The sequence below is a fragment of the Sminthopsis crassicaudata genome, chromosome 1, assembly GCF_048593235.1.
Source record: "Sminthopsis crassicaudata isolate SCR6 chromosome 1, ASM4859323v1, whole genome shotgun sequence".
NCBI lineage: Eukaryota > Metazoa > Chordata > Mammalia > Dasyuromorphia > Dasyuridae > Sminthopsis > Sminthopsis crassicaudata.
The window spans coordinates 50,347,972-50,419,388 of NC_133617.1; the positions used below are offsets into that span (position 1 = coordinate 50,347,972).

Sequence of the window (71,417 nt, forward strand, 5' to 3'; positions counted from 1 at the left end):
AGGAATATTATTACCAAATTTCTAAATTCCTAAATCAAAGAGAAATTTTTGCCAAAAAAAAAAAGTTCTAATATGTTGGAGCTACAATTAGAATTGTATAGGATTAGCAGCAGCCATAATAGAAGACCCTAGGTCCTGGAATCTTTTGTATCAGCAATCAAAAGAATTAGGCCTGTGGCCAAAAATATCATAACCAGCAAAATTATCTATAATGTAGAATGAAAAGAAATAGACATTCAAAAAACGTGCAGATTTTCAGGACTTTCTTTCAACCAAAGACAAACTCAATAGAAAATTTAACATATAAAAGTCTAAAGTTTATTTCAAGGAACTTTACATGGACACATTGTTCATGTTTTTTTACATGGAAATGTATACCATTTGTTTAAGATTGACATCAATAATTGGGTAGCTCAAAAGAAAGATTTATACAAAAGAGATATAGAGGAAGAATAAAACTAGAGGCAGTAGAGGGGGAAGAAGGGCTCTTAGTTCTGAAAACTTACTTATGTCAGAAATGGGTTAAATGGGTAATACCATATATACATATATATCGTGAAGGGTATAGCATCCTTCAAAATCTAAAAAGAAATAAGCAGGAATAGGAAAAAGAAAAAAACCCAAAACAAAACAAAAAAAAAAAAAAAGAAAGAAAGAAAAAAGACATTTTTATATTAGAAAAATACATGGTATCTATCTGTTGTCAGCCTTTGTTTTTCTTTTGTGAAGCGAGATATGTTTGCTCCAAATGTATTTATATAAAATTTTAATCTGTTTATAGTATGCTCTCAAAACATCTCTTGCTATTATTCCTTTTTCTCAAGGAAGTATTACTCTTTCCATAGTTGCTTGGATAAATGAGTCCTGTGTTTTATTAACAATTTTAATGCTGTTAATATTTAACATTTCATTTGGAGAGCTCCAAGATCAAGTGTTGCCTTTTTATCTCATCAAAAGTATAGGTTTAGACTAGTGTCACACTTGTACGGTTTTTGTTTTGTGAGACAATCAAGGTTAAGTAACTTGTCCAGAGTCACACAGCTAGTAAGTGTCTGAAAGCCAGGTTTAAACTTAGGTTTAATCCTGACTCCAGGGCTGGTGCTCTAGCCACTGTGCCACCTAGCTGCCCATGCATGGATGTCAATTGTTCCAAATGTGTTTGACTTTGACTTGAGGATGCTGATCAGTCTCTTAACAAACACAGCTTCTGATGCGAAGAAGAATAAGTCTATAAGTATTGTCTTCATCCATTAGTTCAGTTTGGTCTCCTGATTCAAGGCAAGATTTTCATTAATTTTAAACTTAATTCAAAATGATGTTTTCATATCATCCAGAGAAATAGCTGCTTAATGTACTAATAATAGGTGTCTATGTTATCCATGAACATTGTAATGAATAGGATGTGATTAATTAAAAAAAAATTTTGGATTCTGATTTTCTAATTCATTCTATTTTCCTCCATTTTATGGGTGAGTTCATCCCATTCACATTTGATTGTTTATCACATATTTTTCTCCATCTTGTACACTTCGCTCTTCTTATCTTTATCTCCCATTCATCTCTTTAAAAAAGAAAAAAGGTGAGACAGAAAAAAAAATGTGATCATTGAAATGCTCATTTTCCTCTCTTCTTCCCCTCCTCTCTTCACCTAGCCCCAACCCTATTACTTATCTTTATACTTTCTTTCCTTTTAATATTTTGTTACGATCCATGCTTCAAGTTGTAATTTGTTTTGCTTGTGATTATTTACTCCCTGTCTTTATTTTCTTCTTAAATTCTCACTTCTTTCTCCCCACCTATCTTCATTTATATTAAATTCTCATTTGTCCAGTTCATTTAAGTGTAACATTCATCACATGCTCTTTCCTTTTCCCTGGCCCTTTTCTCTATGTTTGTATACTCTACTGGTATACCCCAATTATGAAAAATAGTAATTTCTTCTCTTTTCTCACTTATTCCTCAATATATTCCTTTTTTCCTCCCTTTTATTTTCTCTCTTAAAACAAACCAAAAAGAACAAAATGCTCAGGCTCCATGTTTATCTTTCTTAATTGCCTCTGTGACCCTTAAAGGCAGAAAGATTCTGGAGAGGCAATTATTGTTTCACTATCCTATTAGAATGCAAGCACTTCATCATTGTTTATCCCCCTTTCAATTGTATAATGTATTTATTATTCTTATCACTAATAATCGCTAATAACTTTGCTTTTAAATTTTTAATTAATTTAACACTTAAATACAAAATAGAAAAAATTGCCATGTGCAATAGGACTTAAAGAAGATTCACAATATAACTCAATAAATTTCCATTTCAAGAAAGTCTATATAATAAATACTACATATTGTATTCAGAGCAGTCCATCTTTTCTTTTCTTCTCTATAGATTTTCTCTTGTTTTTTTTGTTGTCCACTTTATACTTTATTTTTTCTCTCCCCCTTTCTCCCTACCTTCTCCAAGAAAGCTATAATTAAATGAAGATATATTTATACTTACATACACATATACATATACATATATAGAGACATATATATAGATGTCTATAATCATACACATATACATTCATATACCTCTATGTAAAGTCATATTATGCTTTTTTGTCCTCTATTTCTCTGAAGATTGATAACATTTTCCTTCTTTTTTTTTTTTAATTTTTTATAGTTTTTATTTACCAGATATATGCATGGGTAATTTTATAGCGTTGACAATTGCCAAATCTTTTGTTCTAATTTTTCCTTTTCTTCCCACCCCGCCCCCAGATGGCAGGTTGACCAATACATGTTAAATATGTTAAAGTATAAATTAAATACAATATATAACATTTTCCTTCTTAATTCAAAGTCTTTCCATATTTTTCTGACTCCACCAACTCATCATTTCCTTACTACTGCAATATTCCAGCCTTATTTTAGTGGTAGTTATTTTAAGTAGTTTAAACCTATTGATTAATATGACTGACATGTTATCTTGTAGTTTCCCTATTTTTATCTTTTGATTAAGTCTATTTTAGATATAACTCTGCCTGAAATCATGATTACTACCCCTGCTTTTTTTTTTTAAACTAATAGCTTCACTCCTAATCTTTATTATTATGTTTATGTGTATCTTGTCTCTAATCCTTCCAAACTCCTCCACTCTCTACCCACTATTTTGTCCTCCTTTACTTAATCTACAACACTGTCCTCCCCCAGAATCTTCTTCCCCAACCTTTTTTCCTTGCCCTCTGGTTTCTATTTGAACTTAAAAGACTTTTATAGCCTTCCAAATATATGTTATTCCCTCTTTATCCCACTCACCCTTCTACACCTCACCTCTTATTTCTTTATTAAGTTACAAAACTGTATGTCAAATTAAATTCTATTAAGTTGAGGTCTTTTCACAACAAAATCTTGAAAGTCCAGCAATTAATTAAATACACCTTTTTTTTTTTCCATTCAGGATTATGCTTAATTTTGCTGGGTATATTTTTGGCCACAACCCCAGTTCTTTTTTACTCTTCAGTTTTTGTGTTCCAAAATCTGCTATCTTTTAATGTAGCTGCTGCTATGTCCTCTGTGGTTCAAATTGTTTTATATTTTTTCAATAGCTTTTATTTTCAAAATATAGGCAAAGATAGTTTTCAACACTCATCCTTGCAAAACCTTGTGTTCCAAATTTTTCCCTCCCTTCTCCCCATCCCTCTCTTCTAGACAGTAAATAATCTAATATATGCTAAACATGTGCAATTCTTCTATACATTCTTCTACATTTATCATGCTGCATAAGAAAAATCAGATAAAAAAGGAAAAAATGAGAAAGAAAACAAAAACAAAAACAAAAAAGGTAAAAATACTATGTTGTCATCTGCATTCAATCCCCGTAGCCCTCTTTCTGGATGCAGATGTCTCTCTTCAGTGTGATTCAAATTGTGGCCCACCATATTTGATTTTTTTTTCTTATTGCTTGTAATATTTTTTTCCTTGATCTGTAAGTTTTGAAATTTATTTCAAAGTATAATTATAATATTCCTGTAGGTTTTCCTTATAGGATCTCTATCAGGTAGTGATTGGTGGATTTTTATTTTTATTTTTTTTTACTTTCTCCTCCACGTCAGGACAATTTTCTTTAATTATTTCTATTCTTTTCTTTTCTTTTCTTTTTCTTTTTTTTTTTTTTTGAGGCTGCGGTTAAGTGACTTGCCCAGGGTCACACAGCTAGGGAGTGTTAAGTGTCTGAGACCAGATTTGAACTCGGGTCCTCCTGAATTCAGGACTGGTGCTCTCTCCACCTAGCTGCCCCTAATTATTTCTTGTATTATTGTATCAAGATTTTTTGTGGGATAGTTTCGGTAAGAACTATTATTCTTATGTTTTCTCTTTTTTTAGTTCTATCAATTCTTTTGGGGCAGATGTCTGTTTAAGGTTACTCTTTGGGGTAGGAGGGGCTTTTTCTTACTTCACTATCCTCCTCTGAATATGAACCCCAATCTTCACTATTCTCACAGCAACTTTCTATCATTGGGTTCTTTCTCCTTTGCCTGCCTTTTTTTTTTTTTTTTTTTTTTTTTTTTTTGTAGGAGCTTGTTAGTGTAATCACTTCTGATTCTAGAGTATGAGGAATGGTAACTCCAGTTTCAAGTCCTTTTTCAAGTCCCCTTTGATCTGAAACCAAAACCAAAACCTCTGACCTATAAATGCCCATAGACAGCAGGGTCCCTGCCCTACTGCTTCTGCATTCCCTGGACATGTACTGGTTCCTTCTCACCCATCTCAGCTGCACAGATTTGCTAGGGATTCCATGTCATCAGAGGTTCTCAATCTTCCCCAATTCAGAGCCCAGATTCCTCTCACTGTCCAGGAGATATAGATTCCTGTAGTTGGGGCCAGAGTTAATTCACAACAACTAGCTCCAGAGCTTGTCCTTGCTGTTTCAGTGGAACCAGGCTGGAAATGTTTACATTTTAGACAATGGAAACCTCCATTCTGGTATTTTCATGATCTTTTCTGCTTGTTCCAACTTTCTTTTGCCCCAACTTGTTAGTTTTCATTATTCTATGTTCACCGTGACCACTATTTTGTCTTGTTTGTGGGAGAGATCTGGAGAGCTTGTAGCTTTCTGATCCAGTCTCTGCCATCTTCCCAAAATCTTCCCTAATAATAATTTTATATATATATATGTATATATATATATTTACTGAGGGAATTGGAGTTAAGTGACTTGCCCAGGGTCACACAGCTAGGAAGTCTTAAGTGTCTAAGATCAAATCTGAACTCGGGTCCTCCTGACTTCAGGGTTGGTGCTGTATCCACTAAACCACCTAGCTGCCCCACTAATAATATATTTTTAAAATATTTCTAGTTTTGTCTCCAGGATTTGTTTTAAAAATTGTATCTACTTATGGACTTTTCATCAGGAATTTCTGAAAATCCTATTTATACAAAAGGTCCATTTTTACTCTTTTAGGATTATATTAAGTTTTACTGGGTAAACTTCTCAATTGCAAGGCTCTATCTTTTGCATTTTAGATATACAATTTTAAGATTTTCTCTTTTTTATGGTAGTTACAACATAGTCTTGTTGTGATCTTGGCTACCGTTCCTTGGTACTCCTTTAACTCTTTTTTTACAGTATTTTTTTTCTTTGGATTAGAGGCTCTGGATTTTGGTTTGGCATTCTTAGATGTTTACAGTTTGGAGTTTCAAAAGATGATTGGTGGATTATTTCTATTTTCACTTTTCCCTTTGTATCTAATAGATCTGAACAATAAGATTCTCTTATGATTCTTGAAATAATAGTATCTAAGGATCTTGTTTGTTTGTTTGTTGTTGTTATTGTAGTTGGTCTTGATTTCCAGAGAATATCAATTAGACATCACTCAAATGTAATTGAGAATCCCCTACTGATTTACTATATTTATAATAAAACCCTCTCCAAATGAATGCTTATGTGAAAACTCTGGGGCCACACTAGAAGGAATAGAAAAGGTACATACACATACTTTAAGTGTTCAACTACAACAAAAAAATTTACTGAAGAACATTCTATATAGCTGAGATCACAGAAGGGCTGGAGAACAGAGCAGACTGCTATTGATTGTCCTCCAAATCTGTGTACAAATTGGTTGGAAAGACAAACAGATGTCTTTCCAGCTATACTTTCCATGTAGTAAAAATTCCATCTGTGATATGTTTACAGATTTGATAGTGCTTTTCTTTTCTTTGTTTGTTTTTTGGTTTGGAAGTTAGTTTTTTGTTTTATTTTCATTTGTTTATTTGGTGGGCTCCAACTTGGTGACTGGTAGGAAGCAAGGCCATCTGATACTTTTGCTTTCAGATCTACACTTAGAGATTTTTGAGTATAGTAACAGCCTGAAGGGGATCACCCAGGAGAGTAGAATGTTTCCTGATTTACTCAAGGTTGACTTACCTGGAGATAAGGAGGCTTTTTATCTCTGATGTCAGTTATCATCAGGTTTTTTTGAGCCAAGATACATAAGAGGAAAGATTTCCTTGAGTGATTTTAGGAATTAGGACAAAAAAATCAAATGACAATTAATACTTATAAGATACATGCAAAATGTTATGGAAATTATCTTCCCAAAGAGTTTGCTTTAAATTTTTGACAAATGCCAGAAGAATGATCTTGGGTTATTCTTTTTTAAGTGTCTTATTGAGGTGCTTATGGGACTTTTTCTCCCCTTGAGAATTTACATATGAAATGCCTACACTTCATAGGGAAGGAAAAATCAACTTTAAAAAAATCTCTACCTTATTTTAGGAGTTAGTACAACACGCAATATACATCCACCAAAATAATACTGTTTGAAATTTATGTGCACATGCTTATATATACAGAGAGGAATAGTCCCAAATTTCTCCCACTTGTAGAAAGCTGTGCTGGATAATAGGTTAAAGTAGAATATAAGAATTAGAATGTCAGAAGCTTCAGACTGGGGAAAGCAGAGACCAAACCGATTTGTGTCAGTATCGGCAAAATTATTTAAGATTAAATTACTGAAGGATCCACATAATCTCAATAGATTCCCTTCACATTCCCAGATCATATTCCTAGAGAACCTAAATGTTTGTATTAAGGCGGGTAGAATCCTTGAACAAACATTTGCTGCTTCATCTATAAATCATCGTTCAGATATCAATGGTGAAAGGACATGAAAAGAGCTTTCGATATGATATACTATAGGAAAGGCGGAGACCTGTCCAAGGCTGTCCTCTCGTGGAAGAGAAACGAAGTGCTCCAACTGAAGTGGTGAAAGACCTTGCTGGGCTGTCTCTCTGAAAATCTACTAGAATTAAGAGAGACCATATATCTTCAGCTTTCCACAAAACTTTGCAATTAAATCCAGACATAATATCATTTTACAGCTAGTAAAACATATGCATGTGTATGTATGTGTGTATAATATATATGTACACACACAAATATATAGATATAAATATTCTTTTATTTTTATACATTGTCCTATTTACTAAGGGTTTTCAGAGTACTGCCTCCAGCCTAGGGATAAAAAGTTTCACATTACACTCTTCCCCATTGTCTAACAAGGTCTAGCTTCTCCCATGGCATTTTCCCTTTCCTTTTCCCCAATGAAATTGATTCAAAACAGCCAAGAATAAAGCTTGTAATCCTACTTGACAGGAGACAAAGTGTATTTTAAGGAGTTAACCATCCCTGACATGAGCCATTCCCTGTTTAGTTCTTGTAAGATTTCCATTCCCATTTGTAGTCATGAAGATCTGGAAAGTAGCAAAAGTTGGTATAGCAGGAAGAGTTTAGGAAGGAATGAATATTTGTAAATATAGGAATTAGAATCTTCATTACAATAATTGCTTAGTCCCAGCTCCCAAATCCTGGAGCTGTATAGCAATAAATAAAGAGAGACAGAAACAGAGAGATAGACAGAAAGTGAAAGAGAGATAGAGACAGAAAAAAAGAGAAATACAAAAAATCAGAGAAAGATACAGAGAGACACAAAGAGATGCAAAGAGACAGAGAGACAGAGAAACAGAAATACAATCAGACAGATACAGAGAGAGAGAAACAGAGACATAAAGAGATGCAAAGAGACAAAAAGACAAAGAAACAGAAATATAATGAGAGAGAGAGAGAGAGAGAGAGAGAGAGAGAGAGAGAGAGAGAGAGAGAGAGAGAGAGAAACAAAGAGACAAAGATGCAGAGAGAAAAACACAAAAAATAGTTGAATAGATGAAAAGGATCTACATTTTGTTCTTCATATCTCAGGGAAAGATCATACACACACACACACACACACACACACACACACACACACAGCTGAGTGATTTGCTCAGAGTCACACAGCTAGGAAGGGATTAAGCGTCTGAGGTCACATTTGAACTCAGGTCTTCCTGACTTCAGGGCTGGTGCTCTATCCACTGCGCCCCCTAGCTGCCCCCAAAGTCTACATTTTCAGATGCTAAGTTGTTGGTATTAATGCATTTGTTTGGTTATAGCAATTCAGGCAACAAAGAGTTATAGAGACTAGTAGTTTTTGAGGAGGGTCTTGCAGGAGATGGTGGCTTAAGGCCACAAACAGCAACCCAGGCAAAGGAACATTTTTTATCAATATTAACATCATTAACAAATTCATGCTTTGGGGAGAAAAGTTTGTTGGTACCTAGAGTGGATCAATGTTGAAAATGGTTGATAAATCTCCATTGGCAAAATTTGATAGGCCCTTTAGAACTGGCTATAAAAAAGGAAAACTTGGTAATGGCACGGGCAGAGAAATAGGCATAGATATTGTTCCATTGGGACTCAGTAATTGATGCTGTAAACCTACTACCTCTTTGTCTTCCTGTTTTAAGATGGCTTTTTTCTTAAAAACAAAAAAAAAGAAAACTTTTTATATTCATTTATAATCTGTCCTTCCTATACACTTTAGAAAGAAAGAAGAAAAAAAAAGGAAAGAAAAGAAGGAAGAAGCGAGAAGGAAGGAAGGAAGAAAGGAAGGAAGGAAGGAAGGAAGGAAGGAAGGAAGGAAGGAAGGAAGGAAGGAAGGAAGGAAGGAAGGAAGGAAGGAAGGAAGGAAGGAAGGAAGGAAGGGGAAAAAAGAAAACTTATAACAATACAAGTTCTCACATACAAAAACGTATGTTTTTCTCTCCATATTATTAGTTGAGCACCTCCCTAGCAGAAACTGATTCATGCATTTCATCTTCAGTTTTCTAGACATTTGGTTTATCTTTGTATTGATCAGAGTTCTAAAGTCTTTCAAAGTTGTTTCTCTTCATTGTTGACTTGTAGATTTATCTCCAGGTTCTGATCACTCTGCTCTGCATCAATTCATGGGGTTCTTTTTATTTACCTCTGAAATTATCCATTTTGTAATGTCTTTTGGCATAGTAATATTCCATTAAATTCATATGCCACAATTTGTTTAGCCATTCCTCAAAAAAGTGTGTCTTCTTAGTTTACGATTTCTGGCTCCCATAAAAAGAGCTGCTATAAATATTTTTATACATATAAGTCTCTTTTGTCTTTTTTTGAGCTTTTTGGGGTATAGGCTGAGTAATGGTATAGATGGATCAGAAGCTATACACAGTTTGACTATTTGTAGTTTCAAATTGCTTTCTAGAATGGCTAGATCAATACAGAGGCCCCCCAATGGTGTGTTTTCTCTAATTATTAGGAAATACAGCAGTTTTCATGTAGTTTGGACTTCTTCCTATAAAACCTATCCAATCACATCCTTTGACTGTCAGAGAATGGCTTTAGTTTTAAAATTTTGATTTGGTCAGTTTTGATTAACAAAGAGGCTATGGAGGCTTTTATTTCTGATGTTATTTGCTATGGGGATGTTGGGGCTAATATGAATGCTTTATATATTTATTGTTATTACTGAGAAAGGAGAGAGTGTTCTTGATTTATGATGAATAAAATTAACAAATTCCTTATATATCTTGTATATGGAATTTTTATCGGAGATACTCATTGCAAAGACTTTTTCCCACTTACCAGATTTGTTTGTCCAAAAGCTTTTTAATTTTATATATTCAAAATTGCCTATTTTATCTTGTTGGTCCTTTTTGTTTCTTTTGGGAATTAACTCTTTGAAGCAGCTGGATGGCACAGTGGATAGAATGCCAGGCTCAGAATGAGGAAGCTTCATCTTCCTGAGTTCAGCTCTAGTTTCACATGAGACTGGACAAGTTACTTAACCTTGTTTCCCTCAGTTTCCTCAGTTGTAAAATGAGCTGAAGAAAGAAATGGCAAACCATTCCAGTATCTCTGCCAAGAAAACCCCAAATAGGATCAGGAAAAGGAGTCAGACACAAATGAAATGCCTCACCAACAAAAATTAATTCTTCCCCTATCCACAGATGTGAAAGATAATTTCTTCCATGCTTCTCTTTTTGTTTGTGATATCATCTTTTATGTCCAACTCATTAATCCATTTGGAGTTTGTCCTTGTAGAATTTTGATTCTACCAGAATTTTGGATGGAGCCTCCACCCTCCATTTATATGTTAGCCTGTTATTCATTCTTCCTATCTAGTCTGTTCTACAGAGTATGTCATATTCCTTACTATATTCAGCACAAAGCTATTTTCAATTCAGATGCTTCCGATTAAAGTCCAGAAGGAACAAATCAACAAGGATGCAGATTTAGCCGGACCAGTATCTAATCCTTCATGTAACAGATCAAGCTGAATGACGCTACCAGTAGGTCACAATAGAATTCTAATGCCTCAGTGCCCTCTGCAAGAGAATCTTCTCTTAATCCACATAGCTCCAAACCTGCTCATCCTTCTCAAAAGCTATGTAATCTGCAATCTCTGATCTTGCTTTCTGGGCCAGTTCCATTTTCATTTTTTCCAGCAGTTTGAAGTGATTTAAGACCAGATGCAAGTACTGAGTCTTAATTTTCAGCTTTGAATCCAGAAACTAGTATGGTATATATGCTTGGTCTCATTTACCAGGCTTCCTGAAAAGTTTTGTGGGGTATCCTTTCTCTACTGAGCTCAAGCCTCCATCAGCCTTGTTGCCTGCATTGTTAGGAGCCTTTGACTAGCATCCCAGTTCCATTTAATCATTTGATATAATTAGTTGGTTATTGTTCTTCTTGATCAAAAAGGGGTGACATGACATCAAATGGGGACAAGAACCAATTTTCCACTTGTACTATTTGTACCCAACATATGTAAAAGCCTTCCAAGCTTACGTTAGTTTGATCAGCCTCAGTCAGGCACACCATACCTTTTATAAAAGGAAATTTATTTCAAAGATACAGGATGTCCCAAAAATCTTAGTGCCATACAATTTGGTATAGTAGCTTTAAACTGTACTAAGAATTTTGGGACACTCTAAAGCAAGAACAGAAGTGTAAGAGGGACATATACTGCCTTATAACACCTTGGTCTCTGGAGGAGAATAGATTCAATTTACTTCATTTTCTACATAGCACTAGTTGTATTAAGTTCATGTTCTGTTACAGCAGAAATGCTGGATAAATTCTTTTCTCAATTTCTGGTGGCCTAGGTCCTTGGGGCATTGACGCTATTCTGAGTACAACACGTGGCCACAACAACCTTTAAAACTCACTGTCTTCATAGAGAGCAGGGAGGAAAAGACCAAAACAAAGATTTTTTTTAACATTCGTTTTTAACTTTAAGTTCTAGGTTCTCTCCCTCTCTTCCTCCCCATAACCTCTCATTGAGAATGTTAAGCAATTCAATATGTTATACATATGTAGTCATGCAAAACATTTCCATAATAGTCATGTTTAAAAAGAAAATATAGAACAACAACAACAAAACCTCTCAAGAAAAATAAAGAAATATGCTTCAATCTGTATCCAGATACCATTAGTTCTTTCTCTGGATATGGATAGCATTTTTCATCATAACTTTTTTAGAGATATCTTGGATCATTATATTGCTGAGAATAGTCATGTCATTTACAGCTGATAATCTTACAATATTTTTATTACTTTATACACAGTACATTTTGCTGTGCATCAGCTCATGGAGGACTTCCCAGCTTTTTCTGAGAAAATCCTCTCATCATTTTTTTTTTTACACTGGAGCATTCCATCATAATCACCTACCACAATTTATTCAGCCAGGAATGAACTTCTAATGCACAAAGACTGAAAGATGTGCTTGTAAATGTAGCTATGTGTATATGTACATGTATATGCACATATGTGTATATAATATGTATGTGCTATGGCAAGTTATATGTCTTATGTGCCTGATAGAAAATAATATCGATTAATTTATACTCTGCTGAGTGAAAAAGGCTAGGACTTGTAGTAGAAAAATTCTAATTATTGGTAGTCCCTGAACAGAGTCTGATCATTCTTAAATTATCTCTTTCGACCCACTTTCAAGGTCAGTTGTTTCTGATCATATTTTCATTTTTCTGTCTTTTGAGTTTGTTCTAATAATGAAGCACTTATATGGCACTGAATAGAGGATTGGATCTACAGTCAGGAACATTTGAATTCAAATCTTGACCCAGACATGGACTAGCTTTATGGTATGAGTAAGGCATTTGACTTGTTTTTTCTTTTCTTTTCTTTTCTTTTCTTTTTTTTTTTTTTTTTTTGACCTGTTTTTCTAATAGTAAAATGGAGATGATAAGATCTTCCATGCACAGGGTTGTTGTGATATCTGTAAAGTGGGGATAATAATAGTACCCTCCTCAGAGATCTGTTTGTGAGGAACACATGGGATAATATAGGTAAAGTACTTTGTCAATCTTAAAGTGCTATATAAAATCCTGTTATTATCCTTATATAGCTTGTTGTTTTATAGAGTAATTGAGTTGATTTGATCCGTACTTGGGAAAAATTTTCATTTTCTTTCTAAACCATCTATTCTTCCAAATTGTTTAAAATCTAATTCCATTTTTAAATGTTTGTTTTCATTATCCAGTCATTCTTGGGAGCTTTGTGACCGAGCCATTCTTTCTCAGAAGTACTTCCCTTTGTGAGGATGCTCTTTTCTGGGTTTATCCCCTTAACCCACAGAATGTCTTCACTTTGCTTGATATTTTCTTCTGTTTGCACGCATCTCCAGCCTCCATGCTTCAGGGTCTGGTTTGGGCCTCGTGCTGGGCCAGATGCAGCCGGTCTCCATAGAGGCCCTGTGATCTCGTGGTTCGACATTTCTGCAGTTTGGGCTGGAGTGGCTGGCACCCCCTACTGCCCCAACTCTGGCTCCAGCCTCCTCCTCTTGGCCCCATTTGGATGTTGACTTTTCACTCTCTGTCTCTTTTTCCTTATGAAATCTTCAACCCAGAATAGGCTCTGTCCCCCGCTGTGGTTGTTGGGGATCTTGCATGACTTGGGTTTCCTACTAACTCTTGGATGTTAAGATGACTTTGTCTCTTGCTTGTCAGAGACGTAGGCAATCCAGTGTCAGTCTCCCCCCCCCCCCCCACGCACAATCAATTCTGAAGTCCTTCAGAGAGACTTTGAAAGTCTAGATTAATCTAGATTAGAGCCAGATGTGAAAGATTCATCATTCTGTCCATCAATCCCTGGGATGTCCCTGGCCTTGTGCTGGGCCCGATAACACACATATAAAGAAGGAAACAATTCCTGCTCTCAAGGTGCTCACCCACACTAAGGGCGTATCCTAGAGAAGAGAAGACAAACTATTTAAATACAAGACAGTTTGGAGGTTTAGTGGTTGAGAGGATTAGGAAAAAATACTGAATAGTTTGGAAGTTTAGCAGTTGAGGGGATTAGGAAAGAGAAAAGAAGTGGAATTATTTACACTGAATTTATTGAATTGAGATGAAATGGCTTAAATTAATTTATACTGTACCCCCAGTGCTCAGCACAATGCTGGCACATAGTAGGTCCTTCATGTTTACTTCCTGTTTACACTTGGCATTTCCGGACCACCAGCTCCCATCCCCCCCATTCCAACACAAACCCTTGGAGGGTCCACACTGTTTCAGGGCTCCCACCGGGTTTTTGTTCAACCTTTTTTCACTTGCGCTCAACTTCCCACGACCCCATTTGGGGGTTTCTTGGCAGAGATGCTGGGGGTTTGCCAGTTCCTTCTCCAGCTCATTTTATAGACGGGGAAAATGAGGCAAACAGGGAGCAGTGACTAGTCCAAGGTCGCCCAGCGGGGAAGTAGAGGAGGAGTCCCTGGTACCTTGGGGCGCTTGCCCACTCTGCCACCTCGCTGCCCCTTAGGGTATAGTCCTTAAGACATGGTAGCTGCTTCTCAAATGCTATATACGGGGAGTGGAACGGCAGGGACTCCAAGCCTAAGTAAATTGACCATTTTTGACATCAAAGTAAGGTAATCGTCCAGGGAATTTCAAAGTGCATGCCGGGAAGACGGAGGTATGTATGTCTGATAGATGAGGGTCGGAAGAAAAAGGCAAGGGAAAACTACAACTCCCGGCATGCCGTGTAAGTTCATGCTTCTTTCGATATTACTGGGGAGGCCGGGAGAGGAGGTGGTTAGAGGATAGGAGCCCATTAGCCTCTGAATGTTCCTTCCGCAACTGTCCAGTTGCCTACTGGTAGAAGTTGCAATCTAGTCTCGTGGGAGGAGCTGCATGATGGGAATTGTAGTCTCTCTTAAAGGGGCGGAGACAGGAGAACTAGGAAGATTTATCCAATAAGAGGAGTAGATGTCTTGAGGAGTAGGCCTGCGCACCTATGAGAATAAGGGTGTCCGTATTCCTCCCAGAGAGGGCGGGACTTCCTGTAGCGGAAGGGTGGTGAGACGCTGCACGCCACAGCATTACTTCCTTTTGCGGGTTGGCGGGGAGTGAGGCGGCAGCACCATGAAGGCCTCAGGCACCGTAAGCGTCCTGCGCCGCTTCCAGGGCTGGGGTCGGGGCCGGGTCCAGAGGGAAAGGGAGGGAGCGCAGACTCCCGGGAGGTCCGCCGGTCCAACAGGCTGACGTGTGGTACCCGAGGTGGACGGGGAGACCGCGCGGTACCTCGAGCCGACTCCCATCGCGCTTGCGCACGAGGGTCGGAGGTGCAGGCCAACATGGCGACTCCGCGTGGATCCCGCGGAGCCGGAGAGGGAGGAGGCTCCTGGAGATCTCCTGGACGCCACGGGCTGCCGCATCGCCCGGGTCCTTGGCTCCTCGTTAGCTCTTGGACCTCCACTGGGCCCCGTGCGTATATCTGAGGTCTAGAGTTCTGAGTTTGAGTCCTAGCCTTGCTGGCCTCGGCCACCTTCGCCGAGTGGCGGCCCGTGTTGTCTCTAAAACCAGGGGTAGGTGGGCGTGGGTGGAAGTCTAGAACCAGTCGTTATAAAGCCTCTCGCTGGGCATGGGGAAAGGAAAGGCCGGGCAGGGATGGCCCCCACAGGACAGATGGTGGAGAAAAGACGGCGTGGCGTGGAAACCGAGAGGCTTTCTCAGCTCCGTGAGATGTTCTCTTCCGGGTCAGCTTTTTGGCTTGTTAATGAGCATTCTGACCCAAGGATCGTTTTTTTCCCTGATGAAACACTCCAGGCACGGAGGGGGGAAATGTTAGAAAGTTTTGACCCGTCCTGTCCTAGTATTAAGGGCCTGGGCTAGCCTTGCTCTGTTGGACCGTCACCGAAAACCTTTCAATCTCACTGAAAGAACCAGGAAGTGGAGGGGAGAAATCGGGGCTCGGGATGGTTATGTTAAAATGCGTCTGAGATGTGAAGTTTCTTTCGCTCTCTTAAAGGAATAGTGAAATTCTAGGCTTTCTTTAAACCTTTTGGGACAAGTATCTTGGTGGATAGCTTGCGGTTATAACTAACCAACCAGGTAGTTTTATCCCAATTTTACCGAGGAGAATCCAGGGTGGGATTCTGATTTGTATCTGGCTGACTGGCAATGCCCCTCACTCCCAGCCGGTGCTCTTTGTCATTTCAGCTGAGAGAGTACAAGGTGGTTGGCCGCTGCCTGCCCACTCCCAAGAGTCCGGTGCCGCCTCTTTATCGGATGCGCATCTTTGCTCCTAACCATGTTGTGGCCAAGTCCCGCTTCTGGTACTTTGTCTCCCAGCTGAAAAAGATGAAGAAGTCTTCTGGAGAAATCGTGTACTGCGGACAGGTACGGCTTCCCGGAGAAAGTTGGGTAGGAGGGCCTGTAGATGGCGCTCCTGCCTCCCCCCCCCCACCAAGTGCCTGTCTTGACATTTCCCTTCTGGGGCATTCTTCCAGGGAAGGTCTCTGCCTGGGGTGAGTGAGCAGTGTTTAAAGATTCTTAGTGACTTTTCCTGTTGTTCAATTTCCTTTACTAGGTCTTTGAAAAGTCCCCTCTTAGGGTGAAAAACTTTGGCATCTGGCTGCGCTACGATTCCCGGAGTGGGACCCACAACATGTACAGGGAGTACAGGGACCTGACCACCGCCGGTGCCGTCACCCAGTGCTGTAAGGATGCGCCCAGCTGACCCACGTTCGGGATTGGGATTGGATTGTGTTGGCTTCCATTGGCGGGGATTCTGACAGCTTACTGCTGCGTGTCTTTTGGAATGGAAGAGGGAGACATTTTTCCTAAAGAACCTGGTTTCCTAAGCCTTAAATGCCTAGACTGTTAGTTTTATGTACATCTTATACCTGAGAAGTAGTTCTTGGATATGGTTTCAAGTTGCTTATTGTCTAATTGAAGAGATAGCATTAGTCCATTTCTGTTTACTATTGGACAAATGTATGTTGAACCATTTAACACATGTTTGTTAGATTACTTAATTTAAGTGAAGTAGTAGTGATCCTTTAGACCCAGTCTTCATCCAAGTAGCTCCCAAGCCAATAATAATGGCTCTAATAGCAGGTAGCCACATGACCTGCCTTCTGTGAGTCAGTCGGAAGAGAGGCTCTTGAACAAAGGAGAATGCTTAAGGAGGCCAGGACTGGCCTTCATGGGTTGGGGATCCAGGGGACACCTAGCCACCAGGACTGCTGAGTTGCCCTTTGTAGAGGAGGTTGATGATTTCTTAACTGAGGTATAGGTAATAAGTGGGCACCTTTAAAGTGCCAAGAGGCACTAACTCACCTGGAAAGTTGTATGTTTATGCAGTGGTTTCCAAGTTAATGATAGTGTCAGAAGTGGGAAATCATAAATTTGTAGCTTCCCTTCAGTCATCTCAGTTCCTAGGGAGGGAAAATATAGGTATAGGAAAGACTAAGGAGCTAGATTCTCTGATTTTAAAAACCTAGTATATAACCTCTAGTAGAGGTGTTTATTGATCCTCATGGGAGTGATTGATAATTAAGGAATAGCACCCAAAGTAAGGGAGAAGTTGAAGAACTTGTCAGGTTTAACTTCAGACTTTGGTTTCCCTGTATTCCATTCTGCGCCTTTCTGATGCCCTATTCAGGACTAATCAGTGTTTCTTCACCTGGATAACAGATTTTATAGCTGGTTCAAAGATTCATTAATTCAGTGTCATTAATATTGAGTAGCAGTCGTTGCAGGCTGATGCAGAAGTTTGCATTCTCAGGTTTGTACACACAAGAATGCAGATTTATAAACTTAAATGTACACTGGGGAAGTTTCAGCCCCCAAATGACTCTATAGGAGCTTAACTGACAATTTCCAGCGATAAATCACCTGTCCATAGATCTGTGCTGAGATGAGACAATAAAAATGTCTTCACCATTCTGCAGGAAGAATAGCATAAAAGGAGTCAGCTAAGCAGCCCCCTGCCCTTCAATAGCTGGAACACACAGGAATTCAGTAATGGATGGAGAGAAGGAAGGCTAAGGCTAGTGTTCAGTTTCAAGTCTAGGGGGAAGATAAGGGAGGTAATGCTTCCTAGGGAGATGGAGTAGAAATTGAGAGCTGCCTGCTTAAATGGAGCTTTTTAATGCTGCTGATTGCCCACGCTACAGCAGCTTTGTCCTGTACATTGCACCCAAACCCCAAAAGACCCTTGTTTTTCCTTAACAATGATCTTTTCTTGGGTGCAGACAGTAAATGAACCTCGTCGCCTTTCTGGAGCTGATGAAAGTGCTCCTGAAAGTGAATTAGTGGGTTCTACACTCCCAAGGGGCCATGATCCTTGGGGGCTGGCCACAGGGTTGTCAGGGACAGATTGGTTGTCTAGTCTGGCTTGTTGGAGATTGGGTTTTTTCATCCACTTCCTGTGAAGTCAAAACTGGAAGCTGCAGGTCAGCTGAGACTCCTGTGAATTGCCTACTGTTTGCAGGGTCCTGTGATCACAGAAATTGAAACTTAGATCCAGTCCATGTCTTTAGATTAACTGTCTAGCAAGTAAATAGAAAGAGTCAAAAGAAACAAGCACAGATTAGGAAGTAAATCCAAAGAGAAAACTTAGGCATGTGGGGTACTCAGGGGAGAAAATAGGATTTAAGCTGGGCTACATTGGGGCAGGGTCCTCTGGGATGGCCAGGTGTAACTCAAGTGTTGATTTAGGTTCAGGACTTGGTTGGAAGGGAATGAGTGATCATGAAAAGGGTCAGAAATATGAGAATGTTGCATCTTTATTTTAAAAGTGTATATTGTGCTGGCCTGGTTTGAAGACTTAGGAATTAGGTTAGGCTAGTCCTTGTTTTCAACCCATTTCTGATGTCTTGGTAGACCGAGATATGGGCGCTCGTCACCGTGCCAGGGCCCACTCCATCCAGATTATGAAAGTGGAAGAAATTCCTGCCAGCAAGTGCCGCCGGCCTGCAGTCAAACAGTTTCATGTAAGTGAACTTAATCAGGGTTTTACTGAAGAAATCCTTCCAACTCACACCTCATTTGTAAAAGAGGTGAACTGGGGGAAAAAGTTTCAAAGCTTTCCATTTTCCTAGGACCTTAGTTAATAGGCTTACCTAAGTGGTTTCCAAGGTCTTTTTCCTGAGTCTGTTCCTCAATGTGACTAGTGGTGGAATCCATGGTCTGGGCAGCAGTGATCAGTTTGTGTGGAAAGGCTTCTCTGAGATAACAGGCAGGTCACTAACTACTCTCAGCTGAGGTTCCCTCACCTTCCACATTTTCTACTTACAATCTTTTTACCCACTCTGTAGTAGCCTGTGAGAGAGGAGGCAGTGGTGGTAATATCACACCCACAAGCAAAGGGACTTGTCCCTCTACGGTGCAGCTGGGGACTTCGTAAGATTTTGTAACCAATAAATATTTACCTTGTGTCCTCAGAGCCCAAACGTGCCCAGCCCAGAGTAAGCTGACTGAGTCTGCTAGTGCGTGCTGTACATTCTAGGGAGCCCTGTGGTGTGGGAGGGTACAGTGAGGCCTTCTAACAATCTCTCTGATTTGCAGGACTCCAAAATCAAGTTCCCTCTGCCCCACAGAGTCCTGCGTCGCCAGCACAAGCCACGCTTCACTACCAAGAGGCCCAACACCTTCTTCTGAACACAGAGGCGAGAAGGCATATGTTTTGTTTGGTCTGTTTAAATAAATTTTCCAATTGGAAACTCAGAGCAGACTGGTGATTTTTAGAACTTAGTTAGCTAGAGGCAGGGGGCTGGGTTGACTATAAGTTGTTTCTTATTTTTGTGACTCCACAACCCTGTAAAGTAGCTGGGGTAACTGTTTTCCTTGTTTTGCAGATGAAGAAATAGATTTGGAGACATAAAATGATAGAATTCAGAACTAAAAGAGGGGACTCCTAAAATTAGAGCCAGAGCATTGCTCAGTCATTGGGTGATGTCAATGGGAACTTTTGGAAACTTGGCAGGTGGCCAAAATTGGTAAGCCGCCTCCATTTCTCTCCTTCCCTTTATCAACCAGATGTTGTATCTGAAATCATGCCAGGAAAGCTCAGGAGAATCAGGAGCCTGGAGTGGGAGGACTGCTCCTTGCATGTGATATCCCTTGTTCGGCTCAGTTTGCTCAGCAGCTCTGATCATTAAGTGTTTATTAGACAACTGCCAGGCACTGGGAATATACATGAAAAGGGCAGCACTCCAGGCATGGAGTAATAGTCAGGCTGGCTTGGTCTTGCAGGATGGTATCACTAGGGCACATGTTATTTAAGCTTGAATTTTTCATCTTTGAAATAAGGGAATTTTAACTATCAAGGTGAAAAGAAATGGAGAGATAGTGAGACCCTTAAGAGTCTTTACTAAATAGGAAAATTGCCTGAAAAAAGCAAGTAGGAAGAGGTAGTGTCAGGTAATCTGTCGTCAGTGTTTTAGATCCCACCACCTGAGATATAGCCCATTGAAATTAAAGTCTAAAAAAGAGAGATTAATAAATTGTTTTATGGGGAAAAAAAACAAAATAGATAAATCTGATTAATTTGAGAATCATGGAGAAAACATCCCCTCTGGTAGATAGCAAGTTTGATTGTGAGTTCTCTGTAATAGAACTTTTTGTTGGAATTTACAACATTGTAACTGTAAAAATAAGTCTGCCCTGGTTCTGCTCACCTTACTCTGCATTAGCTCACTCAAGTTTCCCCTTTCTCTGAAACCATCCTTACATCACATTTTAAGAAATTACATTTCTTACATCACAGTAAAATCTGAGAGTAAAAGGAGGCCATTCTGTGCCTCAATTTCTACCTAGCCTGAGTGGATGTTGCCTCAGTCAAACTGACCTGTTGGACAAAGAAGATCTAATTCAGTTCCAATTGGTCAATGATGGGCAGAATCAGTTATACCCAGAGAAGGAACACTGGAAAATGAGTGTAAACTGTTTGCACTTTTGTTTTTCTTCCAGGTTATTTTTATCTTCTGAATCCAATTTTTCCTGTGCAACAAAAAAATTTGGTTTTGCACACTTATATTGTATCTAGGATATACTATAATATATTTAACATGTATGGGACTGCCTGCCATCTAGGGGAAGGGGTGGAGGGAAGGAGGGGAAAATTCAGATCAGAAGGGAGTGCAAGGGGTAATGTAAAAAATTACCCATGCATATGTGCTGTCAAAAAAGTTATAATTATAAAATTAAAAAAACTGACTTGTTGAAGACCTTAAAAGGCCAGTCTCCCTCTGTATCCAGGGCCATATGGTCCTGACCTACAAAGGGCTATTGGACCCAAATGGCTCTGGAGGATAGAGTAGGGCTGGTGACTGTACAACCCTTCCTTAAATAAGTACCATGCCAGGACAGAGTTGTGTCCATTTTTGTTGTCTTAGCCAAATTCTGAAGGTCACCTGGGCAGGATAAGACACCAGACACTGAGGTCCTTTCTTAAACTAAACTGCCTAGAATTCCAACTACCGCAGAGAACATAACTCCATTGCACTGGCCCCATTGTTCAAATGCTAAATGTAAGCTTGCCAAAATAGAACTCAGGACAAGCTCACAGGGTGACAAAGTACCAGGACACCCTTAAGGCCTCTCAAGAATGTTAGTATTGATTGTATGACCTGAGAGACTGGTACAGGACCACCCAGCGTAGCATGCCCTCATCAGAGAAGGTTCTGTGCTCCATGAGCAAAGTGAAATTGGCTCCAAAGAAACCTGAGATGTGCAGGTAGGAATCCACCCCAAATGTTCATGGGGATTCATTGTATCTAACCTTTGGTATTGGTTTAATCTGACACACTAGCCTGACTTTTAACAATGATGTCATTTTGGTCCTCTTAGAGTGAGGGACAAAGGTCACAAAAGTATTCCATCATTTCCATATATCATCCTTTGCCACAAAGCAAAACAAGCCCATACTCTAAGCCAGCCGTCCTCTGTATTGAAACTAATGGTGTACTTCAAAATATATGCAATGCAAAGATAGTTTTTAACGCTGATCCTTGCAAAATTTTTTGTTCCAAATTTTTCTCCCTCTTCCTACCTCCCCTCCTTCCTCTAGATAACAATCTGATATAGGTAAAACATGTACAATTCTAATAATCATGCTCAAGAAAAATCAGATCAAAAGGGGGGAAAGTGAGAAAAAAAAAGCAACAAGGTGAAAATATGTTGTGATCCATGTTCAGTCTCCATAGTTCTCTGTACATATGGATGGCTCTTTCCATCATAAATGTCTATTAGAACTGCTTTGAATCATCTCGTTGAAAAAGGGCCACGTTCATCGTATAGTCTTGTTGCTGTGTATAGTGATCTCCTGGTTCTACTCACTTCACTTAGCATTAGTTCATATAAATTACTCCAGGCTGCTCTAAAATAATTCTACTGATCATTTCTTATAAACTAATATTCCATAATACACACATGCCATAACTTATTCAACTACAACTGATGGGCATACACTCAGTCTCCAGTTTCTTGCCCCTACAGAAAGGGCTACCACAAACATTTTTGCATATGTGCCTTGGCATGCCAGTAGGAGGCAGTATTATGTAACTAATAGTGGTAGATTTGTACTAAGAATACCTAGATTTCAATGGCTCATAAATTTTAGAGATAGACATCTTTGTTTTTTTTTTTGTTTGTTTTAATTATAACATTTTCTTTGGCAGCACATATGCATAGGTAATTTTTTTTTTTTTTTTTTACAACATCCCTTGTACTCCCTTCTGTTCCGAGTTTTTCCCCTCTTTCCCTCCACCCCCTTCCCTAGATGGCAGGCATTCCCATACATATTAAATATCTTATAGTATATCCTAGGTACAATATATATGCAGAACTGAATTTTGTTGTTGTTGCAAAGGAAGGATTGTATTCACAAGGTAAAAATCTGGGAAGAAAAAACAAAAAAACAATGCTCATAGTTTACACTCATTTCCCAGTGTTTCTTTTCTGGATGTAGCTGATTCTGTCCATCATTGATCAATTGGAATTGGATTAGCTCTTTATGTTGAAGATATCCACATCCATCAGAATACATCCTCATACAGTATCATTGTTGAAGTGTATAATGATCCTCTAGTTCTGCTTGTTTCACTCAGCATTTCCTCTTATTGGTCATTTCTTACAGAACAATAATATTCCATAACATTCATATACCATAATTTACCTAACCATTCTCCAATTGATGGACATCCATTCATTTTCCAGCTGAGATAGAGATCTTTGCAAGTCAGGACCCTCCTGCCAGATGGGACCTCAATATAGCTTACTATATTGTCTAATTTTTTTTTTTTTTAAGTGAATAAAAATCCATTTTCTCTCATTTTCTTTCCCCCTCAATGGAAAGGAAAAAAACTTTTTTTTTTTTTTTTTTTTTAAATAAACATTCATAGTTAAGCAAAACATTTCTGTATTGAGGGGAAAAAATGTTTCATTTTGCTCTGAATCTGATGCTTCCCATCTGTATTCTGGAATAGTGGTTAATCCATTGTGTTGATTGCTTACTCCCAGATTATTGTAAACTCCAATAAGATAATAGTTGTAAAAAGATGAGTACAGTGATTGGCACATAGTGGGTGCTTAGTAAAAGCCCTCCTCCCCTTATTCAGAGTTCTTGTCTTTAAATTTTATGGTATAAATTGTTTTACTGGTTCTGCTCATTTGCGAATTGACTCATAAAAGTCAGGTTTCTCTAAAAGCCAATTTTTTTCCCTTCATTTCTTACAATAGTTTTTCATTATATTCACATCCATAATTTGTCCAGTAATACCTCAATTGATGGGCACCCCCTTTTAACCACCAAAAAAAGAGCTGCTACTAACATTTTTTGATAGAGGTGAAACCCTTTCCCTTTACCATTCTGGGAAGCTGAGACCCAGGGAAAGTTACAATAAATGACAGGAACTGGGATTTGAACTCAGATTTGTGACTCCAAATATAGAATTCTTTCCTCTGCACCATACTATCTTCAATTCTGACCCTAACCCGTAAGTGATCTTAAGTCAAGTTGACCTCCCAGAACCTTAATTTCCTCATCTGTAAAATGGGTAAGAAAATCCTTTCATGATCTGCCTCAGAATGATTGTGGAAAAAACATGTGGATATATTACATCCAAGGCAATCCCTATTAACTTTGGAAACAAAATGCTATCTACATCCAGAAAGAACTATGGAGATTGAATGTAAATTAATACATGATATATTCACTTTAGTTTGTTTTTCTCTCATGTTTTTCCCTATTTCTTCTGATTTTCTTGTCCCAACATGTTTCATAAAGAAATGTATATTATGTGATTTGGGCTTAAAGGATGATACTATAAACAAATTAGAACAAAGAATAATTTACTTATCAGTTCTTTGAACAAAGGGAGGAATTTATAACCAAAGAAGAATTAGAGAACATTATAAAAGACAAAATGGACAATTTTGATTACATTAAATTAAAAAGGTTTTGCACTAACAAAACTAACAAACTATCAAAAGGGATTATAAATCTGGGAAAGAATCTTTACAGTCAGTATTTCTAATAAAGGTCTCGTTTCTAAAATATATAAAGAATATGTCAAATTCATAAATATACAAGTCATTCTCCAATTGATAAATGTTCAAAGAATATGAAGACAATTTTCAGATGATGAAATTAAAGCCATTTTAGTTATATGAAAAATGCTCTAAATCACTACTGATTAGAGAAATGCAAATTAAAATAACTGAGGTAACACTTCATACCTCTCAGATGAATGAAGATGACAGGAAAGGATAAGTGTTGGAAGAGATTGTGGGAAAACTGGGACATTAATGCATTGCTGGTGAAATTGTAAAATGATCCAATCATCTTAGAAAGCAATCTGGAACTATGCCCAAAGGACTACAAAACTGCATACTCATTGACCCAGCAGTGCCATATTGGGTCTGTATCCCAAGGAAATCATAAAAGAAGGAAAAGGACCCACGTGCAACTTTTTGTGGTGGCAAAGAATCGGAAAAGGAGTGGATGCCCATCAATTGGGGAATGGCTGAATAAGTTGTGGTACATGAAGGTAAGAGAATATTATTGTTCTATAAAAAATGATGAACAAGCTGATTATAGAAAGGCCTGGGAAGATTTCCATGAACCGATGGTGAGCAAAACAAGCAGGACCAGGAATTAATTGTACATAATAACAGCAAGAATGTGCGATGATGATGAAAAACTTGGTTCTTCTCAGTGCTTCAGTGATCCAAAACAATCCCAATAAACTTTGGATGGAAAATACCATCTGTATCCAGAAAAAGAACTAAGGAAACTTATTGTAAATCAACACGTCATGTTCACTTCTTTTTTCTGTTGTTTTTTTTTAAAATCCCATGATTTTTTCCATTTGTTCTGATTTTTCTCTCCCAATATATTTCATAAAACAATGTATATTAAGAATAAATAAATGCGTATTTTAAAAGCTAATATATATGTATAACCAGAAAAAAATAGAACAGTTAATAAATAAAAAAAGAAAGCACATTACATTTGGTATTATACCAGGTAGGTATGTGTATAGAAATCTATATAAAACTCTTGTTACAAAAGAAAACAGTTCTTCACCCTCCCCTGCCAAAATAACAAAACAAAAACTTTAAGAAAAATGAAATTAAAAAATAATATGCTTCAATCTGTATTCAGACACAAGCATTTCTTTCTCTGGGTATGATAGTATTTTTCATCATAAGTCCTTCAGAGTAATCTTGGATGTTGCTGAATCAGTATTGCTGAGAATAGCAAAGTCATTCATAGATGATCATTCAACAACATTGCTATTACTTTGTACATACTACATTTTTGCATGAGCTCATGGAGGACTTTCTAGCTTTTTCTGAGAGCATCCTGCTCATCATTTCTTATAGAACAATAGTATGCCATCATTATCACATACCATAATTTATTCAACCATTCCCCAGTTGATGGGTATCTCCTTATTTCCAGTTCTTTGCCCTAAGAAAAGAGCTTCTATATATATGTTTTTTTTTAAGATAGGTAGGTCCTTTTCCTTTTTTTAAAAAAATCTCTTTTGAGACTCATGTCTTATTGTAGTATTGTTAGATCAAAGAATATACATCATTTTATAGGCCTTTGAGCATAATTCATATCTTTTGATCATTTATCACTTGGAAAATGGCTTATTTTTATTTTTATTTTTTATAAATTTGACTTAGTTCCCTATACATTTGAGAACAGAGAGCTTCATAAGAGAAACTTGTTTTAAAATTATTTACACAAAAAGACCCATATGTGCAAAAATCTTTGTTGCAGCTCTTTTTGTGCTGTCAAAGAATTGGAAAATGAGTAGGTGCTCAATTGGGAAATGGCAGAATAAGCTTTGCTATGTGAAAATAATGAAATATTATTGTTCTATATAAAAATGATGAATAAGCTGATTTTAAAAGACCTGGAAAGATTTACATGGACTGCTACTGAGTAAAACAAGCAGAACCAGGAAAACATTGGACATAGCAACAACAAGATTGTGCAATAATCAACTATGATAGACTTGGTTCTTCTCAGCGGTTCAATGATACAAAGCAATATCAATAAACTTTGGATGGAAAACGTCATCTGCATTCAGAGAGAGAACTATAGAAATTGAATATAAATCAACACATACTATGTTCACTTTTTTCCCTTGTCTCGTGATTTTTCCCTTTTGATATGATTTTTTTCTCCTAACATGATTTATATGGAAATATGTAAAAAATGAATGTACATGTGTAAGAAATGTTATTTTACATGTAACTGGGGAAAATAAAATAAAAATGAAAAAAACTTTTAAAAATATTATTTTCCCAATCACTATTGCCAACTGTATTCCTCCTCTCCTGTTTATTCTATTTTTTCTCTTCTTTCACCCTATCCCTTCTCAAGAGTGTTATACTTCTAACTACCCCCTTCCCTTTTATCACCCTCCCCCTTTTTGTATCCCCTTCCACTTTTACTTTCACCAGGTGTATCACTGAAGCACAGGCTGGTACAGACATACACAGTCTCTAGCCAGACTGACCTCATGAAATCTGCCTCTTGACTTCTCCTTAAATAGAAAGGTGAACCCTAGTGGTTCTGCCCTTTGGCCCCCAAAGGAACATAGGTTGATGTCCTAGGCTTGAAATGTGACCTCACCAGTCACCAGCATGGACCCCAGGAGGGAATGATCCGCCCAACTCCAGCCGTTGACCCTGTCCACTCATGACCCACAATCCCAGTGGAGCCAAAGTTTTGGCCAATTTTAGAGACTATAACAGCTGATATCTGGTCTCCAGATGCTGTTGGAGTTCAGGTACTTCCTAGAAATTTCTTACTCCTCATTCCCAGCTTCCAACTAAATTAGATCCAATCTAATTTCCTGGTGTGAATGAATCATAACAAGGAGGCAAGGAGTGCATCATTTCACAATCCATCCCATGGGAAAATAAGCCAGCTGAGACAGCTTTGGGTGGGGGAGAGGACTGATTCAGAGCAAGGCTTCAGGTCTCTGCTGGGCTGCTGACTTTCTGTGTGGCCCCAGGACGAATCATGTAACTTCTCAGCCTTCCCTGCTTTTACTTATAAAATAAGAATTCTTCACAATTAGTATTGGAACATTCCCTGAAGCTCTCATTTAATTCTGATATATTAAATATAAATATATTTTGTCATGAATATAATGTCATTAAATGTTAACTTATTTTATAATATTTAATATTCTATTTTCTATATTCACAATCCTGCTGCAAGGAAGCATGTGGAATGGATTTTGAATTTGAGTCTACTTGATTTCAACTCCACCTTGCTCCCGACTACAATAGGAATGAATAGCTGTGAAAGGGAATCAACACCCATGAGCCTCCAGCTATTTTGAAATATTGGTACCTTCAAGACAAAATCTCCAGATACACTTAGTGTTCTAAGCCTACCTCCAGCTAGAGGTGGGGAGAAGGAGGAATTAAGAGGGAAACAAGTGTCCTGGACCCATGGGACCGTGTGCATAGAGAGCTAGGATTAGAGGCTGGAACATACTGACCCAAAAGGAGCCGGACCTGGAGGGCGCTGGTTCTGATCCCATTAAGTCAGCTTTGATCCATGAGGAATTCCAAACACAAAATCCTCATTCCAGAACCCAGCTAATCCGTCCCCTGCTGGTTTCCCAGATCCTAGAACCTGGTGGAAGGAGATATGTTAGAGGGGAGAAGTGTGTTTTACATAAAGAGTCCCAGACTAGTACCAGGCTCTGGCCCTGGTACAACATTACTAGCTGTATATTCTTGGACAAATTACTCCCTTCTCTTTGTTTCCACTGTAAAATTGGGGGGAGAGTGGTGATTCTTGCCCAATTTTGTGTTCTGAATGCTTTTAGAAATCTGGTGAAGCCTATGGAATGATTTCTTTTCAGAATAAAGTTTGTAACTTTCAATTTTAGCTTTACATCTCTACATTTACTTTACATCCTGGGTTCTAAGGGCCCTCCCAGCCCTGACATTCTGTGTTTAAGAGTTATTACAACACTCAAAATCTGTTTCTGATTGATGGGAACTGCTGGCAGTTCCAGCTGAGCTGAGGCTTGATCGGACCCTGACAGAATTTTCCCCCCGAGGGTCTTTTCTCTTTCCTCTCCCTTCTAGCACTGCCCCCTTCTTGATGGGAGACTGCTGCTGAGCACAGGGAGAGAGGTGAAGGCTGGCTGGAGAGGCAGGACCAGCCAGTCTGTCCTCAGATGGCCTGCCCAGTTTCCTTTAAAACAGTGACAATCCCCCTTATCTGGGGGCCACCCCCTCGTAGGCCCTGCCAGGACGCAGGGCTGCAGGGAGGAAGGCAGAAGCCTGGGCACAGAACACCACACCCAGCCCTCTCTTGGGACCTGCTCCAATGCCCCAGGGCTTGGCAGCCTCTCTGAAAACCGCTGTCAGCAGCAGATGAGAGTCTTCAGAGGGCACCACAGGGTGCTGTGGGGAGAGGGAGGGGAAGCTTTCCAGGGAGCCTGGACTCCGGCCTGCGCCCTGCCAACAACTCACCCCGTGACCTTGGCCAGGACTTTCTCCTCTCAGGGGTCACACATTTCCTCATCTTTAAAATGGAAAAGACACTCCTAAGATCACAGCCTGGAGCTCAAAGGAAAGTTTGGAAGCTTGCAATTATCATTCTTTCATCGTGCCTAAGAAATCTCCCTGATCCCTCTTCTGCTTAGGGCCTCTGGCTGCAGCCCGAGGAGCTTCCTGTGGGATCTGCTGGGAAATAGCTTGGAAGACGTCAAACCCTCCTACATTCAGGTCTGGGTGTCACACGTACATCTCTGTCTCTGCCCACCTCCTTCTTCCGTTCTCCAAGGCTACCCCTCAGGGGCCAGCTCTCTGAGGGTCCCTATGGGCTCTAGGGCTCCCCAAGTTTGCAGCCTCAGTTTCCCCATCTGAAGAATAATAAACAGACTGGATCTGCTCTGGGGTCTGTATTCCATGTGCCCAGTTTGACCTTTCCAAATTCCCTTTTACCTGCCTCCACCCAAAAATAATGAGCCTCATTAGGCTCTGGCTTGTCTCAATGGAGCCTTTGATCTTGGGGAAGCTGTTGACTGGTCTGCTTTCCCCTGCTCCACGCCAAGCTGCCTGCCCACCTTGGGAGGTGCCAGGCAGGACGCTGGTGGGCACTCTGCAGGCAGAAGCCCATCCTTCTGCCTGATCCCCACCCAGACGTGAGCTGGAAAGCCCCGGTCGGGCCGTCCATCACTGGCTCTGTGCAGTCCTACGGGCACCCTGCCAGCTTTGACTTGGCTGGCTCAGCCATCCAAGGTGTGGACAGAGGCTTGAAGGGGGAGAGGTCAGGAAACATGGAGAGAGGTTGGGGGACGCTGGAGACCTCCTCCCCAGCCCCTCCTCCCACCAGCCCAAGTTTGAGCTGGATCTAAGCCACATAAGGATTGGAGGGATGGGAACCCTTTCATGAGGAGCCTTCCCCAGAGCTCTTCCCTGAGATCCTAACCACGGCACAGTAACTCTGGGCCCAATTTTTTCCTGATGTGATGCGTTTGCTGAGCACCCACAGTGGGCTCCGGCCATTGACTAGTTGGGGACAGAGCCGCCCTTGCCCCAGGGAGGCTCCTTCTGCAGGACGGGGCGGGGGTTCACAATCCCGGGGAAGCCACCGGCCGCTGGGGGAGAAGGGGCCGGGATTAGCAGAGATCCCGCCTACGGCGGCTGGGGCCCAGCCTGGGAGGGAGACAGGCGGGATTAGGGGCGCTTCTTGTAGCATTAGTGAGAGGGAGAAGCCTCCCCGAGATTTGCATACTGACGGCTGGTTTTCCCCAGGAAGGCCGATTCTTTTCCTCTCCTGAGTCAGATCCCGGGCACTGCCAGCCGCACCCCAAACATTGCCTGCCTCGAGGTTGGTGATACCGAGGCAACTGCCGCTGCCCTGCCGCCACCCGCCGGGCATCCTCACCTGGAGCCTCCGCCCGGGCGGTGCACTGAGGACTCGGTCCAGAGCCTCAGCACTTACTGGTTGTATGACTCTGCACCCACCGCTAACTTCTGTCTGCCTCAGTTTCCTCAACTGTAAAATGGGATAGTAAGAGCCCCTCCCTTCAGATCAAATGAGATAGCAGAGCAAAGCTTACAGTGCTGTACAAAGGCTAATTTATAAATTACCTATTCCTATATCTGGTAAATAAAAACGATAATTAAATTTTAAAAAAAGAAAAAAATGCTAATTTTTTTATCATTATTATTCCCAGCAGGGCAATAAAGCACAGGATACCAGGCAGAAAGTCTGCTGCCCAAGCTTTGCAGCCCACCCAGGTGGGGGAAGCTGAATTATCACATCCTTCCTCCGGGTTCAGACTGAAGCCTCCATTTGCATCCCAGGGGACCCTCTCCCCTTCATCATGTATCCGAAGGATTTATGTTCCTCTTCTGCATGGGGGCCAAGACATAAAATTCCCAGACAGGATCTGTTAGAATGAACCCTGGGAGGGGGGCAGCGGGAGGAGTGTGGGACTGGGATCAGGAAGGGCTCCTACTCCCTCAGTTCTCTCCCCCGTTCAGCCTCTGAGTACATTGACAGTTATTCTCAATTGTTTTATGTATGTGTGTATATATAAAACAAATATTGTTCTATTGGTATTTATGGAGCACTTTCAGGTTTGCTATTCTCTCTTGTGCACTGGTCTCCCTCAGTTTACCCAGTTATCAAATGAGGAGTTTATACAACACAATCTCTAAGGTCTTAGCTTGAACCCTCTGCCTCCCGTCACCTTTGATATTCTGTGTTCTCTGTTCTAACTTGACTCTGACATTCTATTCTATTCTGTTCTATGTTCTAAGGGCCCTCCCAGCTCTGACCTCCCGGGTTCTAAGGGCCCTCCCGGCTATGACCTCCTGGGTTCTAAGGGCCCTCCCAGCTCTGACCTCCCGGGTTCTAAGGGCCCTCCCGGCTATGACCTCCTGGGTTCTAAGGGCCATCCCAGCTCTGACCTCCTGGGTTCTAAGGGCCCTCCCGGCTATGACCTCCTGGGTTCTAAGGGCCCTCCCAGCTCTGACCTCCTGGGTTCTAAGGGCCCTCCCAGCCCTGACCTCCTGGGCTCTAAGGGCCCTCCCAGCTCTGACCTCCTGTGTTCTAAGGGCCATCCCAGCTCTGACCTCCTGGGTTCTAAGGGCCCTCCCAGCCCTGACCTCCTGGGTTCTAAGGGCCCTCCCAGCTCTGACCTCCTGTGTTCTAAGGGCCATCCCAGCTCTGACCTCCTGGGTTCTAAGGGCCCTCCCAGCTCTGACCTCCTGGTTCTAAAGGCCCTCCCGGCTCTGACCTCCAGGGTTCTAAGGGCCCTCCCGGCTCTGACCTCCCGGGTTCTAAGGGCCCTCCCGGCTCTGACCTCCTGGTTCTAAAGGCCCTCCCGGCTCTGACCTCCAGGGTTCTAAGGGCCCTCCCGGCTCTGACCTCCCGGGTTCTAAGGGCCCTCCCAGCTCTGACCTCCTGGTTCTAAAGGCCCTCCCGGCTCTGACCTCCAGGGTTCTAAGGGCCCTCCCGGCTCTGACCTCCAGGGTTCTAAGGGCCCTCCCAGCTCTGACCTCCTGGTTCTAAAGGCCCTCCCGGCTCTGACCTCCAGGGTTCTAAGGGCCCTCCCGGCTCTGACCTCCCGGGTTCTAAGGGCCCTCCCGGCTCTGACCTCCTGGTTCTAAAGGCCCTCCCGGCTCTGACCTCCAGGGTTCTAAGGGCCCTCCCGGCTCTGACCTCCTGGGTTCTAAGGGCCCTCCCAGCCCTGACCTCCTGGTTCTAAAGGCCCTCCCGGCTCTGACCTCCAGGGTTCTAAGGGCCCTCCCGGCTCTGACCTCCCGGGTTCTAAGGGCCCTCCCGGCTCTGACCTCCCGGGTTCTAAGGGCCCTCTCAGCCCTGACCTCCTGGGTTCTAAGGGCCCTCCCAGCTCTGACCTCCAGGGTTCTAAGGGCCCTCCCGGCTCTGACATTTTCTGGTCCCAGGATCTTACAATTGATTCTAATGTTTCTGTAATTTTTTTTTTCAGTTCTTCTGTCTCTCATCCCTCTTCCCAGGAGGGGGCAGTGGAGACACATGGAGAGAACCCATCCTCAGTAGTATCCCACTCACACCTGAGAGCTTGGGGTCCCACAGAATCCTCTGCTGCCCAGGACTCTGGGGAGGGTCTGAGCCAGCTCCTTGCCCTTCCATCCTCTCACCCAGCATTTAGCCAGCCCTGGAGGTAGGAAGGACCCCCGGGGGGGTGCTTCCCCCACAACCTGCCTGAGAAGTCTCTCCTGTGGAGAAGGGCAGAGGAGGAGTTAGTGGCCAAAGTGGACCTTGGACCTGAGGGCTGTGCCAGCTGATCATTGACCTCTAAGGTCCTTCCAAAGCTCTATCCCTGAGCCCGCCCGCCCTGAGCCAAAAAGCTGGACCTGGGCCTGGAGAAGGTCCCCTTGACTGGAGATCTGGCGGTGTGGCGGGCCAGGGGGGCTCTGGGACTTCCGGGGGGTGAGGGAAAGCGCAGGGTCCCCCAGGGGTCCTTCTCCCCCTGCCCCCACGGTCATGGAAGGGAGTCCAGGCTGGTCAGTTTGCTGCCTAGTCATTCTCCAGGAATCCCTGCCTTCGGGCTGGAGCCCCAGGCCCTGGGAGAATGTAGAGCATGCAGGTGCGAGAGGAAATCTCAGCCTTGATTTCTTCCTTTTCCCCTTCCTCTTGCCACACACACTCAGGCTCACACACTCCCTTCATTGTGGCCTGTCCCCACCCCCTCCTGCAGCCCCGAGCCTGCCTGTCTCCACTGCAGGCCCTGCAGGGTGCTTGTCACCCCGCCTCCCCCGGGAGACACCCTCTCCTTGGGCTGTCATGAGTGGGCGGGATCTGAGTAACCCCTCAGAAGTCCAATAAAGCTCCCTGGCCCTTTCCTTTGCAGAGTTTCTGGGATTCCCAGCCCGACTTCAGCCTCAGCCCTATTCGAGCTGTCAGCCGGCGGGACAGCTGCTGTTGCTGGTCCCAGAGACAAGCGGGGGACCCACTTCCCCCCCAGGACCCCCCTCCCCAAGGGGCTGGGGGCTGCTAGGCAGGGTGGGCTGGGAAGTGTCCAGGCCCTGGAGGGTGGGGAGGCTGCCGGAGGGCCCTTGTTCTGAGGTGGGTAGTCAAGGTCAGGGGAGCGCCTTAGGCAGGCGGGAGACCCCCACTCTGCTGCCTTTCCCGTTTACTCTCCTCCAGCTGGTTCCTCCGGATCCCTCCCTGCCAAGTCCTTCACCCAGGCGACCAGAGGGGAGGTTGGATTGGCAGCAAGAGCCGCGGGCAGGGTAGGCGAGGGAGCCAAGAGCCCGGCAGGTGGGCCAGCGGGATGGAGGCCTGGGCCCCCGAGCGGCCCACCTTTGGCTTCTGGGACTACGGGGTCTTTGGGGGCATGCTGCTGGTCTCCACGGCCATCGGGCTCTTCTTCGGCCTGGCCCGAGGCGGGCAGAAGACGGCCGAGGACTTCTTCACGGGCGGCCGGAGAATGGGAGCGGTGCCCGTGGGGCTCTCGCTGGCAGCCAGCTTCATGTCAGCCATCCAGGTGCTGGGGGTGCCCGCCGAGGCCTACCGCTACGGGCTCAAGTTCCTCTGGATGTGCTTGGGCCAGCTGCTCAACAGCCTCCTCACGGCCTACCTCTTCCTGCCCGTCTTCTACCGCCTGGGGCTCACCAGCACCTACCAGGTAACGGGCAGGGCTGCCACCTCTGCTACGCCCGGGGCTCCAGGCCTGGCACCCAGCCAAGAGTGCCCCCAGGAGGAAGTGCTCCCCTTAAGCTAGAGTGGGCAAGGACGGGGTTGGAGATTGCTCCGGAGCCCCTGGGAAGTGGAAGGACTCTAGAGACTCATCTGGCTTCGCGGGCGAAGCACCCACAGCCCGGCTGGCATCCTGAGGGTGCCCCCGATGCACTTGGCTATGTGGGGGCTCATGGACACATGCACACGCCAGACCCCTGTTTGCTGCAGGCTTTGCCCAGACCGGGGGAGACCTGCGGGAGGGAGGCTGGAAGTGGGATGCGGCCTGATGGGTGCACACGGGCACTTCTCTCAGTCCAAGCTCAGGTCCTTGTTCCCATGACGCTCTCCACTCATCCTCTGCTGCCCCTTCTCTTTTCCTTCTATCTTTCCCCACATCAGGGTCCTTTCTAATGAATCCCATCTTCACCTTATGTGGCTAAGGAATTTCCGCTTGAGTGTTTGAGCCTTCAGTGAAAAGTCTGAACTAATTTCTTTAACTATTGACTGTCCCAGGAACGCTCAGGTGTGTCTCTGGTGGGTCTCTTCTCTTGTGAGGTTCTTTTGGTGCTTAAAGGTCCCCGTGTCCTGAGGCTCCGGGGCAGGGAGTGATGGGGCTGGAGAGCAGCAGCAGGAGAGACTGGACTGGAAGTTCTAGGCAAGGCTGGCCGTGGGGTCGGCCCCCGGGTGGTCTGAGAATTCGCCTTTCTCCTCCCCTTCCCCTTCCAGTATCTGGAGCTGAGATTCAGCCGCTGGGTTCGTCTGTGCGGCACCGTCCAGTACGTCATTGCCACGGTGAGCCTCCTGCCGTCCCCCCTCCCCCGGCCCCGGCCCCAAACCCAGCCCTCTGCAGACTCAGCCTCCTGGACTGGGCTGTCTGGTCCCCCGGCTGAGAGTCCCCAGCTGACCTCCCTCGTGAGCTGCCTCTGGGTTCCCCTGTAGAGAAAAGGTACCCGGGGCTTTGGGCAGGTCCCGGGAAGTCCCAGTGAAAACCTCCCCTTTGAGGGAGGGCCTCCTTGCTAAGGCCTCCTTGGAGGGAGAGGGCAGGGCAGGGCAGTGGAAGCGGCCGGGAGGGAGGCAGACATCGGGAAGAAGTCCTGGGCTGGGGCTGGTGAGATCACCTCCTGCCCGCTTTGTGGATGAGGGCCAGGAAAGGTCCCTGATGGGGGCTGGGACGAAGGGCTAGGGGTGGAACGGGGTCACTGTGCCCTCAGTCATGACTGGGGCCTATTTCCTGCCTCCCTGAACAGATGCTATACACTGGAATTGTCATCTATGCTCCTGCCCTGATTCTCAACCAAGGTAGGACACAAGGAGACCTGCAAGTGTCCCCCACCCTCTGGAAGATCCTCAAATCAAAAGAGGGATGACCCTGGCTTCAGGGACCCCCAGCCTGAGAGGGGCTGTGACCCTGGCTTCAGGGACCCCCATCCTGAGAGGGGACATGACCCTGGTTTTGGGGAGCCCCCTAATCTGAGAGGAGACATGGCCCTCACTTCAGGGACCCCCATCCTGAGAGGGGATGTGACCCTGGTTTTGGGGAGCCCCCTAATCTGAGAGGAGACATGGCCCTCACTTCAGGGACCCCCAGCCTGAGAGGGGATGTGACCCTGGTTTTGGGGACCCCCAGCCTGAGAGGGGACATGGCCCTGGTTTTGGGGAGCCCCCTAATCTGAGAGGAGACATGGCCCTGGCTTCAGGGACCCCCAGCCTGAGAGGGGACATGGCCCTGGTTTTGGGGACCCCCAGCCTGAGAGGGGACATGGCCCTGGTTTTGGGGAGCCCCCTAATGTGAGAGGAGACATGGCCCTGGCTTCAGGGACCCCCAGCCTGAGAGGGGACAGGACCCTAGCTTCAGGGACCCCCCAGCCTGAGAGGAGACATGGCCCTGGTTTTGGGGAGCCCCTCGTTTGAGGGAAGACATGATCCCGCTGCCAAGGAGCCCTTGGCCTGAGGACAGACAGGACCCTAGATTGGAGGCCCCCCCGTCTGAGGGGGATCTTTCCCTCTGACTGTCTGCTCACTGAGACTCCTGCTTCCAGTAACAGGACTGGATATCTGGGCTTCTCTCCTTTCCACCGGAGCCATCTGCACCTTTTACACCACTGTGGTAAGTAAGCACGTTGTGGGCCCAGTCATCCCCCCTCCTCCCCCCACTGCCCATCTCACAGTGGACTCTTCCCATGCTTGGAGATCCGTAGATATAAGGAGCCACATCCAGTGTTCTTCAATGAGCCCTGGACGGTATTTAGGACACTTAGATTTTGGTGCATTTCTACTTTGTACTGTCTCAGACCAATCCCCTCCTGTCTCTGGGACTCAATTTTCCCATCTGTAAAATGGGGCTAACAACCTTCCCGTTTTCTCTAAGAAATAGAATAAATAATACCTGGAGGGAAATAGTCATTTGTAAACAGGGCCTAGATGATGAGCTCAGAGGTCCCTTCTGGTTCTAAATCCTATGTAAAGGGGTGAAACAATCTGAGGGACTCGTCTTATTAGCAAGTGGGTCAGAATATTTCAGAGGTCACGATGCTGGGACAGCAACTGGAAAACCAATGGTCGGGGACTTCATATGATGAATTGGGACCTCCTCCCTAAAGTTGGGTCCCCAGCCCCCCCATCAGGCAGAGGAATGGACAATAGAGAGACGTTTTCTCCCTCTGGGAGGACCCTGGGATGCCCATCCTCCGCGGTCTCCCAGCTCTGCTTCCCATGCACCCCTTCTCCCCCCGCAGGTGTGGGACTATGGAACTAGCCTTTCCCTCTGTCCCCACCTCTTTCCCCACCCGTGCCCTACAGGGAGGCATGAAGGCGGTCATCTGGACAGACGTGTTCCAGGTGTTTGTGATGCTCTCCGGCTTTGTGGCCATCGTGATCCAGGGCACGCTTCTGGTCGGCGGCGCCCAGCGTGTGATGGACATTGCCCATAATCACTCCCGGGTCAACCTGGACGAGTAAGTGTTCCCCTGGCTTCTGGAGCCCTTGATGCTAATGAGGTGGGGGTGAACCTGGGGGAGGAGGAAATGAGTGGAAAGTCAATAGCTGATTATTTGTTTTAATAGTTGATTATTCATCCAATCTATTGCCAAAAAGCTTGACTCAACACCGCTGTGGCTTCCTAGACCAAAATGCCCAGCCCTTTAAGTATCATCTCCCTGATTAGAATGTTCTCAGATCGTATCTCTCTGTACTTGTATCTATCTCCAAATGGGGGCCCCTTAAAGAACCCCCCATTCATTCCTACGCTAGCCATGGGACATATGAAGACCAAATAATCAGCTTCCCCTCAAGTAGTGTATATTCTACAGCAGAGAACAACGTCTAACAGAGAAAAAGAAAATGTTTCTAAATGCAAAGTAAAATTTTTTGGAAAGAGCACTAAGCTTTTGGGGGTGAAGGGTGAGGAAGTCAGGAAGGGCTTCATGGAGCGGGTGGCTGAGCTTGAAACGAACCTGGGAATTCCAAGAGGCTGAAGTGAGGAGGGGGAGCCTCCCGGGCATTGTGAGGGGCACAGAGCGGGCACAGACACGGGGAGAATGGACCTGGGTGGAAGATAGAATGTCAGGTCAAGTTGGCTGGAATGTAAAGGGGAGCCATTGAAGCTTCTGGAGCAAGAGTGATTTGGGCAGAATTTCTCTGGCAACTGGGTGAAGGATGAATTTAAGAGGGGAACTTTTTTAAACTAGAAATTATTATAAACAGGTCCAGGAGAGAGGTGACAAAGAGGCTAGATTGCTGAGTTGTGTCAGTGGAGAGAAAGGGGTAGATGTAAGAGATGTGGCCATGGACAAGTTCCCATTGATGTATACATCATCTCCCCAGCCAATTAGACTCTGGGAAATGGAAGGATTAAAAAAAAAATCTAAACTATAATGAGGAACAAAAAGTTTGACTGGGGAGCAGTGTCTGTACCAGATTATAGAGGGTCCCAGATTAGGACCCTTTTCCTAAAGCTAGTCAGACCCATGCTCCCAGGCCAGGCAGGGACTACTGAGGGCCGAGATCACTTCCTGCTCCTTCCTGCGCATCCTTTAGAAAGAGGAATTCAAATCTTCTGCCTAGAGGCAATAGGGAGCCACTGATGATTTTTGAACATCACCCTGACAGGCTCAGACTAGTGCCCTAGGAAAATTAGTCTGACAAGCAAGAACTTTGGTTAGAGCCGTTGTTATTTGGTGTGTAGAGAATCCCCAGCTCTAGCAATGAGAGAAGAAAAAGAAAGGGAATAAAATAACCAAGAGTGAAGGCAGAATTATCTCTTTGCAGATGACCCCATTATTTGCTTAGAGGATCCTTGAGATTCAATAAAATAATTAACTGGAATAACAGCCTCAGCAAAGTTTCAGGGTAAAAAGAAAAACAGTCCTGGAAAAATCATCAACCTTTCTTTAGATTAATAACAAAGCCCCACGGGGGGAAAATAGAAAAAGAAATTCCATTCTGGATTATTTTGGCAGCTGCGTGAGGAGGGATTGGTGGGGGCATGGGAAGCCGTGCAGCCAATCAGGAGGCTGAGGCAAAAACCCAAGGGGGAGATGATTAAGGCCCCAGCCAGGTTGGACATGAGGGCAAAGGACAGCTTGGCCCCCATACAACAGGGACTAAATATAAATTGATTAAATTACCTTAGGATCATAGAATGAAATACCATTTGAGATTTAAAGTTAGAGCTGGGGAAGTTAAAGAAGTGGTTCAGGTCTGGGGCTTGGGGTTGTTAGGACTTTGATTAGGGCTGAATTTAGGGGTTTCGGCTTTGATTAGGGGCACGTGAGGAAAGAGCCTCCTCCTTCCTTTTTGAATGGAAGCTGTGGACCACAGGTGTAGAAGGAGGCCTGTGACATCTCACGTGGGCAAGCTGCTGCTTTGTTTCATTCACCATATTTCCTGGTTACAAATGACCCGGGAGTCACCCAGGAGGATTGTTGCTGCTGCTCACTTGTGTTCCACCTGTGGTGGCCCTATTTTGGGGTGTACAAAGAGGGGCATTATTGAGAAAGAGTGAGCCTGGGTAGGTTTAGAATTTCATTAGGCCTGGAGTCAGAGATGGAGCAGTGATTAGAAACCAGGTGGGTCACAGGGTGGATGGAGCCAGGCTGATGCCAGGGCTATGAGGGCCTGCAGACCCCCACGTTCCCTCCTCCTGCCCCCCCTTCTCCTGCCAATCAGGCTTCTTTTCTATCCCTTCTGTCCCTAGAAAGACAAGGGCCCAGCAGAGGCAGAGGACTGAATGCCAGATTTGCTCAGATTCCTCCCCTGGTGCTTGCTAGCTGTAGGATCCTGGGCAAATCCTTAGACCCTCGGAGCCTCGGCTTCCTTCTCTGTTAAAGGAGGGGGTTGGACTCAGTGGCCCCTGAGGCCATTTCTAGCCCTGTGACCCTATACCTACAGAGCTGGTATTTGATGGAGGTTGGAGGCCAGGTTCAGATCCCCTCTTGGAGGCTGCCTCTGATTAGGGGCTCCAATCCCTACTCCTAATTTCCCAGCCTTCCCTCCCATGCCTTCTTCTCCCTACAGCTTTGACCTGGATCCAAGGAGACGCTATACCTTCTGGACCTTCGTGGTAGGGGGCACCTTGGTGTGGCTGTCCATGTACGGGGTGAACCAGGCCCAGGTGCAGCGCTATGTGGCCTGCAGGAGTGAGCGGGAGGCCAGGCTGTAAGTGCTGGGACCCGGGCTTGGGAGACAGGGGGAGTCACAAAATAGGGACAGCTTTAATCGTCAGGAGATTCTCCCTTACGTTTAGCCTAAATGGACTTGATTTTTTGCCACATGACCCCTTTGATACAGGACCTTCTCTATCAGAACCAAGCAAAACCAGCAGGAAACGGTCATGTCCCCAAACCTGGGTTCCTTGGTCCCCATCTCAGAGCTGTGATTCCTGGGTGTCCGTGCTCAGATCCCTCCAACTCTCTCCCTCCGTCCCCCGTCTGGCTCCCGTCGGCCAGGCTCGGCCGGCCTCGGGGTCTTGCTGACTTGCTCGCTTCCCTCTCCACCCGCAGGGCACTGCTGATCAATCAGGTGGGGCTCTTCTTCATCGTGGGCAGCGCAGTGGCCTGCGGCATCATCATGTTTGCTTTGTACAGAGACTGCGACCCGCTGCAGGCTGGACTCATCTCTGCTCCTGACCAGGTAGGCTTCTGGGAGAACGGCCCGGCTCTGAGGGGGAGCTCAGAGCCCAGCTGAGCCAGGGAGGGCAGTGGCAATGTCCAAGGCTCTTAGGACACTGCAATGCAAAGACTTTTTAAGACACAGACTATCAGGACTAAAGGTCCCTTTAGAACATAATGTAAAATGAATATGGAAATACCCATAGTCAAATTGCACATATTGGTCTTGGGGACTAGGGAGGAAGGAAGGGAGAGAGGAAGACAAGGTTTTGTAAAGGTGAATGTTGAAAACTACTTTTGTATGTATTTGGAAAAATAAAATACTATTAAAAATAAAAAGGGGGCAGCTAGGGGGCGCAGTGGACAGAGCATCAGCCCTGAAGTCAGTGGGACCTGAGTTCAAATCTGCTCTCAGACACTTAACACTTCTCCTAGCTGTGATCCTGGGCAAGTCACTTAACCCCAACTGCCTCAGCAAATGAATGAATGAATGAATGAGTGAATGAATGAATGAACAAGCAAATAAATACATAAATGAATAAAAAGAACACCTTGTCAGAGCTAGTAAGTATCTGAAGTTAGGTCTCCCTGACTCCAGGCCCTGTGTGTTATATCTATTGTGCCCTCTATGTGCTCCCAATCAACTAGGCAGTTAACAAATTAGACATCAGGTATATAAAGGCCTCCACGAGTCTTGGCGTTAGGCCAGAGTGTAGGGGGATATCACCTTTATTTCCTTCCTCTGCTAGATCAGGGCTTAGCAGACTCTAACATGACGTCAAATCTGGCTTGCTTTTGAACAATTTTATTGAAAATGGCAAATGCCATTCTAAAGTCTCAGACTTGGCCCGAGGACCAGCCCTGGTACTAATGACATCGAGATTCCGCCATCCCGGCTTGCCTGTGTGGTCCAGTGGAAGGAGCTCCTCTGGGAGGCTCAGTCTGAGTTCAAATCTCATTGCTTGGTGATGTTGGCCAAACCGCTCAGCCTTTTTGATCCTATTTGGTAAGATGAGGCAGTTAGACTAAAGGAAGCATTTATTAAGCATCTACTGTGTTCCCGGACTGAATATTCTCATCTGATGCTCACAGGAGCCCTGTTGGGGTAGGTGACATTATGAAACCCAACAAGCGATTCCCACAGCTGATAAGTGTGGGAGTCCAGATTAATCCGAGGTCCTTCTCGCTCCAGGCCCAGAGCTGTAACTAACCCCTGGGCCTCCTTGCTTTCTCAAAGGGCCCTCCTAGCTCTGGCTCCCGCAGTCCTTCCTGGCTTTGACACTTCTCCGTTCTCAAGAGGTCAGCGGTGAAGGTCGGTGAATTCTTGAGTGCCAGCTCAGCCGGCCTGGCCCGCAAGGGCTCTTGTGGACTAGGCCGAGCGAGGAGAGGTCCTCGGTCCAGAAGGGCTGATCCCGCCTCCTCCGTCCTGCTCAGACTTTAGCCAGCGTACAGCGGGCAGTCCTTGGGCCAACCCCGGGGCTTCAGGCCCATCTCTGATGCTGGCTGTGGGACCTTGAGCAAATGACTTAATTTCCTCATCCGTAAAATGAGGGTGTCAAACCCTGTGGCTGAGGAGGGCGGTCAGGAAACTGAGAAGTTAGGGAGCACGTCAGGACTGGCTATGGAGACGGGGGTATTCAGGGAGCCTTGTGGGGGAGGCGGAACGGGCGGAGATCTTCACCCTGCTGGGCTCTCTGGTACACAATCCTTTCCTTCCTAACAATCGCCGATAAACGTTGCCCTCAGAGGTTTGCATTATCTCGCTTGCACCCACGGCAGCCAGGGAAGCTTTGGTCTCAGTCATTCTCCGTATTCTGGAGATGAGGAAACTGAGTCCCGAGAGGTAGCAAGTGCCCCAGGCGGCATTCAGACCCCAAACTTCCCAAGCCGGCTCTGCGTCCTGGCCACCTTCTGGGCACAAACAGGCGGCCCAGCGACCAGCGCACAGTGTTCTGGGAGCTCTTCCCTCTCAGACATGAGACGGAGCCTCCATCGTGAGAAAGTTCCATCTGGGGGGCCCACGGGCAGAACTAGGGACAGCGCCTGCTCCTGCTGGGAAAGTCCCCGGGAGCAAATTTCTAGTCAGCGATGGCCAATCCCGCTGATTTCGGGCCACAACTAAGGGCAGCGCATGCGTGCGTAGGGAACGTCCCCAGGAGACAAATTTCTACAAAAGTCAATTGATTAGAAATCTTGGCAATTTGGGGTAGAACTGCGCAGGTGTGAGCAGGTAAACCCCCCAGGAGGCCAGTTTCTAGGAAAGGTCCATGATTATCACTCTGGTGATTTCACTCCTGGGGAGGGACCGCCCACTCCCACCTTCACCAATGCAATCTTCCAGCTTCCTGATGTTTGCCCTGGGGACTGAAGGGATAAAGTCACAAATCTAAGGCTGGTGCTCGAGTTTACACAGCTAGTAGGAGTCAGTATGAGTGGAGCGCGAATTTGGAGCCAAAAAACAAGGATTGGGTCTTTTACCTCTAGTTGTGTGTCCTTGGACAAGTCATTGTTTCATCTCTTTTTGTAAAATGAGGAGAACGGACTAGTCTCTCAATGCTTGTGATTTTGCAGTGGAATTCTATTCTGTGGGTCCATGGTCTTCCCCCCCCCCTCCCCGTCTGAAGGCGCCTTTTTTGACCTTGTCTCCCAATCCATTATAAAAAGATTCTAGGGTTATCATCCTTGTTCATCCCTTCCTTCCCCTCCCAATTTTTTTCCCTGAGGCTGGGGGTAAGTGACTTGCCTCTGTGAGTCACACAGCTAGGAAGTGTTAAGTGGCCAGATGTGAACTCAGGTCCTCTGGACTTCAGGGCCGGTGTTCCATCCGCCCTCCCTACTTTCTACTGCTTATCGGGGCCATTCTGGGGGAGAACCACAGAGTTTTCAGTGGGCTCCCTACAGCAATGGGAGGAATGGAAATAGTCTTCCCCAAGGCTTCTCTTTCCCCCCCTCCAGTATGTGCCTTACCTGGTGCTGGACATCTTCCAGAATTATCCTGGAGTGCCCGGACTCTTCCTAGCCTGTGCCTATAGTGGCACCTTAAGGTAAGATCTAATATCCTCTGGGCAGAGGCACCCAACACCCCACAAAACTCCGTGTAGACAAACACCCTTAGAGAGAACTTTACAGGTTGTGGAATCCAACATTAATTCCCTCAGAATAACGTTGGATTCCACAGCCTGTAAGCTTTTGGTTCCATGTTCTAAAGCAGGGGTTCTCAAACTACGGCAGGCCGCGGGCCAGATGCACCGCTGAGGACATTTATGCGCCCACCGGGTTATGGCACGTGGGCTGAGGGGCGGAGACAGAGTGGGAGCTTTTGCTTTTACTCTAGTCCGGCCTCCCACAGTCTGAGGGACAGGGAACCGGCCCCCATTTAAAAGTGTGAGGACCACTGTTCTAAAGGCACTCCCAAACCCTGATATTCTACTTTCTACAGTCCCTCTCAACTCTGCCATTCCATGTCCTAAGGATGCCTCTCTTCCAAGCGCTGATATTCTCCTTTCTAAAATCATTCTGGCTCTGACATTCTATATGCCAAGGGTCCTTCAAACTGACACTGTATATTTTAAGAACTACTGGCCCTCCCAGAGCTGACATTCTATGTTCTAGGTATTAAGGGCACCCCCAAATCTGAGTTACTATATTCTAGGCATTGAGATTTCTCCCAGATCTGATAGTCTGTATTCTGCTGTTTTCCTGTTCTGGGTACTAAGGGCTCTCTTAGGTCTGATATTCTGGGTTCTGGGCTCTCGGGATGTTATATGGTTTGTTTGGCAGTGGGGTTCTAGGATCCTATGTGATTAGTGGATGAGGAAGATATATAGGAAGGGATGGGCTCCAGATTGGAGAGGGGAGAGGGTGGGGCCTGCTCTCATGCCCAATGTCTCCCCAGCACGGCATCTACCAGCATCAATGCCATGGCCGCTGTCACTGTGGAGGATTTGATCAAACCCCGACTACCAAGCCTCAGCCCTCGAAAACTAACTCTGATCTCCAAGGGGCTGTGTAAGTTCTGGGTGGAGGCAGGAAGGATAGGGTAGGTACTAGAAAGCAGAGGGGAAGGTCTAGACTATCCATCTTGCTAGGAAGATGGTTCAACGCTGGACCATTAAGGGGCCTCTGGGTGTTGTCTCCCCAAAGCCAAGATTGGAGTCCCCTAACAGCTGACCGGGCCTGAAGCGCGGATGCTAGGGGGAACTGAGGGGTCCAGAAGCCCCCATCCCTACCAGCTTCTCTCTGCTGGGCAACTCTGCTAATGATCTCTCCTCTTTGTTTCTGACACTTTCCAGCTCTCATCTATGGTTCAGCATGTCTGACAGTGGCTGCCCTTTCCTCCCTGCTTGGAGGTGGTGTCCTTCAGGTGAGCCCCTTGCCCTGGGGATGGTCCATGCCCCAGCAGGCTGACCCTGGCTCCCAACAACTGGCGAGGGCTGAATCCTGAAGCTAACCCCTAGCCTCCAGGGAGAAAGCGGGAGAGATACCGTCCTGTCCATGGGAAGCCTCCAAGTTAATGTGATCCATCCATCAGGCTGCAGCTCCAACCCTTGAAAAGGGATTTACGGAATGATTTCTTGTTATTTTTTTTTCCTATTTAATTATCTCAATAATGGGAGGAAGACCATTTAACAAATGAGTAACTGAGGAGTAACAAAGGAGTAAACTGAGGCAAAGGGAAGGGAAGGGATTTACCTTAAGTCACAGAGAACCAATGGCAAACAGGATTAATTCCATTCTATTTAATTATACAAACATGTATTATTTACTGAAATAAAGGCATTTGAGTCTCTCAATTCCCAGGGATCCAGGGCTCCTTTCCTGACACCAGACAATTCTCTTTCTGAGGGCAGAGCTAATTTTCAGTAGTGAGAAAGGGGAAAGGAGAGCCGGGTTCAAATGCTGACCTCCCCTCTTCCCTCCTCAGGGTTCTTTCACTGTTATGGGTGTGATGAGTGGTCCGCTGCTTGGAGCCTTCATCCTGGGCATGTTCGTTCCAGCCTGCAGCACTGTGGTAAGCTGTTCCTACACTCCCAGACCTTGAAAGGTTGAAAGGATAAGGGAGGGAGCTGTTGGGTAAGAGAACCTTGGAAAGCACTGGGTCCAACCTTCTTATTGGAGAGATGAGAAAAGCCAGGCCCCAGGAATGGCAAAGTCCAGCTCAAGCCCAGGAGACTAAACTATCGTGTCTGGCTGCCAAGGTGGAGTTCTAGGATTGAGGGTTCCCCACACAGAATGAAACGAGCCTGGTACAGAGTCTTATTGGTCATTTCAACTGGCTCCATCCTCCTGTGGGGCTGGATCGTTCATGTTCCCTTTCCCTGTCTCAGTTTTTTTTCTGTAAAATGGGAGAGTTGGATTAGGTGATTTCTAAGGTTGCTTGTGGTTTTAAGTGTTATGATTCTCTTCCAGGGTGTCTTCTCAGGCCTGTGTGGAGGCTTCCTACTCTCCTTCTGGGTAGCTGTGGGGGCAACTCTGTACCCCCCGAGTCCACAGACCATGGGTGTGTTGCCTACATTCACAGATAACTGTGCCCTCTACAACATCAGCGAGGGCCTGAATGTCACTGTGATTATGGGGACACTTCCACCAAAGACGATTACGGCCCCAGGAGACAGGTGAGGAAAGGCGAGGGGGCCCTGCCCCGCAGGGAGTCTCCCTCTGAGAGGGAGCAACAAAAGAACGAAAACCAGAATTAGAAGTTAGCTGAGCCACCCCAGAAATAGGAATTCTCTCTCCAATATTCCTGATATGGGTCATTCAGTCTCTGCTTAGAGACCTGCTAGGAACCCAACCCACTTCCAGAAGGGCCTTGACCTCAGAGATCTCTGGTTTCAAGAAAAGACCCCCCAAAATGTTTATTGGCAAAGGATAGCTGGAAGCTCCAGCAGAAGGGGGTCAGGGCAGTGCCAGCCCTCCCTAGCAGGGCTTGCATCTTGGGTAACATGGTGGGTAGGAGGAGCAAGGGGTGGCTAAGCTGATGGCAGTCCTGGTTCCACAGGCCTGCTGTCGCTGATGACTTCTACGCCATCTCCTACCTGTACTATGGGGCCCTGGGCACGCTGACCACAGTGCTGGCTGGCATCCTCATCAGCTACCTGACAGGTAAGCTAGCCTTGGGCAGAGTCCTGGAGGAGCATGTGAGAGAGCATGACCCTATTTCACAAAGGGAAATCCCTGAGCCAACTGTGACTGATCTCAATGTCACCGAATCACACGGAGGTTAGACAAGGATGCTTAACACTTTTGTGCCTCCTGGACCCTTTCAGCAGTCTGGCAAAAATCTGTTTTTAATGCAAGCAACAAGATACAGAAGGTTACAAAAGAAATCAATATATTGAAATATTTTTAAATAATAAAATTTTGAATGACTAAAAAAAACCCCATAGTTATAGACTACAGGTTAAGAAACCATGGCTTAGAGAGAGATTTTAGGACACAGAGTAGCAGGGTTAAAGGTGATTTTCTAAAAGCTAGACTGTTAGAATTGGGAAGAACCTTAAATATCTGAAGTCCAACTTCTAGAACTCAGTTGGTCATAAACAGGGTATTTAATTTAATGGACATTGGGGTGGTGGGAGTGGGGAGGGTCTGTGTCTTCCTTTTTCCCATTTCAGGGAGCTGGGGCTTGAACTGCAGTTCAAAATGCACATTTTGTCCTTTTCCTCCCTCTTTCACAGGCCCCACCAAGCGTAGTGACCTGGGCCCCGGCCTTCTGTGGTGGGACGTCATGAAACAGATGTCATCTGTGGCCCCTATGGCTAAGTCGGTGCCCGTGGAAGACAGCTTGTCTAATTCTAAGGTCAAAACCCAATCTGTCAGACAACCAGGGGGTGACGGGGGGGGGTGCATTCTGAGGTACCACAGGCTGCCCCCTGGCCTCTGGGAAGTTTGTCGAATTATTCCCCATGGAGCTCAGGTTTAACATCTAGCCAAGAATGAAAATTTCAGATTACAGTGGTATTAATTATATTTTTGTGATAATCACCAAGGATGTAAGAATATTAGCAATTAATATGCAGATTAAAATTCAGGTCTATTAACGGTCAGGCGTGCCTCCCCTTGCCCCTCTAAGTTCCTCACAGAGACTTATCTTGTGTCCCACTATTAGCCTGCCTGGATGGGGAGGGTCTCCCTAGGTCATAAAAGCAATGACCCCTTCTTGTTGATCATCATGTCACATTGGCCTAGAGTCACTCAGGCAATTGTCAAAGCGGGATCTAATCAATCAATCAATAAGCATTTATACCGCCCCTACCATGTGCCAGGCACTTTACTAAACACTGAGATACAAAGACAGGCAAAAGACAGTCTCTGTCCTCAAAGAGATAATAGACTAAGAGGATAAACAAATAAATATGTACAAACTATATAAAGGATAAATAGAAAATAATGAAGAGAAGGAAGGCGCTAGAATTAAGGGGGTTGGGGAAGGCTTTCTTAGAAGATGAGATTTTAGTTGGACTTAAAGAAAACCAGAGAAGGGAATAGTAGAGATGAGAAGGGGGTCAGCCAGGAAGCTGTGCCATTGGATGGAAGAGTACATGTTTGAGAAGACTAAAAGGGGAGAGGAAATTAGATCTGTTTGTTCCTGGACTCTCCCTCAGTCCTATTTTATAATCTTGTTTTTCACATGATTAATTTTCCACTGTGCCTCTGTCCCATGGACTTGTTTATCCTGATTCTATGGAAACAATCTGGGCCGAGGGAGAGGTGGAGCCACTGGCCAAAGCCCACCATGATGGCTTACTTCTCTCTTGGTGGCCGGGGCTTAAGTCCTCAGAGCTGACAGTCTCCGAGGGAACTAGGACTTGCCTACCAGTCAGGAGCCCTTCTCCTATCCCTCATGAGGGGCCTGGGAGCGGGAACTCTATGAGAGACGTATTGGTCATTCCCATAGGGCATCAACAATCTGAGTTCTAAGTACAGTTTCCAAAGCATCTTTCTATTCATCCTCTTCTGATTTGAAAGAAAGACAAGGTAAATCTTGTATAATATTTATAAGCTTCTACAACTACTCTAGGACTTTGGGGACCCCCATAAGGATTGACACATAGGATCCTTGAGGCCCCTCCCCAGGGCTTGATCTGTTTCTGATCTTCCTCTTCTCCCCTGCAGGATTCTAAGGAGCCCCCACATGAGATCAAGAAGCTCCCGGGCCCCTCATCCTTCTGGCTCCAGGATCAGGTGTTGCAAAAGGAGGCAGAAGAAAGCAATCTGCTTAGAGAAACGGACATTTAAATTGGCTCATGTGTGGACTGGGAGAGACTGAGAAACCCAAACCAAGGTGGGCTGGGCCAGAACTTTGACCCAGCCAGTTCTGGACCCAAGAACCTGCTCTCGATGTTTCCACTTGTTTTATGCTCATGAGCCCGGCAACCTCTGGCTCTTCTAGAATGAAAGATGGAAGAGAAAGGGCTGGGCCCTCCTGGACTTGTGGACCTTCCCTTGATTTGATTATTCCTGCATGAGAAAAGCAGTGGGTTTAGGTCAAGTTCTGTTTCTCTTGGGCGGAATCAATGTTTATGTGTATAATTATGGGAGGAGAATTTATTATTGTCCCCTGAACACTCCATTTATCAACTGGGAAAATGGTTGGAAGTTGGAATGCTCTCCCTTCTTCAGTTTTACGTTGAAACCCCAGATTTCTCTTCTACATTCAGTGTTTTACAGAAAATGTCTTTCCTGCTTCTTCCCCTTCCTCCCTTGCACTTTGTCCCAATCCCAGAATCATTTTGTATTTAATATTTTGTATTTGCTTATATTGGTTTTCTCCTGGTAGAAAGTAAGCTCTCCAAGGGGAAGGACTATTTTGGTTTTGTCCTTGAATTTGTGGGGCCAACTGTGTGCGGCTTGTAGCAGGTGATTAATAAATGCTTGTCAAATTGAATTAATTTGAATGATGAATAAGAGAAGGAAGAAATAGGAGTAAGAATGGATGGAATATTGATTCTGGCTCCAAAAGAAGCTACATCCTCTAGATCATCCAGTCTTATCTACTGCAATAGGTCCCTTTACTTAAGGGCATTGAATAGAGCCCTGAGCCTGAAGTCAGGAAAAATTAAGTTCAAATTCAATTTCAGACACTAACTGTGTCTCAATCTCAGATAATAGCTGTGTGACCCTGAGTAATTCACTTACCCACTCATTGCTTGCCTCAGTTTCTTCACCCACAAGATGGGAATGAAAATAATAGCAAAATAATAGGATCCAATGAGATGCTATTTAGCACAGTGCTTGGTGCATAGTAGGCTCTTGTCCCCATTTCAATCCTACCTTCCAGGCAGGTCCTTCCTAGAAGCAAATTCCAAATACCCAACCCCAGAGTAAGACCCCCCAAAACAGCTTTCCTGGGATGTCTGGGAGTATTATATCTCTTCAGAGCCAAACTTGGTCATTAGAATTATACTCATTATTCAATTTGGAAACTGCTCTCCCCCAATTCTTCTGATTTACCTGGCTGACTGGTCCTCAGTCTCCCTTATTCAGTCTTCCTCTAGGTCACCAACTACTGACTATGGGTGTCCCCCAACACTCTGTCCTGAACTCTCTTCTCTTCTCCTTCTATTTTATTTCACTTCATGATTTCATCAGAGCACCTGGGTTCAATTATCAGCTTTGTACAGATGATTCTCAGATTTATTTATTCAAACCTAACCTCTCTCCTGAGCTTTATAGTCTCAGGTGATCAATTGTCTATTACCTACTGTGAATTGGATGTTTGATGGACATCTTGAACTCAATATGTCCCAAACAGAGCTCATTATCTTTTCCTTCAACTCTCCCTTCTGGGATGGTTTCCTAAAAACCTGGAAAAACTTATAAAAATTGATTCAAGATAATGAAGTAAAAAAAAAAAAAACCTGAGGTTATGGTACCCAGTACTAGCAATAACACAATAATGGCCAGCTATGAAAGACTTAGCTACTCTGATCAATACAATGAAACAAGAGGACTCATGAAGAAAAGTGATATCTTCTATCCAGAGAGAGAGAACGGATGAATTCTCAGTGAAATTCAAGCATATTTTTTTTTCACTTTTTAATTTTTCTTCCTCTTTTTTTTTGGTAACATGGCTTATATGGAAATATGTTTTGCATGACTTTACATGTATAATTTATATCTTATTACTTGCCTTCTCAATGTGGGAGAAAATTGAGAATTCAAAATTAAAAATTTTTTTAACATTTTAATTTAAAGTTTTGGGTTCCAAATTCTATCCTTCCCTCCCTTCCTCTCCTCCTACATCTCCCCAAGAAAATAAGCAATTAAATATAGGTTATATGTATGCAATTATGTAAAACATTTCCATATTAGTAATTTTGAACAGGAAGATTCAGACAAAAGAAACAAATGAAAGAAAATGAAAAATGGCATGTTTCAGTCTGTATAAAATCAATATCAATTCTCTGGAAGCAGATATTATGTTTTATCATTAGTCCTTTGGGATTGTCTTAGATCATTGTATTACTGAGAAAATCTAAGTCATTTGCAGTTCTTTATTAAGCAATATCGATGTCATTGGGAACATGTTCTCCTAGTTCTGTTCACTTGACTATGCATTAGTTCATGTAAGTCCAAGTTTTTCTGAAATCATCCTGTTTGTCATTTCTTATAGCAAAATAATACCCCATTACTGTCATATACCATAGCTTCTTTAGCCATTCTCCAGTTGATGGGCATTCCTTTGATTTCCAACTCTTAGTCACTACAAAAAAGCCTCTACAAATATTTTTGATAGAAATAGGTCCTTTCTCCTTCTTTGAATGTCTCTGGGATATAGTGCTAGCAGTGGTATTGCTATAGCTAATATTTCTAATACAATATAAAATAATAGAGGTGATCATGGGGATCACTGAGAAAAGCAGAATGACCAGTCTTTGAAAAGCCTCCTGCTTCTGCTTCAGGAAAGAATAAATAAACCGTTTTGAGAGGGGTAGAAGTCTAGTTTTGCCTCCCTTCAGATCACTGCTACACAGATCTACATGCGGACATAGAACCTACATGAATGAAACAACACGATTTTCTTACACACGCACTTCTTGCATATTTATCTATCACTAATCTCCTCCCGGCTTCTGTAAATGTTCTGTTGTCTCTAAATTGTGAATCGTTCTCTTGGGGAGCTTCTGGAGGCAGCCTCGGCTTTAGTTCCTGTCAGAATGTCTCCAGCCAGCTGTAGCTCCCTCCGAACCCAAAGCCTCCAGCAGCACGAAGGGACGAGGGGATGAAATCTTGACTCTGAACCTCCTAGAGTGTGGGAATCAGACTCTGCCTCCGAGAGTGTGGGATTGTGGGTTTCCCAGACTTCAATCCTAGTTGTGAATCTCCCAGAAGTCCATGAGCAGGCTTTTCCTTTAGACTTGTGAATCTGCTGGGCTTTCGAATCCACTGAATCCTGGCTCTGAATCTCCTCGAGCTTCCCTGAAGTTCTCCTGGGAAGTCTTCTCCTTGACCCAATCCAGACTGACTTCTCCACTCAGAGAATGGGCTTGTGGGAACTCCTTAAAGAACCAATGAGCAAACTGCTTTAAAGGTGTAAACTCCTTTAAAGGTTTGAACTCTGAGCAAGAGAATTGTTAAGTACCAGACAACCCACTTAGCACCTAGTAATAATGCTAACAGGCTTCCAAATTCGAAAATCCATCTGCCTCCTAGACATCTCAAACTGGCTTCACATAAACATCTAAAACTCAGCTTGGCCAAACTGGACTCATTCTCTTCTCTCTTAACCTCCCTCTCTTCCTAACTTCTCTGTTACTGTGGAGGAAACCACCGTGCTCCCTACTTACAAACTCACAGCCCAGGTGACAGCCTCAACTCCTCACTCTCTCAAATCCTCCAGACTCAATCTATTGCCAAGTCCTGTCAATTTTACCTTGGTGGCATCTAGGCTATATACAAGCTTCTTTCCATACTCTGCCTTCATTCTATAATGTATGTTGCCTTCTTTCTATAATATACATTGAATTCTTTCCATAGTACACACTGCCTTCATTTTGTAATATACGCTGCTTTCTTTCTATGTATGATACCCACTGCCTTCTTTCTATAGTAAACATTACCTTTTTTCCATAGTATACCCTGTATTCTTTCCATAGTATACACTGCCTTCCTTCTCTAGTATACACTGCCTTCTTTCCATAATATACATGACCTTCTTTCCATAGTACACAATTTCCCTTTCATAGTATGCATTTTTCTCTTTCCATAGTACACACTGCATTCGTTCTATAATGTATGTTGCCTTCTTTCCATAATATACACAATTTCCCTTCCGTAGTATGCATTCCTCTTTCCATAGTACACACTTCTTTCTTTCCATGGTACATACTGTCTTCTTCCCATAATATACATCACATTCTTTTTGTAATATACATTCCCTTCTTTCTGTATTATACACTACCTTCTTTCCACTGATCCTCTCACCGCCTAGTTGTAGGCCCTCATCACCTTGTACATAGACAATTTCAAGAGTCTCAGTTGGTTTTCTTGCCTAAAGCTCTCCTCACTATTATCTAGTCAGCAGTCAAAGTGCAGGGATGACCATGCTATCCTCCCTTTCACCTATTCAATAGATTTCAGTGACTCCCTTATCACTTTACTCTTTTTTTTTTTTAATTTTTATTTTATTTTATAATTATAACATTTTTTGACAGTACATATGCATGGGTAATTTTTTACAACATTATCCCTTGCACTTACTTCTATTCAGATTTTTTTCCCTTCCTCCCCCAACCCCCTCCCCCTGATGGCAATCAGTCTTATATATGTTAAATATATTACAGTATATTCTAGATACAATATATGTGTGTAGAACCGAATTTTTTTGTTGCACAGGAAGAATTGGATTCAGAAGGTAAAAATAACAGTTTACATTCATTTCCCAGTGTTCCTTTTCTGAATGTAGCTGGTTCTGTCCATCATTAATCAATTGGAATTGGATTAGCTCTTCTCTGTGTTGAAGAAATCCACTTCCATCAGCATACATCCTCGTACAGTATCATTGTTGAAGTGTATAATGATCTTCTGGTTCTGCTTGTTTCACTCAGCATCAGTTGATGTAAGTCTCTCCAGGCCTCTCTGTATTCCTCCTGCTGGTCATTTCTTATAGAACGATAATATTCCATAACATTCATATACCATAGTTTACCCAACCATTCTCCAATTGATGGACATCCATTCATCTTCCAGCTTCTAGCCACTATGAAAAGAGCTGCCACAAACATTTTGGCACATACAGGTCCCTTTCCCTTCTCTAGTAGTTCCTTGGGGTATAAGCCCAGTAGTAGTATGGCTGGGTCAAAGGGTATGCACAGTTTGATAACTTTTTGGGCATAATTCCAGATTGCTCTCCAGAATGGCTGGATTCTTTCACAACTCCACCAACAATGCATCAGTGTCCCAGTTTTCCCACAGCCCTTCCAACATTCATCGTTATTTGTTCCTGTCATCTTAGCCAATCTGACAGGTGTGTAATGATACCTCAGAGTTGTCTTAATTTGCATTTCTCTGATCAATAGTGATTTGGAACACTCTTTCATATGAGTGGAAATAGTTTTAATTTCATCATCTGAAAATTGTCTGTTCATATCCTTTGACCATTTATCAATTGGAGAATGGCTTGATTTCTTATAAATTAAAGTCAATTCTCTGTATATTTTGGAGATGAGGCCTTTATCAGAACCTTTAACTGTAAAAATTTTTCCCAATTTATTACTTCCCTTCTAATCTTGTTTGCATTAGTTTTGTTTGTGCAGAAACTTTTTAATTTGGTGTAATCAAAATGTTCTATTTTGTGATCAATAATAGTCTCTAGTTCTCCCTTGGACACAAACTCCTTCCTCCTCCACAAGTCTGAGAGGTAAACCATCCCATGTTCCTCCAATTTATTTATGATTTCGTTCTTTATGCCTAAATCTTGGACCCATTTTGATCTAATCTTAGTATGTGGTGTTAAATGTGGGTCCATGCCTAGTTTCTGCCATACTAATTTCCAGTTTTCCCAGCAGTTTTTGTCAAATAATGAATTCTTATCCCAAAATTTGGGATCTTTGGGTTTGTCAAAGATTAGATTGCTATTTTTATTCACTATCTTGCCCTGTGAACCTAACCTATGCCACTGATCAACTAGTCTATTTCTTAGCCAATACCAAATGGTTTTGGTGACTGTTGCTTTATAATATAGCTTTAAATCAGGTACACTTAGACCACCTTCCTCTGACTTTGTTTTCATTAGTTCCCTTGCAATTCTTGACCTTTTATTCTTCCATATGAATTTTGTTGTTATTTTTTCTAGGTCATTAAAATAGTTTCTTGGGAGTCTGATTGGTATAGCATTAAATAAATAGATTAGTTTGGGGAGTATTGTCATCTTTATTATATTCACTCGGCCTATCCAAGAACACTGAATGTCTTTCCAATTATTTAAATCTGACTTTATTTTTGTAGCAAGTGTTTTGTAATTTTGCTCATATAATTCCTGACTCTCCTTTGGTAGATATATTCCCAAATATTTTATACTATCGACTGTTATTTTGAATGGAATTTCTCTTTGTATCTCTTGCTGTTGGATTGTGTTGGTAATGTATAAAAATCCTGAGGATTTATGTGGATTTATTTTGTATCCTGCGACTTTGCTAAAATTCTGAATTATTTCTAATAGCTTTTTAGCAGAGTCTTTGGGGTTCTCTAAGTATACCATCATGTCATCTGCGCAAAGTGACAATTTGATTTCTTCATTTCCTACTCTAATTCCTTGAATCTCTTTCTCGGCTCTTATTGCCGAGGCTAGAGTTTCTAGTACTATATTGAATAGTAATGGTGATAGTGGGCAACCTTGTTTCACTCCTGGTCTTACAGGGAAAGGTTCTAGTTTATCACCATTACATATGATGTTTACTGAAGGTTTTAAATATATGCTCCTTATTATTTTAAGGAATAGTCCATTTATTCCTATACTCTCAAGCGTTTTTAGTAGGAATGGATGTTGGATTTTATCAAATGCTTTTTCTGCAATCACTTTACTCTTTTTTCTCACCTCAGTCTTTATTCTGATATTACTTTTATTTCACTTGTAGATGTCTGTATCTATATATTTGCTTGTAGGACAATTTGATTGGAGAACAATAGTCCTCCCCACCAGAAGATGTTCTGGAGGGCAGGAGCTATATGTTTTCCTTCCTTTGTATTCTCAGTACTTATCACAGAGCCTGGCTCATAATGGATGCCTAAAAAATGTTTGTCAATTTACCGAGTGCTTTTCTTTTTCCAATCCCTTCACTTTACAGATGAGAAAACTAAGGCAGAGGGAGAGGGAAGGGACTTAGCAAGATTACAAAGGGAGAGCTGGGATGCTATGATAAAGCCTTCTTTCCAAAGTCAAAGACCTCAGGCATGATGCCTAGGGAAATACTGGAAAGGGAAAGGACCCAATGTCTAACTGGTTTTTTCCATCTCAGAAGATTTCAAGAATTTCCATCAGGAATACCTCTTGGATCAATAGATTCTATTGGAATCTTAGGGATCATTGAGTATCATCCTCTCATTTTACATTTGAGAAAACATTAATTTTTTCATCTGAGGTCCAGAGAAAAGAAAAATGTTTCTTAAGTTTAACAGCTAATAAGAAAAAGAACCAGGCTATCAGAAGACCTAGGAGTTCAGATGCTAAGTGTGGAGTCAGACCTCTTTAAAGATGTTAATTCTTGGCACTGAAATTGTATGACCTTAGAAAAGTATCTTAACTTCTATGATTCCCTTTTCCTTCAACGAACTGCATGGTGTGAGAGGGGGAAGAGTAGGACTTGCCTAAGGTCACATGGAGGATTATTATTCCTCCCAAACAGGGGGAAAGGGAAAGAAGGAAGAGAAAAAAACAAGACAGAAAGAAAGGCAGGGACAAAGAAAGAGAAAGAAGGAAAAAAGAAAGAAAAAAGGAAGAGAGAAAGGCAAGAAAGAAGAAAGAGAAAAAGATGAGGGTGGAAGGAAGGAAGGAAAAAAGAAAGAAAGAAAAAGAAAAATGGAAGGGAGAAAAAAGGAAGGAAGGAAAGAAAGAAAGAACACAAGAAAGAAAGGAAGGAAGGAAAGAAAGAAAGAAAGAGAAAAAGAAAGAAAGGAAGGGAGGAAGGGAAGAAGGGAGGGAGGAGGAATAGAGGAAGAGAGGGAGGAAGAAAAGAGCAAGGGAAAAAGAGAGAGAGAAGACCCCAGGAGATGGAAGGGAATAATTAGGTTCACAGATCTCTGGCCTCTCTTCCTCAGCATTTCAAGGCTGAGAGTCCCCCTAGGGTAGCCTTGGCTCTAGGAAGCCTTCAGTCATGTCTCTGTGAAGGCAGGGAGAGTTGGATTTCTCAGTGTCTCAGGGGGGATAGGGCCCCTAAGGGAACTGGGGTGTTTGTGTGTGTGTGTGTGTGGTGTGTGACTTCTTCCGAGGAAGAAGGGAGGGAAGAAGGGAGGGACTGTCAAAGAATCTTGTTCAACAGCAAATACCTGGGCTGGGTTTGCCCCTCAGGCAGCTTAGTTACGCTAGAGCCTGGGTGATGACATCTGCAGTACTTCCCGGTAAGGAGCACCTTCTGAAGCCCCTGAAACTCCAGCCCTCACGGAGTTCCCAGATGAGTTCTTGAGGAGGGGACCTCCCCTCCCTGCTTTGCCTTTGACTTCTTTCCCCAAGATCTCCTCCGCATTAATGATCAGATTAATGATCATTAATGATCTTTTCCTAAAAGGTCAATCCATTGTCCAGGGAAGAGCTCTGGTTGGCAATAGAAAGGCCTGGGCTCCAGGCTTGGCTCTGACCTCTCAGGGCCTCAGTTTCCTCATATTTAAACTGAAGATAACCCTTGCACCACTTCCCTTTGGGGCATCTTGAGAACATTTTGTAAGCCCTGAAGCTCTATGAGATAGCTGAGTTCTTATCAATACTGATCCTGGATTTGTGTCCTAGGACAGGTAAATTCTTCCCCAAGTGTCAATTTTGTCTTTTATAAAATAGGAAAAATATATTCTATATTCTGGATAAAGGGAAACTCTGACTGTCACCTACAATCTCTGAGACTTTGAACAAGCTATCACCTCTGAATATCCGAGGGTCCTCAAATCAGAACAATTGGAACAAATTTTCCGAGCTAGGAGGGGGCTCTTGGGACATAAAACGGGACATATTAAAACCAGGAGGAACCTTAGAACATAGACCATGGAATTCTAGAGCTTTATTAGAAAAGCTAGAAGAGCCTTTGAAGGAATGAATGAAAAAGTGTTTTTTAAATACTTACTATGTGTTTGAGGAACCCCAGATTCCTTTCTACTTCAAGTTCTTTCCTTTAGCTAACATATTGCCCCTCAAAGCATTAATCACAGTGGATGTGCAAAGAAAGGAAAGGAAATGGGGCCCAACTTCTCAGCAAATACCGAAGTGTGAGGAGGAGTTGGAGGAGAGGAAGGAGAAGAGGAGAAGCAGGAGGAGGAGGGGAGGAAGAGAGGAAGGAAGAAGAGGAGGAAAAAGCCTTGCCTGTCTAGTCTCAGACTTGGGGCACTTTGCCCCTGGACTTGAAGAGAACTTGACTTTGGCTGGATACCCCTGAGGGAGCTCAGGAGGAGGCTACAAGTCTCTTGAAGCCGTCCCAGTAAGCACCGGCTGTCTATGACTATCCACCTATCCTATCCCCCACTGAGAAACTGCTGGAAACATAAAATCCTAGCAGGAAGAACCTCTGAAAATGCATTAAGTCCAAATCCTATTCATCTCTTTCTGCCCCATTTTATAGAGGAAGAAACCAAAGATTCAGAGAAAAAAGGGACTTCCCTGGGGTAGGGGTGGGGATAGAGCCTTAAGAATCCAGGATCTTCTGGCTGCCTTCCAGGTAAAAGTGTTGGAAAATTAGGTAATTCCTGACAAGGTGAACCCAAGACACAGGGTCCAACAGCTGGGTGGGGCCCTGGGGTGCCAAGGCTGTTCTGCTACTTGCCCTGGGCTAATTCTGAGGAAATAGGAAAAAAAAATTGCATATAATTACCTTAATTACTAGTTAATCATATATGGACCATAATCCATCCACTCATTCTTTTTCATTTCTTTAATCAGTCTGGGTGCAGAAGGGAGTCCTTTCCTATAAAACTCTAGTATTCCTCCCTCCCCCATCCCTTACTAAAGCTCTCTTTCTGGGACTCCCCAAGAGTCTGGCAGCTAGTGAAGTAGAAAGAGTACAGTGTGCAAGAGAGCTCATTCTTCTACCCCTGGGGGGCTTTCGAGGGTCTCTTCAGAGGCTTTGCTCCAATGGCCTCTTCTCAGATCCCAAAACAAGGAAAACAAGTTTTCTCCTAACATTGACTGAATGACCTTGTTCAAGTCTGTTCCTCTGTCAAGGTCTTAATTTCCTCCTTTGGATTGGGTTTGATGGTTCCTGAGATCACTTGTATTTCATATTCCATTTCATATTCCTTAAGTTCAGCAAACATTCACAAATGCCTACTACTATGTGTGCTGGGCATTGGGGATACTGCAGCAAAAAATTAATAGCAATCTTTGCCTTCAAAGAACTTACATTCATCATAGAAGTTGAGCAGTAACATCAAGATACTTGGAGGAAGGAATGATCACTAACTAGAGAGATCAGGAAAGACCTTCCTTGAAAGCAGAAGGGATTCTAAAAGGCAGATGTGAGGAGTGCTTTCCAGGCATAGGAAACAGTCTGGGCAAAAGTGTGTAGGTAGGAAATGTCAAGTTGGGAAAATTGGGGAAAATGGCAAAGAACATGTTCTAGTAAGGGTAGGGGAAGCTGAACTGGGAAATAGAATCAATCCTTCAGTTCAATCCCAACTCTGCCATTTACTATTATGTGACCTCGGGCAGAACACCTCATCTCTTCCACTCTCTTATCATTTTCTACTCCACAAAATAAAGGGCTGAGACTATATTTCCTCTAAGGTTTATTCTTTCTCTAAATTGAGTGTGACAATGTGTAGGCTTCTTTCACTAAAACATAAAGTATGGGAAAAGGTATAATGTAAAATAAGTTTGGATACTTAAGGCAGGAATCAAATTGGAAAAGAATTTAAATGGTGATCTGAATTTATTTAATCCTAGAAGCAGTAGGGAACCACTAAAAAGCTTCAGCTGGGAAATGACAGTCATACCTGTGCTTTAGAAAGATTATTTTGGAAGTCATACAGACTGAAGAGGAGAAATATTGAAAACCAAAGCGAACATATAATTATTTGTTGTATCCCACTCTTCATGACCCCATTTGGGATTTTCTTGGCAGATATCCTAGAGCGGTTTATCATTTTCTTCTCCAGCATATTTTGCAGATGAGGAAAGGAAAGGAAATCAGGGTGAAGTGACTTGCCCAGGGTCACACAGATAGTAGTGTCTAAGGTTGGATTTGAACTCATAAAGATGAGTGGAACTCTATCCACTATGGCGCCACCTAGCTGCCCCCATATAATTATCAAATCATGTATTTAGAGCCAAAAGGGATCTCAAAAGTTTTCTAATCCAACTTTCTCCTGTCTCCCTAATTTTACAGAGAAGGAATTAATTTCTAGATCTTATAGGGACCAGAAAAGAACAGGAACTGAAGGGTAATAATTAAATTAGAGCATTTTAACTTAAAGGCAGCATCCTAAATTTCTGCCAAAGAGGGATGCTTATTTATTTATTTTAAAAAGAAGCCAGTGGGCTATTTTAATGACAATTAGAAGAAGCTGAGAGGCTGAGCAAGGAAAACATGCTTGACAGTGAATTTGGAGCATGAGATGATTGGGCTTGGGGGCTCAGGTCAGGATGATGTTGGAGATATCAGTGAGACCCTGCAGTACCTATGGGACTCCTGGGGTATCCATTGGTGAACAAGAAAATGGTGGCCAGGGCTACAGGAGTTAAGATGCCATTCACCATGCATGTTGAATTTTTTCTTTCCCTTTTTTGTGACTTTGATTAAAAAAGATTGCCTGATTGCTCTTCTCTACAAATAGCCTCTGGGCACATCTGTTCCATTGGTGAAAGTGAATTTTAGAACTCAGAGATTAAGGGAGCAGCTGCAACTGCTGGGGATTTGGAAGTGTAGACCTTGTATACCCCTGGGGCTCTTCTATTTTCAGCCACTCAGGAATGCTAGTGTAGCTCTTATTTTCAGTTCCATTCATTAAATGTACAGCACAGTACAGTAATACCAGAATGTATGTGTGTAGTCCTTGTAGGACGGGAAGGAGGTGCGAATCTTAATGGGAATGGGGGAAAAAGGGGCAAATAAGTTATTATAATCTTTGTATTAAAGACTTGTTGCTGTTCAGTCCTGTCAAGACTCTTGGTGACCCTATTTGGGGTTTTCTTGACAAAGATACTAGAGTAGTTTACAATTTACTTTTTCAGCTCATTTTACAGATAAGGAAATTGAGGCAAACAGGATAAAGTGTTCAACAAAGAGAAGATCTAATTCAGTTCCAGTTGATCAATGATGACAGAATCAGCTACACCCAGAGAAGGAACACTGGGAAATGAGTGTAAACTGTTTGCACTATTGTTTTTCTACCCAGGTTACTTTTACTTTCTGAATCCAATTCTTACCGTGAAACAAGAAACTCGGTTTTACAACATATATTCTATCTAGGATATATTGTAACACATTTAACATGTATGGGACTGCCTGTCATCTAGGGGAGGGGGTGGAGGGAGGGAGGGGAAATTCGGAATAGAAGAGAGTACAAGGGATAATGCTGTAAAAAAATTACCCATGCATATGTACTGTCAAAAAAATTATAATTAAAAATTAATAAAAAACAAACAAACAAAAACACAAAAACAAACAAACAAACAAACAAAACAAAAAGAAAAACAGGATAAAGCGATTTGCCCAGGGTCACACAGCTAGTAAAGTTTCTAAGGTCAAATTTGAACACAGATCCTTCTAACTCCAGGGTTGGTACTCTATCCACTGAGCAACCTAGCTGTCTCATTAATGGTCTGTTCTATTTAAGTTAATTAATTAAATCAAGTTACCAAAAACAAACAAACAAACAAACAAACAAACAAAAAAAACTAAATAAAGTTAAATAAAATCTGGTCCAGGGCATCAGAGCCTGGAAATCATGGAGAATTCAGGTTTCTGGGTTCCCACCAGTGAAGATGAGTAGGCAGGAAGCTTGAGCTGGACATAAGAGACTCGGGTAGTAACCAGGTAGGAGGCAAGTCCATAGCCTTTCATGTGCACATAGGATTGTAGCTGTCCAGGGAGCCAGAGCAGCTGAGGCGCCACCTGGTGGTCCACGCCGAGATCACCCAGTAGCCATTCTGGTCCTCCCATTTGACATTAGGGTCTCCAGTGGCTCATGAGGAGAGAATTCTTGCATATACAGACCACAGAATAACAGCTTCCCAGAACTATTACCAGATGTAGAGAACTCCATTATTCATGCAAAAACCATTACACGTGGAAAGACAGTTCATTGGAAGGGTCTATTTCATAATGATAGCTTTTAAGCTCAAATCTGAGAAATCTCTTGAGTTTGCCTGTATTGCCCCTTACTGTCCTTCATGGTTTTAGAAGGAGAAAGGTTTAGAGGGGGCTAGCTTTTGCATCTCTTTTATTGTCAGCTGCATTTATAGAAGATAGGTTTTGCTGAGAACGAATTGGAGAAAACAGAATTTCCTGTAATATGAAGACCTTACTAGGAAAAGGCTACTTTAGAGAGACTCTTCAGAGCCCCAGAAAAATCTGGGGAACTTGGAAATTCTCTGGCTTGTGACTGAAATTGCTTAGAACTTTCTCGGTGCCTTTCCACAGGCAGCTGTGCAGTAAAAGAACTCTCACTGATTCAGCGGCTAGAGATGACTAGAGAAGCGTTTGGTCCATCACAATAGCTTTGAGAACCCAAAAGGAAGTGGATAGTTTGCAATATTTTTTACCCAGAAGGTAAAGTGTAATGTAGACTGTTCCCTTAACAGATCAAGAACAGGGCCAGCAGTACACAGCCGTGAGATAACCAGGACACATGGATTTCCCTATTCATGTGCCTCCAAACTAGGTTTCTAGGAGTGTGTGTCTGATGTTTCCAATGGCAAGAAGTCACCATTGATTAAGGGCTTAGTAGTGTTAAAAGATCTTAAGAATTATCATGACAGAATTGTATCATTATAGTATTATGTGTGGCTCTCCGCTATGTAAAGCTGGCTCATGTGAAGCATGGAAAGATATCGGATTATGGATCTGACTCATTGTATTTCCAAAGGAGATTGCAATTTCTGCCTTGTGGGCAACAAGAGAATGGCCAAACCTATAGCATCCGTCATCTAGACTGGTGGAGGCAGCAAGTTCTAGTATTGCCTTGGCTGGGCTATCTCTCTCACAATCTCCTATCTCACAAAGAGGCACTGCAAAAGAATTCTATCTCTCTTCTATACATCAGATATCTTTAAATGAATACGATAAGAGATCTGGAATAAAAGGCACGTTTTCTGCTCACTCTCAAGGGGAAAGTAGCACTTAACTCACTGTCACCAACTAAGAGTAGGGATTGGAATTTTTTAGTTGTTTTGCCTTTCTTTGTATCCTTAGCCCTTGGCTCAGGTCCTAGCACACAGCAGGAGTTTAATAAATGCTTGTTGACTGACCAAACACTTGTTACACAAAAGATCATCACAAAAAGTGAGTAAACATCTTTGTCAAAATAAGCATTAAAAAGAAATCAGAGGCGTTATATGAAGCAGATTAAGTAATTAAATGCACTGGAGTTAATAAGTTTTTCAACTTGGAAATAAGAGAAAAACCTGAACTCAACCCAAGGAGAGAAGGATTTAGAAGGAGATAGAGAAGATTTGTAAGTGTTGGAAAATAGGACATAATATAGGATAGTTTCCCAATGTGTTTGTAATTCTGGGAAGATCTGACATTTTAGAAGTTCATTTTTGCATTTCTTGCAAGTTCCTCTCTTTTGAAGTTTGACAACAATCTGAAGACACATCTCCCTTGTTTTATTAGTTTTTTATTTACAAAACATATGCATGGGTAATTTTTCAACATCAACCCTTCTTTCCCCCCATTCCCTCCCCTAGATAGTCCAATACATGTTAAATATGTTAAAATATATGTTAAACCCAATATATGTATACATATCTATACAGTTATTTTGCTGCACAAGAAAAACCGGATCAAGAAGAGAAAAAAAAAACTGGGAAAGAAAACAAAATGCAAGCAAACAACAACAGAGAGTGAGAATGCTATGTTATGGTCCCCACTCAGCTCCCACGGTTCTCTCTCTGGATATAGATGGCTCTCTTCATCACTGAACAATTAGAATTGGTTTGAATCATCTCATTGTTGAAGAGAGCCACGTCCATCAGAATCAATCATCTGATAGTCTTCTTGTTGCCCTGTATAATGATCTCCTGGTCTTGCTCATTTCACTCAGCATCAGTTCATGTAAGTCTCTCCAAGTCTCTCTGTATTCCTCCTGCTGATCGTTTCTTACAGAACAATAATATTCCATAACCTTCATATACCACAATTTATTCAGCTATTCTCCAATTCCAGTTTCTGGCCACTACAAAAAGGGCTGCCACAAACGTTTTTGCACATATAGGTCCCTCTCCCTTCTTTAAGATCTCTTTGGGACATAAGCCCAGTAGCAGCAGTGCTGGGTCAAAGCATATGCACAGTTTGATAACTTTTTGAACGTAGTTCCAAATCATTCTCCAGAATGGCTGGATCCATTCCCAGTATCACCAAAAATGTATCAGTGTCCCAGTTTTCCCACATTCCCAGCAACATTCCTCATTATCCTTCCCTGTCATCTTAGCCAATCTAACAGGTGTGTAGTGATATCTCAGAGTTGTCTTAATTTGCATTTTTCTGATCAATAGTGATTTGGAACACTTTCATATGATTACAAATAGTTTCAATTTCTTTATCTGAAAATTGTCTGTTCATATTCTTTGACCATTTATCAATTGGAGAATGGCTTGAATTCTTATAAATCTGAGTCAATTCTCTACATATTTTCTAAATGAGGCCTTTATCAGATCCTTTGAATATAAACATGTTTTCCCAGTTTATTTTGAAGCCATATCTCTATCATACAAGGTTACATACATCCTGGTTTCAGAGATCTCTCAGTCAATTGGAAGTCCTGTTTTTTAATAACCATAGATAAATAGGATACAGATTGATGGGTTTATCCTTCAGAGAAACTTTCTAGGATTAGATAGAAGTGGCGACAATATCTTTATCTGAAAATTGCCTGTCCATTGTTTCCCAGTTTTCTGCTTTCCCTTGGCTGTATTGGTTTTGGTTGTACAAAAGCTTTTTAATTTAATACAATCAAAATTCTCCATTTCGCATTTCATAATATTCATCTTTGGTCATAAATTTCTCCCTTCTCCAAAGATCTGACAAGTAAACTATCCCTTGTCCTTCTAACTTTTGCTTATTGTATCACCCTTTACATCTAAATCATGTACCCATTTCTACCTTATCTTGGTATAGGGTGTGAGATGTTAGTCTATGCCTTGTTTTTTTGTTTGTTTGTTTTTTTAATTTTTTAAAATTAATTTTATAATGATAACATTTTTGACAGTACATATGCATAGGTAATTTTTTTTACAACATTATCCCTTGTACTCCCGTCTGTTCTGAATTTTCCCCTCCTTCCCTCCACCCCCTCCCCTAGATAGCAGGCATTCCCATACATATTAAATATGTTATAGTATATCCTAGGTACAAAATATATGTTCAGAACCGAATTTTGTTGTTATTGTTGTTGTTGCAAAGGAAGAATATGCCTTGTTTCTGACATATTATTTTCTAGTGTTCCCAGAAATTTTGAAATGGTGACATTATCATGCTTTGATCTAATCTCAAAGAAAAAAAAAAACCTTACCAATTTTTAAAATATTATCATTGCCAAGGAGATAACGTTTTACCCTGAAGTCCTTAGATTTCACTGGAATCAAAGATAAGATCAGTTTTGTTTTGTTTTTAATTCAATAAAAGACTGTCAACTTCAGGAAGAGACTTTGATTTCCTGAAACAAAGACGCAGTTTAATTTACGGTGACCACACTAAATGTAAAAATGTCTTTGTTTAATTGAATTAAGAGAAGCCTCTCTTTGCTTACATTTGACCATATTTAAAGGAAATTAGTTAATAAAAATAGCATTTTAAGATTTGCAAAATCTTTACAATATTTACATTTACAAATATTACATTATTTCATTTTTTATAACAAGTCTGGAAGATAAGAGCTATTATAATCTCATTTTACAAATGAGAATATTGAATCAGAAATTAAGTAACATGCTTAGGGTCCCACAGCTGGTAAGTGTTTGAGGTAAGATTTGAACTCAGCTCTTTCTGACCCCAAAACCAGAACTCTTCATTTGATTACCTACAGGAGTGATTGGTTATAGGGAAATATTTTCTCCAAGGGTGCACTGGTATCAACTTTATTGTTATTTTATTTGTTAATTAAGTAAATTCTAAACTCGGTGCTTTGTTTTATCTTTCTGAGGGAATTTTGCTTATTTTTTGATCACTATAAAAAAAAAAGTAAGAAGACATTGCTTGAGTTGGAAGAAAATTCCACGTTTCAAGGGAAGTTGGAAGATATTTCCAAGCAGTTTCTTATAGGTGGATAACTGGTCTCTAATAGACATTGGTTAAAATGGAAAGTTTTGAGTCTTTCTCCCACAGTTAAATGCCTTGCAACATGAATGACAGCACTTGATGGAAGCTAGCCAGACCCTGAATTATCCTCTTCACAAAACTTCATGGCCAACTGAATAGAAATAAGGATCTTTTTGAAGACCCCAAAGAGATTCCCTCCTCCTCAGTAGAAATGCCCAGTTTTGCTGACTTCTCATTTAGCCTCAGGGAATCTGATAGTGTAAGAAAAAAAAAAAAAAAGCCACATCTGTCAGAGGCTCTAAGATGCATCTGACTACATTTCTGTCCATGATTGCATCTGGAATCATCTTATGTTATTTGTTTATACATATTTGTTTGCTTATTATCATTAGCTTGTTTGTATGAATTTGTTTGTTTTCTGTCTTCCCCACTGTACTGTAAATTCCTTAAGGGCAAGGACTTTCTCCTGTTCTTTTTGTGTCCTCAGCACATAGTAGGTGCTTTATGTGTCCTTAAGCACATAGTAGGTGCTTAGCAATTACTTATTAACTGGCTGACTTATGTACATACATTGGAAGACCTAAGTAATGGCAAATGATAGACCACTTATCTAAGACTAAGACCATTTCAGTCATAATGGACCATTTGTGACACCATTAGGAAAGGATGAAATATATTCTGAAAGTAAGGGAGGAGATTGGGCCAACTTCTTGAAGAAGTATTAGAGACTCCCCAGTCTAACTTTATCCTTGCACTGAATGAAGCTCAAGCCTGGGGCTGGTAGTGATCAGAAGCTAAGAGCTTTCAATTTCTCTATGAATTCCATGAAATTCATGGTTGTCCATTCAAGGTTTTCCAATGGACACAGAAATGGTGAACTTGACTTTTTCCCTACACTGTTCGTGGTTTGTTTAGCCTATGTGCATCTGTTCTGGGTAGGATACACACTGGTCAAGGATATTATGATTGTCCCTCCGATGGTAGGCTGAATTTCTAAGAACTTCAGCAGAGTGAATGCTGCAGGATTAAGACCCAATTCCCTGTTATTCTGGTGAGAACCAGGTTCCTGCTACACAATGAAGTCTAGAACCAAGGGGTGAGGACTGAATCATTATTTTGTGGGCTAGTGAGGCACTATTCAGATGAGGTCAAAATGAAAAATCTGGAAGAGTCTATAAGATGGTAAACAGAGGGTATATGGATAAGAATGGCTCTGTCTAGTTATTCAGTTATTTAGACATGAGTTCAAATCTGATCTCCAGGGCAGTTACGTAGCACTGAAGTCAAGAGAACTGGATTCAAAATCAGCCTTTGACACTTAATATTGTGACTCTGGGCAAGTTACTTTACCCCATTGCCTAAAAAAAAAAAAAAAAAAAAAAAGTACTATCTGAGCAAGTCACTTTGTCTCTCTGTACCTCGGTTTCCTCCTCTGTAAAATGGGGTGATAATAATACCTACCTTCCAAGGCTGATGTGGGGATCAATAAGATTACATCTAGAAAGTGCTTTGCAAATCTTAATGCACTATAGAAATGCTTGCTTTGCCACTACTATTATTATCTGTGCCAAGAAAAATTAGCATTTTATATATACCCACTCTTTACAGAAATAAAAACATGAAAATTCTGCACACAGAATTGGGAAGCTAGAGATCATTAGGCTAAAAAGTTCTCAAAATAAGTCCTTTGATTTAAAAAAAAAGCATCCAAAAATTTGCATTAGATGAATTATTGCAGGCAGAAACACTCTTTTGTATCCTTTCTGGATATCTGCAATGAAATCAGTTGTGGAGGGCAAGTTGGAAAAGAGAATGATGTTAAAAGGTTTTCAGCCCCTTGAAAGAACTTAAGGTTTTCAGGTTTATTTTTAGTGACTTTAGAAATGGGGAAAAAACCTGATGATCTTGCGATTAAGAGACTTGCCTGGCAAATATTGGCCTTTTCATTTTTGTTGTGTTTTGTTTTACTCTTCAACTTAGAAAGGGAAACTTATCTTTCACTCTTAAAAAATAGCCTAGAGGTAAGGGAAAGATGAGTCAAATACTTTGTGAAACACTATTTGTAGAAGAGGCAATATATCAGTCTTAGAACATTTGAACCTTCCTGTCCAGAAAGCTGAATAATTTGTCAGTTAACTAGAACCTTACAAACAAAGCCTGCTGTGTGGATTAACTATGATGACTGGAAACAAAAGTTGGAACTTCTGTGGATATCAACATATTAAGCAACACATCAATTACATAACAAATTGGGAGCAGGTCTCAGCTTAGGGCTGGATCCTAAATCCAGGGATTTGATTAATCAGTCAAATAAGATCAATTAATCAAAAGAAAACAATTAGCCAAGATACACAATTAAGTAATCTAAAGAGTAAGAATTAAGGGCTTTCTGAGATGGGAAGGAGAGAACAAATAAATAGTTTCCCTGAAATCAGAAAAAGAGGTGTCTCACTTCACACAAGTGTCTGCAAACAGTCAAAGGAACATGGAAACAATATTGATTGACCAGTACGGGGCCAGATTTTAGATAAGATATATCAGAAAGTTCCTTGCATTCATCTCTAGATCTGACAGGGTTTCTGGTTAGTATAACCTAAGTCCTTAAAGTCTCTAAGGAACAGACAGCTAGGTGGCTCCATAATGGATAGAATACTAAGCCTGCAGTGAGGAATTTATGTGTTCGAATCCAGCCTCAGACACTTACTGTGTGACCCTGAACAAGTCATTTAAGTCTGTTTGCTTCAGTCTCTTCATTTGTAAAATAAGAAGGAAATGGCAAATCACTCCAGTATCTTTACTAAGAAAACCCCAAATGGCATCATGAAGAGTTGGACACAGCTGAAAATGACTGAATAACAACAGCAAAAAACCCAAAACAAAACAAAAAACAAAACTAAACTCAGCCACTTGGGGCTAGGTTCAAACAATGCAATAGAGTTTTCTCACAAATCTCATAAATAAATTTTCACACAATACAGAAATTGGACTAGAATCATAACTGAATAGAAAGAGAACTGAACTAGATCCGGAATTGAGTTACAAAATGGAGTCAGTGTGGTTCACTTAATTTCTATAATTCCCTCAAAAGTCAACTCAAAGGAATTAGAAAGAAAGAAAAAATCACCAGAACATATAATATCAGGTTCTTAAGCAAAAACAAAACAAAACAAACAATAAACAAACACATACATACACAACAAATTGGAAAATATTTTATTCCAGCCAATCAATGAGCACATTAAATGCTTTCTAGGTGTCAGGCACTGAGTACACACAAAAAGGCAAAAGACTGTCCTTGCTTTTCAGGAACTCCTATGCAATGGGGAAGACCACATGCAAATAGACAAACAAGCTAAAGATAGAATACACTAGAGATAATCTCAAAGAGAAATTATTAGCAGTAAAGGACAGCTAGAAAGGTTTCTTGCTCAAGGTGGGATTTTTGCTGTTGCTCAGGCATGTCTGACTCATCATGACCCCACTTGTGATATTCTTGGTAAAGATATTGAAGTCATTTGCCATTTCCTTCTCCAGCTCATTTTTAAAGATGAGGAAACTGAGGCAAGTAGGGTTAAATGATTTATCCAGGGTTACGCAACTAGTAAGTGTCTGAGATTTTCAGGTCTTCCTAAAGATACCAAAAAACTTCCTGACTCCAGGCTGATCATTCTGTGCAATATGGAACCCCTTAGTTGCCCTTCAACCCCAAAATGTCAAAGCTGGGAAGGCCCTTAGAACAGAGAATTTCAGGATTTGAATTCAGGTCTTGTAACTCCAAATATAGAATTCATTCCATTGTCACACTGAACCTTTTAGTCAAACTCATGTACAAATAACTTTTACCACACTCCCAGATGGCATCATCATAATCAATTATAAGCATCATAATCATTATTTCTGTTTCCTTTAACATGGATAATAATCTTTGAATTGGAAAGGTTTGCCCCCAAAAAACACGATCAAGAAGTTGATATTAAAGATAAGTAAGGAAGTAACAAGAGAGTCTTTCATTGCCCTTGATGAATACAAATCACTAGGACTAGATGAGCAACATTCCAGGATAACTGAATGAACCACTGAGCCACACTTATTGAGTTTTGAAAGAGGGAGAGGTTCTGTAGAACTAGAGAAAAGCAAACAGAGGTGCAACTAGGGTGGGGTGATTAGGGCTCTGTTCCAGAGCATATAAATTCAGAGAACACTGATACTGATAGCCTTTGTACACCTAGTCATGGCATCATCTTCCTGGTATCATGGTCCTCTTTGTAAACAAAAGACAAACAATAGCAATAGAAATAACTGAGACAAGTGCTTTTTTAACAAAAATAATTGGTTACAGCAAGCAAGTTACAAGATGATCTAAATATTCTCCCCCTAGTGGCTCCTCAGGTGAGCTCTTTCCAAGTTGGCTGCTTCCATTCCCAACCACACAGTATCCTGGGTTCTCTCTGACCTTTTTATCTCAGGATCAAAGGTCTTCCCTCTCTTCTCAACTGAGAATATTTTATTACTTTCTCACTATCTACCTTCAGAACTGCTAGCTAAAATTTTAAAGATGTTATGTCTAGGGTTTGTTTTTTCCCCAAAGGGCAAAGAATCAAAAAACTTAAAGCTAGTAGATTTGACTTTGATTCTTGATGGTGATGGTGGGAGAATCCCAAGATATTCCATCTATCTATCTATCTATCTATCTATCTATCTATCTATCTATCTATCTATCCATCCAAGGCAGAATTGTAATTTTTATTATGTTAGCTCAGCCTAGCCATGAACAATTGATATTTTTCTAATTGTTTAGATCTGATTTTATTTGTGTGAGAAGGGCAAATGGGGTTGATTTCAAGAACTCCCTAATTAATTTGAGATGATGGGAAATGGTTACATCTATCCATCTATTTGTCCATCCATGTATCTACTTTTCCATCTGTCTGTCTGTCTGTCTATCTAATCTAATCTATCTATCCATCCATCTAATTTATCTAGAAAATATATGACATATATGTATATACATGAATAAAAGTCAATATATAATCACTCCCACAGTATTCTAGAGGTAACTTGAGAAGTTGGAAATATCTTTTTTCATATGCTATGGGCTTGACCCCATTTCTTATATATTCCTCTCACTGTTACACACCAGTGATGAATGCTCTAGCTTCATTTAACCAATTAATGCCAATTAGTATTTACATATGTATATTTACTTTAAAGATAGAGCAAAAACCAGAATGACTAACATGCCCTTCTACACCTGGGTGGAACATTCTTGGCTGTATTCAAAGGCTATAAATTGGTTTCAGATGGGGAGGGCCCAAGGCCTCTCCCTTATAGCTTTGTCTCCCTTCTCTCAAGGAAATGCAGCCAGGCAAGGATTCAGACCAAAAAGGATTAGTGCTGGCTGACTATCACTTTTTGAATGCATCCCAATTCCAACCTTGCAGCCAATCAAAGAATTTCCTTTTCATCAGAGGGTTAGCAGAGAAGAGCCAGTTATGGAATATCTACACAGGCTCTGAATTGCTCTAAGACACTTCTATGACATGACATCATGCCCCTCTGGAGGCAGGCTCCCCAGCTTTTTCCACATTGGGGATTGCATCAGTCAAGCGTGCTGATTCTTGTACATCAGCCTTCTGTTACAAGGAGGCCAGTGAAAAGGGATGAAATTCTATGTGGCCTAGCCTGCCTGATAGGCTAAAATGTGAAACCAAATTGAAAAGGTAAAATTTATTAAGGATTTTTTTTGTCATTATAGTAAGTATTTATTTTTAATACACATTGCTTTGTGAATCACATTGGGAGGGAAAAATCAGAGCAAAAAGGGAA

At 42.5% G+C, this 71,417-nt stretch overlaps 2 protein-coding genes and 1 non-coding gene across 3 annotated transcripts; all 3 read left to right on the plus strand.

Annotated features, from left to right (window-relative positions):
* Window positions 1-14,493: 14,493 nt before the first annotated feature.
* Window positions 14,494-19,362, plus strand: RPL18A (ribosomal protein L18a). The gene is made up of 5 exons (XM_074302274.1): window positions 14,494-14,790; window positions 15,850-16,029; window positions 16,220-16,349; window positions 18,520-18,629; window positions 19,204-19,362. The coding sequence occupies exons 1-5, from the start codon at window positions 14,773-14,775 to the stop codon at window positions 19,294-19,296; spliced, it is 531 nt and encodes a 176-aa protein (XP_074158375.1). The 5' UTR covers window positions 14,494-14,772; the 3' UTR covers window positions 19,297-19,362.
* On the plus strand, window positions 17,827-17,963 carry LOC141552354 (small nucleolar RNA SNORA68). Its single transcript, XR_012485150.1, has one exon. It is a non-coding gene; the product is annotated as a small nucleolar RNA SNORA68 (small nucleolar RNA).
* Window positions 19,363-33,045: 13,683 nt separating the features above from the next.
* On the plus strand, window positions 33,046-48,862 carry SLC5A5 (solute carrier family 5 member 5). The gene is made up of 15 exons (XM_074302289.1): window positions 33,046-33,815; window positions 34,595-34,660; window positions 35,116-35,167; window positions 35,908-35,975; window positions 36,668-36,822; window positions 39,383-39,523; window positions 39,868-39,997; window positions 42,931-43,019; window positions 43,871-43,983; window positions 44,268-44,338; window positions 44,900-44,986; window positions 45,385-45,590; window positions 45,974-46,077; window positions 46,653-46,774; window positions 48,091-48,862. The coding sequence occupies exons 1-15, from the start codon at window positions 33,462-33,464 to the stop codon at window positions 48,211-48,213; spliced, it is 1,881 nt and encodes a 626-aa protein (XP_074158390.1). The 5' UTR covers window positions 33,046-33,461; the 3' UTR covers window positions 48,214-48,862.
* Window positions 48,863-71,417: the final 22,555 nt, after the last annotated feature.

Bases quoted from the DNA above. Each gene is read 5' to 3' on its own strand.
- RPL18A (XM_074302274.1), top strand. The intron at 16,030-16,219 runs GTACGGCTTCCC...TTCCTTTACTAG, and splicing joins AAATCGTGTACTGCGGACAG to GTCTTTGAAAAGTCCCCTCT. The intron at 18,630-19,203 runs GTAAGTGAACTT...TCTGATTTGCAG, and splicing joins CTGCAGTCAAACAGTTTCAT to GACTCCAAAATCAAGTTCCC.
- SLC5A5 (XM_074302289.1), top strand. From the start codon at position 33,462: ATGGAGGCCTGGGCCCCCGAGCGGCCCACCTTTGGCTTCTGGGACTAC. The intron at 34,661-35,115 runs GTGAGCCTCCTG...CTCCCTGAACAG, and splicing joins TCCAGTACGTCATTGCCACG to ATGCTATACACTGGAATTGT. The intron at 45,591-45,973 runs GTGAGGAAAGGC...CTGGTTCCACAG, and splicing joins ATTACGGCCCCAGGAGACAG to GCCTGCTGTCGCTGATGACT.